At 46.0% G+C, this 71,752-nt stretch overlaps 2 protein-coding genes across 2 annotated transcripts; both read right to left on the bottom strand.

The window, feature by feature from the left end:
- Positions 1 to 42,553: 42,553 nt before the first annotated feature.
- KIFBP (kinesin family binding protein) lies at positions 42,554 to 71,542 on the bottom strand (the record flags this gene model as incomplete). Its single annotated transcript, XM_080694485.1, has 7 exons — positions 42,554 to 43,429; positions 51,081 to 51,196; positions 54,685 to 54,769; positions 59,125 to 59,308; positions 60,285 to 60,364; positions 63,759 to 63,857; positions 71,123 to 71,542. The coding sequence occupies 7 exons, from the start codon at positions 71,540 to 71,542 to the stop codon at positions 42,554 to 42,556; spliced, it is 1,860 nt and encodes a 619-aa protein (XP_080550611.1).
- On the bottom strand, positions 64,941 to 65,216 carry SELENOK (selenoprotein K; the record flags this gene model as incomplete). Its single annotated transcript, XM_080695276.1, has 1 exon — positions 64,941 to 65,216. One exon carries the CDS (start codon positions 65,214 to 65,216, stop codon positions 64,941 to 64,943), a length of 276 nt encoding a protein of 91 aa, XP_080551402.1.
- Positions 71,543 to 71,752: the final 210 nt, after the last annotated feature.

Genomic DNA, 71,752 nt, shown 5'->3' with positions numbered 1-71,752 from the left:
GGGCCTCACTAAGTAACTGAGAGTAACTGAGGCTGGCCACAAACCTGTGATCCTCCAGTCTCAGCCTCCCAAGTACTGAGATTACAAGCCTGCACCTCCATGTCTGGCTCTCAAACGAGCATTCTGCGCTTTGCTCTCCTGCACCACCCAAGCCAGGAGGCCTCAACATAAAGAAAAAGTCCATACCTGGCGCAGAAACCATCGAGGGTGACTGCTGCCTCCTGGAAATCCAGTGGCCAAAGGGTCATTCCTTCTCCCAGCAGGTCACTAAGCGTCTAGGAGTGGATTATGGGTGGTGCAGCTCAAAAGGAATCAGGCCCTCCCTCTTACAGGTGAGGATACTGAGACCCAGAAAATGGAGCGACTGGCTGCAGGTGTTAGAAGGAAAGAGCACGAGGGCTTGAACCCAGCCCCTTCCACCTGAGAGCCACGAGGCTCAGATCTGGCTTCCAGACTCCAGGTCTGGTGCTCTTTTATTTTTCTCTTTGTTCCCCCAAGACACCCGCGCATGTGTGTGTATGTGCTCATGCACATGTGCATGTAATACTGGGGGTTGAATCCAGGAGCATTCGACCTCTGATCTACACCCCCAGGCCTGTTTTGTTTCTTATTTGAAATAGGGTTGCTGAGGGCCTAAGTTGCTGCAGCTGGCCACGAACCCGTGATTCTCCTGTGTCAGCCTCCCAAATATTAGGATTACAGTCGTGCACCACCACGCCTGGCTTCTGGCGCTCTTTTGTGACACAGCCACTGTTGGATCATGCGGGAAGGTCTCAGAGCACTGTTGAAAGTTAAAACCAAGGTTTCCTCAGAATAGGGGAGGTGAGCCGGGCGTGGTGGCGCACGCTTGTAATCCCCGCACTTGGGAGGCAGAGATAGGAGGATCGCGCAGGTTCGAAGCCAGCCACGCTGGCTTTAAGAGACCCTGTTTCCAAATAAAAATATAAAATAGGTCTGGGAGTGTAGCCCTAAGGTAGAAGGGCTTCCAGGAACCCCAATGCCACCCCCCCCAAAAAAAAATAGGGGAGGTGATGGGAAGGAGCAGCCCCAGCACAGAGCTAACGTACACCCAAGTGAGACCTCCAGTCTGCAGCCTCCAGCTCTCAGCCCACCCAGCCCTAGCTCCAACTCCCCTTTCTCAATTCATTTCTCAGATCCTGTATCTGGGCCAAAGCAACTGAGGTTTAAAAAAAAAAAAAAAAAGCACCAGTATCACCAAAATAAATAAATAAATAAATAAATAAAATAAATAAATAAATAAAATGCAAAAACCGGCTTGGTGGTACTAGGGGTGGAACCCAGAGGCTTCCTACCTCCGGGGCTACACTCCTAGACCTATTTTATATTTTATTTGGAAACAGGGTCTCACTAAGTTGCTGAGAGCCTCACTAAGTAGCTGAAGCTGGCTTTGAACCTGTGCAATCCTCCTGTCTCAGCCTCCCAAACTCTGGGATTACAAGCATGTTCCACCAAGCCCGGCGTTGTTGTTGTTCTTGTATTATTATTATTATTATTATTATTATTATTATTATTAAAGTAAGTGATCTTATCAGGTCCTAAACCAAACCACATCTTCCCCGGGAGGATCACTAGGTCATGACCAGAAAATTCAAACTTCTAGCCACTTACCTCTCCCTGGAACCTGTGCCTGTCCCTTCTGGGCTGAGCTGAGCTGTGCCTCTGGCTTGCTGGAGGGCCCGCTGGTCCAGAGAAAGAGTCCTGGTTGCTCCACACCGGTGGAAGTCAGACAAGGAATGCTTAAGAAAAGCTTAAGAGTCTTTTACATACAATAGGTCTGGCTTCAGGTCAGCTGACTGTGTGGTCAACAGAGGGGCTCAGGATTGCTTCGAGAGGTCCACCCAACCCAGGAGGCACAGGCTGAGAGATGATCCTGGCAGAGCGGGGTGGTCAGGCAACAGGTCCAACACCCCCAGTCACTGATGCGCCAGGCTTATAATGTGTTTGTGACTTGGCACAAAGAGCGCAGGCCGGGCTGGGCACTTGCCTGGCATGCGCAGAGCCCTGGATTCTGTCCGCAGTATTGTCATGGGAAAAGAGAGGATTCTCAGAAGGGTCCTAAGAGTTCCCAGTGGAAAAAGGGGGAATCAACTCAGGACCAGTGGGGCCCTTGGCTTACGTGACCGAAAGGAATTTAAGCGTGCACCAGTCAGAGGCATCCACAAAGGTTTGCTTAGGAAAGCATGGGGTACACATTCAAGGAAGAATGCAGGCCACCTCAAGAGCAAGAGAGGTCCCCTGGGGGTCTCAGCTCCTAAGGGAAGCTTGGTGAGGGGTGGGTATGGGAAGGTGTGTGAGGATGACAGCCCTCAGGTGGTCACAAGATGGTTTAGGGGGGTCTGGTGTTCCCAGATCCTTGACAAGGTCTCCATTGTCTGATCAATAGATAGGCTGGAAAGTCCCCTAGGGACAGGGTCAAGATATCCTATCTCTCTTCACTGGGGTGATTAATTAACAATGCACAGTAACTATCACAGGTGAAGAGATTTGGGGTTAACTTTAAGATTTATAAAGTTGAGCTGGTGGCGCACACTTGTAATCCCAATACTTAGAGTCTGAGACAAGAGGATCGCACATTCACATCCAGCCTCAGCTACTTAATGAGGCCCTCCACAACTTAGTGAGACCCTGTTTCAAAAATAAAGAATAAAATAGGGCTGGGAATGTAACTCGGAGATAGAATGTCCCTGGGTTCCATCCCCAGTACCACGAAAGGAAGAAAGGAAGGAAGGAAGGAAAGGAGGGAGGAAGGGAGGAAGGAAAGGAGGGCTGGGTGTAGTGGCACACACTTGTAATCCCAGCACCTGGGAGGCTGAGACAGGAGGATTGGGAGTTCGTGGCCAGCCTCAGCTATTTAGTGAGCCCTCCGCAATTTAGTGAGACTGTTTCAAAATAAGAATTGAAAAAAAAATAGAGGTGCTGGTATAGCTCAGGAGTAAAATGCCACTGGCTTCAATCATCAGTACTGCAATAAATAAATAATAATGAATATGACAGGCGTGGTGGCGCACGCTTGTAATCCCCGCGCTCGGGAGGCAGAGACAGGAGGATCGCGCAGGTTTGAAGCCAGTCGCATGCGCTGGCTTAGGAGACCCTGTTTCCAAATAAATAAAAATATTTATAGATTTGTAGGCAGGTGTAGTGGACCATGCTTGTAATCCCAGTACTTGGGAGACTGAGAAGGGAGAATTTCAGGTTCATGGTCAGCCTCACCAACTTAGTGAGGCCCTGTTTCAAAATTTAAATAAAAAGAGAGTTCTGGTGGTATAGCTCAAAGGTAGAATGGCCGTTGGGGTTCAATCTCCATTACCAAAAAATTAAAAAATTAAAAAATTTTACAGATTTCCCAGGAAATTGGGAGCTGTAACAGGCCTGGGTAGAGACTGGCTTAAGGAATAACAGGCTCAGAAAGTATATAAAACTTATGAATTCAATTTTTATTTTCTTCCTCTACCATTTATTTATTTATTTATTTATTTATTTACTTTGGTACTGGGATTGAACCCAGGGGCACTCCAAGCTATACACCTGGCCCTTTTTATTTATTAATTTTTTTTTTTTTTGCGGTACTAGGAATGGAACCCCAGGAATAGAACCTCCAAGCTATACCTCCCAAGCCTGATTTTTTTTTTTTTAAAAATAGGGTCTCACTGAGTTGCAAAGGACAGCACTAAGTAGCTAAGGCTGTCCTCAAACCATGGTCTCTTGTCTCAGCCTCCCTAATGATGGGATTACAAGCGTGCGTAACCATTGCCCACATTATTATTATTTTTTTAAACCGGATCTGTCTATGTTGCTAAGAGTTTCACTAAGTTGCTGAGGCTAGCCATGAACCTGGACTCTTCTGTCTCAGCTTCCCAAATACTGGAATTATAGGCATATGCCTCCACACCTGGCTCCAGCCCCTTTTATTTTCTTTTGAGACAGAGTCTTCCTAAGTTACCCAAGTGGCCCCAAATTTGTGATCCTTCTACCTCAGCAGTGCCTAAGATCACAGGTCAGGCCTGTGCCGTGGTGCCCAGCCAATAGACAGGTTGCTTGTGTGTGTGGTATGGGGGCACAGGAACATTCTACCTCCAAGCTACACTCTCAGCCCTGTCTTTTTTTTTTTTTTTTTTTTTTTTTTTTTTTTGGTGGTACTGGAGATGGAACCCTTCTCTGGGCTACACTCCCAGACCTATTTTATATTTTTATTTGGAAACAGGGTCTCTTAAGCCAGCGAGGCTGGCTTTGAACCTGCGCTATCCTCCTGTCTCCACCTCCCAAGCACGGAGATTACAAGTGTGTGCCACCATGCCAGCTTTATTCTTTTTTTTTTTTTTTTTTTTTTGGGTCTGGGGGTAGAACCCAGGGGCATTCGACCACCGAGCTACACCTCCTGCCCTATTTTTTTTTCTTTATTTTGAAACCGGGTCTCACTGAGTTGCAGAGGGGCCTCACTAAGTAGCTGAGGCTGTCCGCGAACCGCGATCCTCCGGTCTCAGCCTCCCAAATGCTGGGATTACAAGCGTGTGCCACCACGCCGGCTTTATTCTTTATTTTGAAACAGGGTCCCACTAAGTTGCTGAAAGCCTCACTAAGGTAGCTGAGGCCGCCTGGGAACCTTTGTTCCACCTGTCTCAGCCTCCCAAGTACTGAGATCACAAGCGTGCACCACCATGCCGGGCTCAATAGATGGGATTTGAGCGTCGGCTATGATCCTGGCACTGCTTGGAGCTGGGAGAAGAATAGCAACGTGACACCCAAACAGCTGAATCATAATTTCCTCAAAGGAATCCATGTTCCTTCAAAGTGTTCTTAATCCCCAGAAATAATTTCCCCAACGCCACCTTCAAGCATTGATGAGGGGCCGGGGTGCAGCTCAGTGGTCGAGCGCGTGCTCATGTTCACAAGGCCCTTAGCTGGATCCCAAGCACTAGGGGGAAAAAATAAACATATTGATCGACTCTCTTCTCAAAACACTGTAATCACAAAATTGTTCATGTAACGTTGGGGGTTTTAATGAACCTCTGGAATTAGACTTCCCAGTCTGATGACTTCTACTTGAAATCTACATTCTTACCCTCGTGTAGGCCTCAGTTTCCCTACCAGTATCATGAACCCTCGACTTACTGCAACATAAGCCCTCTAACCCCAATTTGGCCAGAATGTCCCTGAAGCCCTCTCGAATCTCAGAGATCATGACACTAGAATTACCTGTCTCCCAGTTTTCAGACACCATGTAAGGAAAAAAGTTCTACAGAAGAAAGAAAGCACACTTGTGGGTGTAGAAGGACTTGATGGATCCAGGCAAGCACAGAGCCTTGTCCTTGGGAGAGATAAAGATTGCTTGTCCCGGCCCCAGATACTGTGATCTCCCCCTAGGACAGAGCTGGTCTCGATAAGGCCCTGTGGAAGGCAGAGGCTGTGGTGATACCCAGAAGCCACCCCTTTAATCAGACGAATTCCCAAGGGATGAAGTCATAGCCGTCCTCATCCAATCAGCAAACAGCGATTGAGGCCAACTGTGGGGATGCCGACGTGACCCCAGCACTACTGTGGAAAACAGCAAGATCACCTTGGGTAGTCACAAATTAACCTCAAACTTAGTATACCATCTTTACTTCCGGTATTTTTTTTTTGTTTGCTTGTTTTTTGTTTTGTTATTGTTGTTGATGTTGTTTCGCAGTACTAGGGATTGAACCCAGCAGTGCTCTATGACCGAGCTATATCCCCGGCCCTTTTTAAAATTTTTCTTTTCTTATTTTCTTTTATTTATTTTTGTGGTCCTGGAGATTGAACCCAGAGGCATTCTACCTCTGAGCTACAACCCCAGCTCTATTTTATTTATTTTGAAACTAGCTCTTGCTCAGTAGTGGAGGGCCTTACCAAACTGCTGAGGCTGCCCGTGAACCTGTGATCCTTCCACCAAGGACTGGGATTACAAGCATGTGCCACCACGTCTGGCTCTGTTTTATAATTCTGAAGCAAGATCTCACTAAGTTGACCAGGCTGGACTTTAACTTACAATACTCCTGCCTCATCCTCCCAAGTAGCTGGAATTACAGGTGTGTACCACCATACCAGATTGATTGATTTTACTGGGGATTGAACCCAGGAGCATTCTACCTCTGGGATACAGCCACAGCTATGTATGTATGTATGTATGTATGTATGTATGTATGTATGTATTTTGTGGTGCTGGGGATCGAACCCAGTGTCATTCTATCTCTGAGCTATACCCCCAGCCCGATTTTTTATTCTTTATTTGGAAACAGTTGTGGAGGGCCTCACTAAGTAGCTGAGGCTGGCTGTGAACCCAGATCCTCCTGTCTCAGTCTCCCAAGTACTGGGATTGCAAGCATGAGCCACCATGCCTGGCTCCTATTTTATTTTTTGATGTTGAAACAGGGTCTCACTAAGTTGTAGAAGGCCTCATTTTAAGTTGCTGATGCTGTCCTCAAGCCTATGATCCTCCTGTATCAGCCTTCCAAGTACCGGGATTACAGGCATGTGCCACCACTCCTGGCTTGCTTATCATTTATTTATTTATTTATTTATTTATTTATTTATTTATGTTTGCAGTTGTGGGACTCAAACCAAGGACCTCGAGTATACTAGATAAGCATTCTACTACTGAAGTACAAGCCAATCATCTAAGTGGTTTTAGTATATTTATAACCATCCTCACTAATTCCAGAACAGTTTCATCACTTCAGAAAGAAATCCTGTAACCCTCAGCAGTCACGCCCCAGCCCCTCCCGTCCAGTCCTATGAACCACTAATCTATGTTCTGCTTCTATAGACTTGTCTGTTCTGAAATTTTCATAAAATGGAATCTGTGCTACGCGTCTCTTTACTTAGCATCATGTACTTGAGGTTCCTCCGTGCTGTGGCACCAGCGCTTGGTTCCTTTTTATGGACAAGTATTCCATTGTATGGACAGACCACATTTTGTTTATCCAGTCATCTGTCGAGGGATATTTGAGTTGTTCCCACTTTTTAGCTATTCTGGAAAATGCTGCAATGAACGTTCTTACACAAGTTTTTGTGTAGACATAAACTGTGTTTTCGGTTCTATTGCGTATATACCCAGGAGTGGAATTGCTGGGTCATTTTGGTCATTTAACTTTTTGAGGAACTAATACACTACTTTTTTTTTTTTTTTTTTTGAGATTGAACCCAGGACATTCTACCTCTGAGATACACCCCAGCTCTATTTTCTATTCTTTATTTTGAAACAGGGTCTCAAACTGAGGCCGGCCTTGAACCTGCAATCTTCCTGTCTCGGCCTCCCAAGTACTGGGATTATAAACGTGCACCACATGCTGGGCTCTGCTAGACTCTTTTCCAAAGTTTCACCTCGGTTATCCTTCTCTTTCTGCTGATGGGGAAAGTGGCAGGGGTGGGAAAAGGAGGAAAGGAGTGAGGCGATTCGCTCAGACTCCTTGGCTATTGAGTGCCCACCCGGAGCTCGGTGGTTGCTCAGGACAAGGAATCTTCTGCTTCCCTCCAAGTATTTCATCCATTCTGCAAAGCTGTTGAATACTTTGTGAGTCACTAGTCCAGGTGCTGAAATTACCTGTGAGAGCGAGACAGCCATAGCCCCTGCCTCTTGGTGACATAGTTCACAGGGTACCCAAGGGGTAGGTGTTACCTAGTCCTGTCCTTCATCATACAGATTAAGAACCTGAGCTTGGAGCCAGCCTGTCCAGTTTCAAACCCCTACTTCCTACTTCCTATCTGGAGGAACCAGGCTATCTCCCTAACCTCCCTGTGTCTCTGTTTCTCCTATGAAAAATGGACTGAGTAATAAATAGTTCTTACTTTGAGAATAATAGGGTGAATTCAAGGCATCAAGCTCTAGAAAGCACTTAAAACCCGCCACTAGTAAGCCTTAAATAAACTCTAGCTGTTAAGGTTGCTATTGTCCCAGGGTGAGTAGACGGGTTCCTGAAACCATCTGAGCCCCTTCGAGTAATCTACGAAATGCGGGTGGGAGCAGTGAGCTGCGGAAGGCCTTGGGCTTGGTGGGCAGCGCTGCCCAGAGCCGAGGCCCTCCTGGACGGCAGGCCCCGCAGGGGCGGCGAAGTCCAGGAAGTACACGAGGTCAAAGGGAACCGCTCGGGAGCCGCCCTCTGATCACGGTCGTGTACATGGGGTTGAACACAATGGAATTGCCGTTTGGGTGTTTTTCTTCTCCCAGCCCAATGGATGCTCCTCTTGCTATTTTTACTAGATGGGAACAGGAACAGAAAGTATTCATGTAACGGCGTCCAGTGAAGTAATAAGAATGCTTAAGGGCTGAGATTGTGTAATTCCCAGGCTGAATGCTGCGTCGTCAGCCCACACCTCCAAGAAAGATTCTGTGTTCTAAGCTGCCCCCTGTTCCGAAGAAATTTCTGTTCTGAAGAAAATTTCCTAGACTGGCTTTAAAGCAATATTTGGGATCGATAGACAGATGATATAAAAACATTCCTGGCGTTCCCTGCAAGGGTGACCTCACATCAGCAGGGCCTGTCCTATGTCTAACCATCACAAGTACGCAAGGAATAATACCATGTTTGCTTGAGGATAGCCAGGGGCCTTCTACCTCTGAGCTCCCCACACCCTCAACCCATTTTCATTTTTGAAACAGAGTCTCCTTAAATTGCTAAAAGTCTCACTAAATTGCTGAGGCTGGCCTCAAACCTGTGATCGTCCTGTCTCAGGCTCCCCAGTACTGGGGTTACAGGTGTGTACGCCACCACACCCTGCAACATATTTGCTGTTAAAGATGCCTTTTGTTCAAGTGAATTTTATTAAGGATGAATTACCTGTTTGTATTACAAGGAGGTTGCTGTGATGAGCAAGAATCTAAATATTATTCTTATTATTTGGTGGTGGTTCTGGGGATTGAACCCGGGGGCAGTCTACCACTGAGCTACACCCCGAGCCCTTTTTATTTTGAAATAGGGCCTCATTAAGTTACTAAGAACTAACCTCAAAATTGCAATCCTTCTGTCTCAGCCGCTCAAATACTGGGATTACAAGTGTATGCCATGGGACTCGACTCTAAAAATTAAATTAATTAAAAATATTTTTTACAAAAGAAAAGGTTTTCACCAAAAGTAATCTAAAATAAAATGCATATATAGTTGGGCATGGTGGCACATGCCTGTAATCTCAGAAATTTAGGCAGACTGTTTCAAACCAAAAAAATAAAAAAGGTTGAGGGTAGCCAGGCATGGTGGAGCATACTTGTAATCTTAGTACTTGGGAGGCCGAGACAGAAGGATTACGGTTCGCGGCCAGCCTCAGCTACTTAGCGAGGCCCTCCACAATTTAGTGAGACCCTGTTTCCAAATAAAGAATATAAAATAGGATTAGGGGTATAGCTCAAAGGTAGAATTCCCTTGGGTTCCATTCCTAATACCACAAAAAAAGAGGGTTGAAGGTATAGCTCAGGGGTAGAATGTCTCTGCGTTTAATTCCCAATACTAAAATTTAAAAAAAAATTTAAAAAACATGAAAATACCCCACCAAAAACCTTATATGTGTGTATATATGTTTTGTGTGTGTGTGTGTGTGTGTGTGTGTGTGTGTGTGTGTGTGTGTTTGGTGGTACTGGGGTTCCTGGAAGCCCTTCTACCTCCGGGCTACACTCCCAGACCTATTTTTACATTTTTATTTGGAAACAGGGTCTCCTAAGCCAGCGCGCTGCTGGCTTCGAACCTGCGCGATCCTCCTGTCTCTGCCTCCCAAGCGCGGGGATTACAAGCGTGCGCCACCACACCTGGCTTATATGTTATTTTTTAAAGTGGCTTTCAAATTTTTTTTTTTTTCTGCAGCAATTTCAAGTGGCTGAGCAATTTGAAGTGACTGTCCCTGAACTTCCTGGGGTATTAAAAAGCAGCACCCGCTTTATCTGTGGTTTGTATTTAAGAGGCAGTATTAAACCAGGAGACTTTTGTGCACAAGGAGTCCCAAATATGCGTCTAAGATGGGTGTGGTGACAGATGCCTGTAATCCCAGGACTTGGGAGGCTGAGACAGGAGGATCCTAGGTTGGAGACCAGCCTCAGCGATTTAGCAAGACCCTCCGCAACCTAGGGAGACTCTGTTTCAAAGCAAAACACACAAAAATGTTATTTGTACAGACTGAGAGCAAACGGCTGGCGCGGCGGAGCGGAGGCTGACCTTCGCTTGGGAGATTCCTCAGAGCGGTGGAGAATGAATTGTGCGAACTAGATCAAGGGCTGTGGGGAAGAGGCTCCTAATGATTCATGAAAACTTAAGGAAACACACTCTTCATTAATCAGACTGTATTTTTCCCCAAATTGGCAAAATTTGACCAGGAAACGAAAAATTGAAGACAGAAACAAGGAGCCGGCTTCCCCTTGGTGATGGCTGACACTGGGGAAGGAGAGGAAAAGGCTAGAAGGAGGACAGAAAACAGAAGAGGAATGAACGGCCCGCTTTGAACTGATCTTCAACAAACCCAGGAGGCCCCAGAGAAGGAAGCCGGGACAGACCCGCCCAGGCCACGCTCCCCGCGCCCCGCCCCGCCCAGGCCAGGCACCCCGGCTTTGCCCCGACGTTAAGGACAATTTTTCTGATCAGTTAGGAAAGGATAATAGCATATGTGAAATGGGCTTGGACGCAGAAAACCCTGGGTCTCTGAGCGTACTTCCTCCTGGAAGGCCCAGCGCGGCCCCTGCAGCCTGAATCGACGGAGCCCTCTGGGGACTCCACAGGGATTCAGCCAAGTGGAAGCATTTCCCCCACTTTCTCTCTTGTTTGTAGTTGGGGGATTGTAACCCATCCTCCTTTTTTTTTTTTTTTTCCTCAGAACAAGGATTTGAACTCAGGGTCATCCTATCCCCGAGCTACACCCCCAGGCCTTTTTATTTTGAAACAAGCTCAGGAAGTTGCTGAGGGTCTTAGTAAACTGCTGAGGCTGGCCTTAAACCTGCAATCCTCCTATTTCAGTCTCTCAAGTACTGGGATTACAGGTGTATGTCATCATATGCAGCTCCTCCACTTTTTTCTAGGCGGTTTCTTTTATTGTCAGCAGCCTCTCCACTAAAGCTGAGAGGAGTCCTGGAAAAGGGTTCTGTCCTGGGCTGCTCGGCTCAGGACCAAAGACACCCCCTCCAAGCATCCTGGTGCCAGTGGGCACTCTTTCAGATTTCATCGAAGGTGGGCACTCTGAGGTCCGTGTGGTTTGGTTATTGTTAAAACCCCAAACCTCTCTCTGCTTGAGGAAGGCATCATAGACAGAAGAAACCTGAAGACTCTCACTTCCCCAGGAAGGTGGGAGTGGAGGGGCAGAAGTTAGATGTGACACTGGAATCAAGACATCAGAGGGGGCTGGGCGGGGTGGCACACGCCTGTAATCCCGGTACTTGGGAGGCTGAGACAGGAGGATCACAGGTTCGAGGCTAGCCTCAGCAACCTAGTGAGACCCTCAGCAACTTAGCAAGACCGTTTTAAAATAAAATATAAAAAGGGCTGGGGGTATGGCTCAGAAGTAAAACATATTTTATAAGTATGGCTCAGAAGTAAAACATTCCTGGGTTCAATCCCTGGTACCAAATAAGTGGATAAATAAAAATTAACAAAAGAAGTTGGGGGTGGCTGGGATGTGGCTCAGTGGCAGAGCATGGGCATGGCATGGGTGAGGCCCTGGCTTCCATTCCCAGCCCTGAAAAATAAAAAAGCCAGGGGAAGGTGAGAGCGGAGGGCCCAAGGCCTCACTGCCTTTTGTCCCCGTGGGGTCCTGGGTTTATTCCCACCCATTAGTTCCCCAGCGTGTTGTGGACCCAGAAGTGGAAGTGTGCGCTGTCCTCTGCCCCATCCCACTCCCCTTCTCGGAGGGAGACTGTAAAGGAGGGGGAGCCACAGATGAGCCGCCGGGTCCTGGGGCCCAGGCTCTGCCGCCGGCCAGGCCATCGGTGCTCACGGTGATCACGGGGCCTCGTCCCACCTCCTGCTCTGCTCCTTCCTCCTCCATGCGTGGGCTTCCCCTTGGAGGAGAAACCTACGCAGGTGCAGCAGCTCTGGGCAGTATTTGAGCCCCGTGTGAGCATTCTCCCAGGAGAAGGGCCTATGGCAATCATCAAAGGCTAAAAGAGTTCCCCAACCCCAAGAAGAAAAAAAAAGAAAGAAAGAAAAGAGGTCACGTCTGAGGGCCTTGTCCTCTGGCCCTGGGCAGCACAGCAGCCACAGCCCACGTCTATCATGGACGCAGCCGTATGGAAGCCCGGGGACCTCCCATTTGAAGGCGACACATCTACTCAGGCACCAGGACTCCCGCAGCCCACAGCCGCGACTGTTCTTTTTGTTTTGGTTGCTGGGCTGAGAAAGCAAGTTCCCCCAGGGTGGCACTGCCATCTCCCCTCAGCTGGTCACTGCGAGCACACAACAGTGTGGCCATCCATGGGCGTGATGGGCGTGGTGCACAGGCCCAATGGACACCTGGTGAGCTGGGCCGCTGCGGCTCCAGCCTTTCCTTTAGGTGAAACCAGCCTCCTGACTAAGAGAAAAGTTCAGGGTGTTTTTGTTTTCTTGGTGATCCTGGGGATTGAATGTAGGGGTGTTCTACCCCTGAGCTACACCCCAGCCCTATTTTATTTTTCTATTTCTAAACAGGTTCTCACTAAGTTGCTGAGGCTGCCCTGGGACGCGCACTCCTTCTATCTCGGCCTCCCAAGTGCTGGAATTGCTGGTGTTTGCCACCCAGGCTTAGGCTTTTTATAGAAACTCAGGGACCCCAGAGTGCCCATCCTTGTTGAAATGTGAAAGTGGGCAGGAGGTGTTTGCAACGGGCTGCCTGGAGGTAGTGTCTTCTCAGCGCGAGCCGGGCAGCGCGGGGCGGCTGGGCCCAGCTTTCCCCGGCTCTGTGCTCTGTTCCCATTAAGGCGCCGGCATGGGGAACTAACCCCTCTGTTTCTGATTCGCGCCTCACACCTGCACGGGCCCCAGCTGCCAGCCCAGCCAGGCTCCAGCTTCCACTCTCGATTCTTCGCCCCTCCCCTAGCACCCTGAGGCGAGGCTGTGTCTGGGTCAGGTTGGGAGCCCCTGTGCCCCCCTTGTCCCACAGGCCAAGCGTCTGCCAGGTGAAGAAGGGCTCTGCGCAGCACCAGCCGGGACCCGCGGGATTTCCGTGCCTTCTTACGACCCATACACGAGGAATCGGGAGAAGGCAGAATGGTGAAGGGCAGCGAGGGCTGCGGGCGCCTGCGCCCAGCTGAGGCTCAGAGACAACCCAGGTCAGGCTTGCCGTCTCTCCTGACTGTTTGGGTGGCCTACCAGGGTCAGCCTGACAGAGGGGAAAGCCCGCAGCTGGGCCTCGTCCAGGGCTGCTGCAGCGGGCCAAAGGCCAAGGCGCACTTCCTCCAAGAATTGAGGAGAGCAGTGGGCAGGCGCCTGCTCCAGGGGAGGTCCAGCAGCCTTCACTCCGTGGATTGCCCTTCACCTGCAGGCCACATAGAGCAAGGGAGGGAACTGCTCTTCCTCCTGCACCCCACAGGAGCCCCCTTTGAAGATCCCTTATCTTCTGGAGACCTTTGCTTGGACCAGGGGTCTAGGAAGTGAAACCGATGAGTCAGAGTCTTGAAACCAGCCACCCCCACCCAAGCAGGGCTGGAGACTGGATGCCTAGCCCCCAGCCCAGGCCTTCCCGCCACTTTTGTCAGAGGCAGGCCACACCATCTGACCCTTCCCGTGTTCCTTGAACTCACCAGGCACATTCCTGCCCCTGGGGCTTTGCACCTGCCTGGCCTCTTCCCTGCACCTCTACCCTTGGACAGCTGCCATTCCCCATCACTACACCCAGGTCTAGCCTCAAGTGTCTCCTCAGGTTGGTCTTTCCTACCCCTCCTGTCCTATCAAAAAAAGCTCACCAAGCCGGGCGTGGTGGCGCACGCTTGTAATCCCCGTGCTTGGGAGGCAGAGACAGGAGGATCGCACTGGTTCGGAGCCAGCCTTGCTGGCTTAAGAGACCCTGTTTCCAAATTAAAATATAAAATAGGTCTGGGAGTGTAGCCCGGAGGTAGAAGGGCTACCAGGAACCCCAGTACCACCAAAAAAAAAAAAAAAAAAAAAAAAAAGCTCACCAGTTCCACCACCCTGCACCCTGCGTCCCCATACTCTGCTTCCTGCAACCCAATATCGGGTTAGATATCACTTAGAGACATATGACCACCTCCGCTCACCACCACGGGGACCCCCTAGGGCAACGACTGCACCATGCCGGGTCACGGTGTCCAGGAGTCTAGACTCGCGCTTGGCACACGCTCAACACTGTTCTTCCCCTTCTTCGGGTTAGAAGATGCTGAGGAAAGTACCCAAGCACTCACCAGATTCTTGGAATCTCTCACAAAAATACTCATTCATTTTCTGGGTTGTACAGTCTCTGGCAAGTTTATGTCCGGTGGCATCCCAGGATGTTAATTTAATTTGGAAAATTTTTCTTTTTCCCCAATGTAAGCAAGTTGAAATGAAGCAATACTGAACTCGAATCAGCCCCAGCCCAATGCACAGCGTGTGTTAGCAGAGGGAGATCTGGACACCGAGGGAAGAGGTCCTGATCAGAGGGAGGAAGCCACCTGACTGCGGAGACAGCGCCTGGCCGAGGTGTCTGCAAGGGAAGGCTCAGGGCGCCTGGCCAGGAGGAGGGAAAGAGGAAAGCTTCAGAGCTTTCGGGGGGGGGGGGGGGGGAGCCCCGCCCTGCTGAAACAGACTTCAGACTCCCGGCCTCCAGAACAGTGGGAGAATAAATTTCAGTGAGTGCAAGCCATCCAGTTTGTGGGGCTTTGTTTATGCAGCCTTAGGAAATTAATACACCCACGTTGCCTGGAACTCTAGTCTCAGAGGTGGCCCGAGATGGGTGGCTCCATTTGCGACCCGTGGCCCTCAAGGGACTTCCCATCTCTGTAGGAAAGCATGATTTACAGCTGGTCCTTGCAAAGACTTCCCTGCCTATTCTTGTAACTACAGTTTCCAAAAAGAGGAAGCCATGGGCTTGCAGTGGAGCGTAGGCAATGACCAGTGACTGGGAGGGAAGAGCACCTGCTGGGGTGTCGTCACAGAGCAGCACTGTCCAGTCCATACACAGTGACAGCCGCAGACAGCATTTCTAATGTTCTAGGCACATTTGTAAAAAGAAATCTAGGTGCAGTGGCACACGCTTGTAATCTCAGAGTTGGGGAGGCTGAGCAGAAGGATCGCAGGCTACAGGTCAGCCTCAGCAACTTAGGGAAGCCTTCAGAAATTTAGCAAGACCCTGCTTAAAAATAAAACAAGAGCCACCACGCCCAATGTTCCCTTTTTATTTTCTTATATTTAATTAATTAATTAATTTGGTACTGGGATTAAACCCAGATATGTTCTACCTCTGAGCTAGACTACCAGCCCTATTTTTTTTTTATTATATTGAAACAGGGTCTGAGTAAGTTATTGAGGGTCTCACTAAGTTGCCAAGGCTGGCCTCAAACCTGTGATCCTCCTGTCTCAGCTTCCTGACTACTAGGATTACAAGCATGTCCTACCATGTCTTTTTTTTTTTGGGGGGGGGGATACTGGGGATGGCACCCAGGGGCATTCTATCTGTTAGCTATACCCCCAGCCCTATTTTTTATTCTTTATTTTGAAACAGGGTCTCACTGAGTTGCAAAGAACCTCACTAAGTAGCTGAGGCTGGCCACAAACCGCGATCCCCCTGTCTCAGCCTCCCAAATGCTGGGATTACAAGCATGTGCCACCAAGCCCTGTTTATTTTTTATCTTGAAACAGTATCTCGCTCGTTGTCTAAATTGCTGAGGCTAGTCTGGAACCTGTGATCCTCCCATCTCAGCCTCCAAGTCCTGGGATTATAGGCCTGTGCCACCACACCCCCTTCCTCCTATCCTTAAAGTCCCACTTCCTCTCTGAACTTTCCATGCTTCTCCAGCTCCCTGAGTTTGCAGACTTTCTCCTCCAAGTTGCCAAAGCCTGGATTACCTGTACCTTGTCCTTGGCCCTCCATTACTGGAAGCTGGAGGCTGGGTTTCCAGGGAGGGCCTGGTGTAGGGACCTTGCGCCCCCCCCCCAAAAAAAAAAGCTTACTAAAGCTTTACTGATTGCTGGGCTGAATAAGATGCGTCAAAAAGCAGAAGTGGCCGGGCGTGGTGGTGCACGCTTGTCATCCCAGCATTTGGGAGGCTGAGACAGGAGGACCATGGTTCTCGGCCAACCTCAGCTACTTAGGCCCTTTGCAACTCAGTGAGGCCCTGTTTCAAAATAAAGAATAAAAAATAGGGCTGGGGGTGTGTCGCGCGCAGTGACGACTCTTACACGATCTTCCTCAAGCAGTTTTATTACCCCAGGTTCTTGTACAGTTACCATTCCTCTTTAATGCTCTCTCAACGCCCTCTCAGGTAAAAACAACATCAGTCTTCTATCCTCTCCCTCATCACTCCACCAACCCTCCTTCTGGCACTCTACGTCTCTGCTGCAGCACACACCGGTCACAATGGTGGCTTTGTGAACATGTCCGTCCCAGCTCGGAGCCCGGAGCAGTCCGCCAAGGAACTGCTCTTCCTGTCCACCAACCCTCTTAGCTCCTTCTCCTCCTTTTCCTTAGCTCTCGCCCGCCAGGGCATGCGCGCTTTTTAACCTTCTCCTGGGCGGGCAGGTGGTAGCACGAGGCGTTGCGTCGCTAATTATCCGTAAGGCGCCTGATAGGGCTCACTGCGCAGGCTCAGGGCACCGCCAGCCTCGTGAGCCTCGTGACTTGGCTGCAAGCCCAGGCGCCATCTTGAGTCCATGCTGGCAACAAGCCTGGGTGCCACCTCGGTCCTGCCGAGTGGTCCCCAACATATCTCCCTTTTTGTTTTATTAAAATAAGGCTCGGGATCGTGCCTGTCTTAGGTTGCCGACCCTCAAGGACCATTCTTACCCGTCATTGGGAGAACAATAGCATGATTGTTTCCCTGTCTTAGGTTGAAAGGTCCCGGGGACGATCTTACCCGTCACTGACTACCGATCCAGCATACTGAGCCATACATGGGGAGATAAGCCAGCTTCTAGGGCTGCCAGAGCTTGCACCAATATGCGCTGTTGTTGCAGTGCGCGTTGTCGAGTTCGCCTGATATATCCAACCATGAAACATCATGCTACCACCAGCAAGAATGCCCAGAACGCCATGCCACCCCAGTCTTTTAAAAAACCCAATGTTCCGTGTATTAAGTCCATTCATTGTTGCACTGCGGCGACTTCCACGCGGGTAGAATTAATTGCAGCGATGGATGCTCATAGCTCAATCATGGTGTGTTCAAATTCACGGCTCCAAGTTCCTAGAAGCGTCTTGCTTAATTGACGAAACAAATTGCCTGCATAGGAGAAATTCTGATACTGCACATACGTTATACATATAGTCCAGATAATTGAGCTTGCTGAGCCATGCCAGCAGCCACATGTGAGGATAGAGCATTCATAGTGGCTGCAATAACTGCCACGGCCACAGAGGCCACAATTACAGCAATAAGAGCAGAAATTCCAAAGTCTCCAAGGATGCATAGAAGCATAGCAGAAAGTCAGAAAACAGGTATCAATAAAACAACCTAAACTATCATTAACCAAGGTAAAGGAAGAGGGAAAGTAGAAATAATTCCCCAAAGATCTTAAAGAAAACAACTCATCTCTACGGTACCGAGCAGCAGTTTACAACTCTTACGTTAGGAACTAATCTTCTGACCTATCCTTTACACATTAGGCGCCTTTTCCAACTAACCTCAGGTGTCTTCCATCTATGGTGGCGGATTAGGAGAGGGAGTCGAATCAGGACCAGCCCGATTCTCTAACTTGCTTACACTAAAAAATATCCTCCTTAATGGAGCCCCCTTTGATCGGGGAAAATACAGCGCTGTCCCTCGCTTTTCCGCGAGCCTCGCTTATCCGCGAGCCTTATTTACTAAATATCCTCCTTAATGGAGCCCCCTTTGATCGGGGAAAATATCCTCCTTAATGGAGCCCCCTTTGATCGGGGAAATAACTTGCTTACACTAAAAAATATCCTCCTTAATGGAGCCCCCTTTGATCGGGGAAAATACAGCGCTGTCCCTCGCTTTTCCGCGAGCCTCGCTTATCCGCGAGCCTTATTTACTCCTATCTTGTCGAATCAGGACCAGCCCGATTCTCTAACCTACCTACACTAAAAAATATCCTCCTTAATGGAGCCCCCTTTGATCGGGGAAAATACAGCGCTGTCCCTCGCTTTTCCGCGAGCCTCGCTTATCCGCGAGCCTTATTTAAAAAATATCCTCCTTAATGGAGCCCCCTTTGATTGGGGAAAATACAGCGCTGTCCCTCGCTTTTCCGCGAGCCTCGCTTATCCGCGAGCCTTATTTAAAAAATATCCTCCTTAATGGAGCCCCCTTTGATCGGGGAAAATACAGCGCTGTCCCTCGCTTTTCCGCGAGCCTCGCTTATCCGCGAGCCTTATTTAAAAAATATCCTCCTTAATGGAGCCCCCTTTGATCGGGGAAAATACAGCGCTGTCCCTCGCTTTTCCGCGAGCCTCGCTTATCCGCGAGCCTTATTTACTAAATATCCTCCTTAATGGAGCCCCCTTTGATCGGGGAAAATAACCCTCCGTAAACGGAGCCTCCTCCTCCCTTTTCGGAGTCAAGGAGTACTTACCAGCCAGCTGCCCTGGACTGCCGAGGTTCTGATCAAAGCGAAGTTTCCCCGTACGGGCCACCATTTGTCGCGCGCAGTGACGACTCTTACACGATCTTCCTCAAGCAGTTTTATTACCCCAGGTTCTTGTACAGTTACCATTCCTCTTTAATGCTCTCTCAACGCCCTCTCAGGTAAAAACAACATCAGTCTTCTATCCTCTCCCTCATCACTCCACCAACCCTCCTTCTGGCACTCTACGTCTCTGCTGCAGCACACACCGGTCACAATGGTGGCTTTGTGAACATGTCCGTCCCAGCTCGGAGCCCGGAGCAGTCCGCCAAGGAACTGCTCTTCCTGTCCACCAACCCTCTTAGCTCCTTCTCCTCCTTTTCCTTAGCTCTCGCCCGCCAGGGCATGCGCGCTTTTTAACCTTCTCCTGGGCGGGCAGGTGGTAGCACGAGGCGTTGCGTCGCTAATTATCCGTAAGGCGCCTGATAGGGCTCACTGCGCAGGCTCAGGGCACCGCCAGCCTCGTGAGCCTCGTGACTTGGCTGCAAGCCCAGGCGCCATCTTGAGTCCATGCTGGCAACAAGCCTGGGTGCCACCTCGGTCCTGCCGAGTGGTCCCCAACATATCTCCCTTTTTGTTTTATTAAAATAAGGCTCGGGATCGTGCCTGTCTTAGGTTGCCGACCCTCAAGGACCATTCTTACCCGTCATTGGGAGAACAATAGCATGATTGTTTCCCTGTCTTAGGTTGAAAGGTCCCGGGGACGATCTTACCCGTCACTGACTACCGATCCAGCATACTGAGCCATACATGGGGAGATAAGCCAGCTTCTAGGGCTGCCAGAGCTTGCACCAATATGCGCTGTTGTTGCAGTGCGCGTTGTCGAGTTCGCCTGATATATCCAACCATGAAACATCATGCTACCACCAGCAAGAATGCCCAGAACGCCATGCCACCCCAGTCTTTTAAAAAACCCAATGTTCCGTGTATTAAGTCCATTCATTGTTGCACTGCGGCGACTTCCACGCGGGTAGAATTAATTGCAGCGATGGATGCTCATAGCTCAATCATGGTGTGTTCAAATTCACGGCTCCAAGTTCCTAGAAGCGTCTTGCTTAATTGACGAAACAAATTGCCTGCATAGGAGAAATTCTGATACTGCACATACGTTATACATATAGTCCAGATAATTGAGCTTGCTGAGCCATGCCAGCAGCCACATGTGAGGATAGAGCATTCATAGTGGCTGCAATAACTGCCACGGCCACAGAGGCCACAATTACAGCAATAAGAGCAGAAATTCCAAAGTCTCCAAGGATGCATAGAAGCATAGCAGAAAGTCAGAAAACAGGTATCAATAAAACAACCTAAACTATCATTAACCAAGGTAAAGGAAGAGGGAAAGTAGAAATAATTCCCCAAAGATCTTAAAGAAAACAACTCATCTCTACGGTACCGAGCAGCAGTTTACAACTCTTACGTTAGGAACTAATCTTCTGACCTATCCTTTACACATTAGGCGCCTTTTCCAACTAACCTCAGGTGTCTTCCATCTATGGTGGCGGATTAGGAGAGGGAGTCGAATCAGGACCAGCCCGATTCTCTAACTTGCTTACACTAAAAAATATCCTCCTTAATGGAGCCCCCTTTGATCGGGGAAAATACAGCGCTGTCCCTCGCTTTTCCGCGAGCCTCGCTTATCCGCGAGCCTTATTTACTAAATATCCTCCTTAATGGAGCCCCCTTTGATCGGGGAAAATATCCTCCTTAATGGAGCCCCCTTTGATCGGGGAAATAACTTGCTTACACTAAAAAATATCCTCCTTAATGGAGCCCCCTTTGATCGGGGAAAATACAGCGCTGTCCCTCGCTTTTCCGCGAGCCTCGCTTATCCGCGAGCCTTATTTACTCCTATCTTGTCGAATCAGGACCAGCCCGATTCTCTAACCTACCTACACTAAAAAATATCCTCCTTAATGGAGCCCCCTTTGATCGGGGAAAATACAGCGCTGTCCCTCGCTTTTCCGCGAGCCTCGCTTATCCGCGAGCCTTATTTAAAAAATATCCTCCTTAATGGAGCCCCCTTTGATTGGGGAAAATACAGCGCTGTCCCTCGCTTTTCCGCGAGCCTCGCTTATCCGCGAGCCTTATTTAAAAAATATCCTCCTTAATGGAGCCCCCTTTGATCGGGGAAAATACAGCGCTGTCCCTCGCTTTTCCGCGAGCCTCGCTTATCCGCGAGCCTTATTTAAAAAATATCCTCCTTAATGGAGCCCCCTTTGATCGGGGAAAATACAGCGCTGTCCCTCGCTTTTCCGCGAGCCTCGCTTATCCGCGAGCCTTATTTACTAAATATCCTCCTTAATGGAGCCCCCTTTGATCGGGGAAAATAACCCTCCGTAAACGGAGCCTCCTCCTCCCTTTTCGGAGTCAAGGAGTACTTACCAGCCAGCTGCCCTGGACTGCCGAGGTTCTGATCAAAGCGAAGTTTCCCCGTACGGGCCACCATTTGTCGCGCGCAGTGACGACTCTTACACGATCTTCCTCAAGCAGTTTTATTACCCCAGGTTCTTGTACAGTTACCATTCCTCTTTAATGCTCTCTCAACGCCCTCTCAGGTAAAAACAACATCAGTCTTCTATCCTCTCCCTCATCACTCCACCAACCCTCCTTCTGGCACTCTACGTCTCTGCTGCAGCACACACCGGTCACAATGGTGGCTTTGTGAACATGTCCGTCCCAGCTCGGAGCCCGGAGCAGTCCGCCAAGGAACTGCTCTTCCTGTCCACCAACCCTCTTAGCTCCTTCTCCTCCTTTTCCTTAGCTCTCGCCCGCCAGGGCATGCGCGCTTTTTAACCTTCTCCTGGGCGGGCAGGTGGTAGCACGAGGCGTTGCGTCGCTAATTATCCGTAAGGCGCCTGATAGGGCTCACTGCGCAGGCTCAGGGCACCGCCAGCCTCGTGAGCCTCGTGACTTGGCTGCAAGCCCAGGCGCCATCTTGAGTCCATGCTGGCAACAAGCCTGGGTGCCACCTCGGTCCTGCCGAGTGGTCCCCAACAGGGGTGTAGCTCAGAGGCAGAATACCCCTGGGTTCCATCCCCAGTACTAAAAAAAAAAAAAAAAAAAAAAAAGAGAAGAAAAAAAAAAGAGTAGAAGTAGAAATTCACACCCGCTGAGGGCGAGCGGTATTGACCTGCCTGAGCACCGCTGCTCAGCTCATGTTGAGGCCACCGCCCATGAAGGGTGGAATTGCAAAAGAGAGGAAACAAGTGTTGCTACAGTGTTGCTACAAAACGGTAACCACAGCTGCACGTCTTGTTTGTTATCTGTGTGTGACGCTTTCTGGTTTCAGAAACACAGCCCTATTGCAAGGTTAGTTCTGTGGGACAAGAACTAGGTCTTCTCTGGATCAGCTGGGGAGAGGAAGGGTTGGTCCGGCCCAGGGTCAGGCTCTCCGTCACATTCAGAAACACGTAACCAGGAAAATTCTTCCTTCAACAAGGTGGATCACAAGGTCAAGAAGGAAACAGAGAAGAAAGTCCTGTCCAAAAGTGTTTCTTCTGAGTTATTAGCTGGTTTTATTTCATGGACAATAGTGCTGAGTTGTGTAACTGGCTCGTTTCCCTTCCCTTTTTCTCATTGGGTACAAGAAACTCAGAGCCAATCGTGTGACTCACCAAAGTGAACCCATTTTTTCTTTCTTTCATTCATCCATTCATTCTTTCTCTTTCTTCTTTCTTTCTTTCTTTCTTCCTTCCTTTCTTTCTTTCTCTCACACTAATATTTCATTTTACCAAAGTCTTCTATCAGAACATGAAGGTAGAGATAAGTGTAGAGAATAAGATACTTATATAATTTAAAAATAAATTGAGCCAAGCGTGGTGATGCACGCTTGTAATCCCAGCATTTGGGAGGCTAAGACAGGCGGATTGTGGTTTGAGGACAGCCTCAGCTACTTAGTGAGGCCCTTTGTAACTCAGTGAGAACTTGTTTCAAAAAAAAAAAAAAAAAAGAACACCAATAAAAATTTATTTAAAAAAAAGAATAAAACATAGGGCTGGGGGTAGAGCTTGGAGGTAGAATGCTCCTGGGTTCCACACCCCGTACCACACACAAAAAAATTAGTAATAAAAAAATTAGACACGCCGCAATCTTCCACTTGCCACAAAAGAAAATTGGCAATGAAGATTATTTAAAAGAAATGCTCATTCTAGCTGAGCGTGGTGGTGCACGCTTGTAATCTCAGTACTTGGGAGGCTGAGACAGAAGGATCATGGTTCGTGGTCAGCCTCAGCTACTTAGTGAGGCCCTCCGCAACTTGGTAGGACCCTGTTTTAAAATAAAGAATAAAGCCGGGCGTGGTGGTGCACACTTGTAATCCCCGCGCTTGGGAGGCGGAGACAGGAGGATCGTGCAGGTTCAAAGCCAGCAGCACTGGCTTAAGAGACCCTGTTTCTAAATAAAAAATAAATAAAAATAGATCTGGGAGTTTAGCCCAGAGGTAGAAGGGTTTCCAGGAACCCCAGTACCACCAATAAATAAATAAATAAATAAATAAATAAATAAATAAATAAATAAATAAGAAATCGGACTGGGGGTATAGCTCGGAGGTAGAATGCCCCTGAGTTCCATCCCCAGTGCCTCACACAGAAATATGCTCATTCCAAGGAGTAGCAGTGGTGACACTTTCTACCATACAATTACCTCCTGCTTCCCAGACAATTAACGCTGCTCTTCTTCCATGATACAAATTCATGTGGAAAAATTTATTGAGTTTTACCAGGGCCAGGAGATGAAAAATAGAGTGTGTCCTAATTAGCTAAGTGTAAGCTCAGGAACCTTTTGGGGATGGACCCATAAAATCTAGCCATTGTTTTGATAAGCATAGCAAACTGCAAAATTCCTCAGCTGTTAGCCACAGTTTCTGCTCAATATCTTTTTTTTTTTTTTTTTTTTTTTTTTGTACTGGGGATTGAGCCTGAGGGCATTCTACTTCCAAGGCACATCCCCGGCCCTATTTGTTTTATTTTTTACTTTGAAACAGGGTCTCACTAAGATGCGGAGGGCCTCACTAAGGGGCTGAGGCTGTCTGAGAACCTGCAATCCTCCGGTCTCTGCCTCCCAAGTATGGGATTACAGACCTGCCCCACCACACCTGGTCTGCTCAATATCTTAAAGCTAGGTGCAGTCCCACTGTGATTCTCCTCTCTAGGGCCGGGGTACGTGCTAGTTATCCAAGTCTGGAAGGTCCCCAGGCATGGTGATGGTGGTGCACGCTTGTAATCCCAGGACTTGGGAGGCTGAGACGGAAGGAGTGCAGGTTCAAGGACAGCCTCAGCAAGTAGTGAGACTCTCATCAACCTAGCAAGACCCTGCTTCCATATATGTATATATATATGGCTGGGAGTGTAGATGGAGGTAGAACGCCCCTGGATTTAATTCCCATCACACACAAAAAGCGATGTTCAGGAATACCAGAATGTCAATGATTAGGACAGGATCAGCCGGTCTGGTCTGCACTCTCTTTGCCAGTGTAGCTGGACAGCAGGAGGGACCTAGGATGAGAAGGGCACTGATTAAAAACAGCACAGCCGGGCGTGGTGGCGCACGCTTGTCATCCCAGCATTCGAGAGGCTGAGACCAGAGGATCACAGTTCGTGGCCAGCCTCAGCTGCTTAGCGAGGCCCTGTTTCAAAATAAAGAATAAAAAGTAGGGCAGGGGGTGTAGCTCAGGGGTAGAATGCCCCTGGGTTCCATCCCCAGGACCTCATAGAAAGAAAAAAAAAGACAAAAATAGCACAGTGGCAACCGCAAGGCCGTATACGGGGTCTTGGGGGGCTTTTCTTCAACTGGAGGCCAGCGCAGCCCGCGTTTGTAATGCAGCGCCTGGAGCACTTTACCTTCCTCCTGGGGATCCCCATAGCCAGGTTAGAATGAGACAGCATCCTAACACGCTGCCGCTGCCGCAGATCCGAGGTGCATTTAGACAAAAAGCAGAGAATGCTGGTGTTTGAAAAGAGGCCCAGGGTGCAGGGCCCCCATCTGCCTACGGCCCGCTGCGCAGGCTGGCCAGCGCCACAGGGGACCCGTTTCTCCATCAGTCCCTCGGTTGACTTCCCTTGATGTTCATATCTTCATTTTTACTCCGCTTTTCATAGCAGCTGGCTGGAATTTGCCTGAAGTTCTATTTAGAAGGAGAAGGGAAAAGCGTTCCTTGCCATGAGTTATAATAAGACCTACGTGAGGAGGAAACAATACTGCAGGTGCGACTGTGGGGGGAACATCTCCTCGGCACCTAGGCCAGGGTGCGTGGCGCGTCCTCTCTCTAAAACCCTCACGGCCCCACCGTTGAACGCCCGGGACTATTATTTTCCCCAGATTGGCATTACTCTGAGGGAAGGAGAGCTGAGCGAGGTTAGCCACGTGGCCAGGTCACAGCTGGGACCCAGACCCAGTCTAGATGATGGGGAAACTCGAGCCTGTGGGCACTGCATCAGCCAAAACACACGCCAGGGGCAGAGAGGGAACGAAGGCGCCAGAGAGGGACTCGCCGAGGATCTGTGCAGTGCAGGCTGGGGGCACACGTCCTAAAAAGGTGCCAACTTTTTTTGTTGTTGTTTTTGTACTAGGGATTGAAACCAGGGGCATTCTACCTCTGAGCTTAACACCCACCTTTATTTATTTATTTTTATTTATTTATTTATTTTTATTTTTTGGTGGTACTGGGGTTCCTGGAAGCCCTTCTACCTCCGGGCTACACTCCCAGACCTATTTTTACATTTTTATTTGGAAACAGGGTCTCCTAAGCCAGCACCCGCGGCTGGCTTCGATCCTGCGCGATCCTCCTGTCTCTGCCTCCCAAGCATGTGCCACCATGCCCGGCCAACACCCACCTTTAATTTAATTTAATTTAATTTAATGGTACTTGGGATGGAACCCAGGGGGCATTCTACCTCCGAGCTACACCCTCAGCCCTATTTTTTATTCTTTATTTTGAAACAGGGTCTCACTAAGTTGCGGAGAGCTTCACTATAATTAGTTGAGGCTGTCCGCGAACTGAGATCCTCCTAATGCTGGGATTACAAGTATGTGCCACCATGCCTGGCTATTTTATTTTGAAACAGGGCCTCTCAAAGTTGCTGAGACTGGCCTTGAACCTGCAATCCTCCTGTCTCGGCCTCCCAAGTACTAGGATTACAGGTGTCGTGTCGGCTACCATGCCTAGCTGCAAATGTTTTGTTTTGTTTTACTCAAACAGGGTATTACTAGGTTCTCATCTGGGGGAGGAGGGACTGCATCCTCCCTAGAGACAACAGCTGTGTCTTGTTCCCTTTGGGTCCCCAAGACCCAGCACAGGGCCTGGCACAAAGAGGCACTGCTTAAAGGAACGAATAGATTCACCAAGCCTCCAATCATTTTTTTGTTAGTTTGTTTGTCTTTTGGTGCTGGCGATGGAACCCCCAGGTGTTCTTCTAGAGGATATACCTCTAGCCGTATTTTATTTTTTATTTTGAAATAGGGTCTCACTAGCTGGGCGTGGTGGCGCACGCTTGTAATCCCTGCACTTGGGAGGCTGAGACAGGAGGATCGCACGGGTTCAAAGCCAGCCTCAGCTACTTAGTGAGGCTCTCAGCAACTTAGTGAGAACCTGTTTCCAAATTAAAAAAAAAAAAAAAAAAAAAAAGAAAAAAAAGAAAAGAAATAGGGTCTCACTTAAGTTGCTGAAGCTGTCCTTGAACCTGCAATCCTTCTATATCAGCCTCCCAAGTACTGAAATTACAAGCCTGCAGCACTCACAACTATCTTTGACTCTGTGCAGGGGAAGAGAACAAGGTGGAAAACCACGCAAGTGTCCAGACCACATACCTACGGCGGCTGCAGACCGGCGGACCGCGGGTTCCCGGGCACTGGCTTTCCTGTTGTAACTTTGCTCACATAGGCGGTATTGAGTTGCTCAAATGTCAATGAAAAGGAAAGTAAAAGGAGCCTGGCCACTTTAGAGAGAGAGAGAGAGGGAAGAAAAAAAACAGGTCAGTGTCAGGGTAAGGCGGAGGAGTCAAAGGGCTTGGGTAACTAGCTTCCACTCAGCTGAAAGTCATTTCTGCCAGAGGGAAACCGGAGCTGACAGGGAGCCTGCGAGGCTCAGAGCAGCCCAGAGCGCCCAGCTCTGGGCCCGAACACCCAGGGCCCTAGACCATATGTCTGTTATCCCAGTACTTGAGTGGCTGAGACAGGAGGATCACAGTTTTGATGCCAGCCTCAGCAACTCTTGGTAATTTAGTGAGACCTTGTTTTAAAACAAAAAATAGCCAGGTGTGGTGTTGCATACTTGTAATCCCAGTACTTGGGAGGCTGAGAAAGGATTGCAGGTTGTAAGCCAGCCTCAGCAATTTAGTGAGGCTCTCAGCAACTTAGCCAGACCCTGTTTCCAAATAAAAAAGAAAATAGGGCTGAGGATGTAGCTCAGAGGTAAAACGTCCCTGGGTTCAAACCCCAGTACTAAAAATAAATAAATATATAAATACATAAACCCATAAAAACAAAATATAAAAATAAAAAAGCGCTGGGGGTCTAGCTCATAAATAGAATGCTCCTGGGTTCAATCCCCAGTGCCCAAATTAATTAATAGTAATAATAAAAGAACTGGGCATAATAGTGCATTCCTGTAATCCCAGTACTTGGGAGGCTGAGACGGGAGAAGTACAGATTTCAGATAAGCTCAGGAATTTAGCAAGACCCTGTTTCAAAGTAAAAATAATAAATAAAAAGGGCAGGGATGGTGCAGCTCAGAGGCAGGATGCCCCTGGATTCACTCCGTAGTACCAAACATTAAAATAAAAGATTTCAAAGGGCTGAGGATGTAGCTTAGTTGTAGAGCATCCCTGGGTTCAGTCCTCCTTACCAATTAAAAAAAGTGTTAACACATAAAATTAGGTACAATAAGTAATGCTTGATAAACATAATAAACAACTGTGTTGCTGATTTCTGAGTTTCTTATACTATACTTCTTCTTGTTAATTTGGAGTATACTACTTCATTTTTTTCCTGGAGTATCAAGTGGACACTCGGAGGTCTGTGTAGCGCACTGTACAGTGCTGGCATGATGGCAAGGTCCCCTAACATTCTCAGAATGTATCTCCATCTGCAATGGATGGCTTAATTTTTTTCTTTTCTTTCTTTCTCTCTCTCTCTCTCTCTCTCTCTCTCTCTCTCTCTCTCTCTGTGTGTGTGTGTGTGTGTGTGTGTGTGTGTGTGTGTGTGTTTTGCTGGGATTTGAACCCAGGGGTATTCCACCTCCAAATCCTACTTTTCTCTCTTTTGTGTTTATGTGTGTGCCACTGGAAATTGAACCCAGGGGCATTTTACCTCTGAGCTATATGCCCAGCTCTGTTTTATTTTTATTTTGAAACAGGGTCTCTCTGGGTTGATGAAAGTCTATTTGCTGAGACTGTCCTTGAACTTGTCCTTGAATCATCCTATCTTAGCCTCCCAAGTACTGAGATTACAAGTGTATGTCACTACACCCGGCTTCTTATTTGCTTATTTAGGAAAAGGTCTCAGCCGGGCGTGGTGGCGCACGCTTGTAATCCCCACGCTTGGGAGGCTGAGACAGGAGGATCACACAGGTTTGAAGCCAGCCTCAGCTATTTAGTGAGGCTCTCAGCTACTTAGTGAGACCCTGTTTCCAAATAAAATATAAAAGAGATCTGAGAGTATAGCCCAGAGATAGAAAGCCCCTGGGTTCCACCCCCAGTACTGCAAAAAGAAAGACAGAAAAACAGAAAAAAAAGAAAAGAAAGAAAGAAAGAAGAAAGAAAAAGGGTCTCACTGTGTTGCTGTGAGGCTGGCTTTGAACCTGTGATCCTCCTGCCTCAGCCTCCCAAGTTCTGGGATTACAGGCCTTCGCTGCCACACCTGGCTATGGCTTAAAAATGTTAAGAAAATGGCTGGTTGCTGGGCGTGGTGGCACACACTTGTAATCCCCACACTTGGGAGGCTGAGACAGGAGGATCCCGCAGGTTGGAAGCCATTCTCAGCTACTTAGTGAGGCTCTCAGCAACAAATAAGTATAAAATAGGTCTGGTAGTATAGTAGGTAGAAAAGCCCTTGGGTTCCATCTCTAGTACCATAAAAAAAATAATAATAACGAACTGGAGGAGGACTGCTCAGCACTTTATGGTAGGTAATCTGCTTTATTCAAAGTCTACTGATTTGTGTGTGTGTGTGTGTGGTACTGGGGGTGGAACCCAGAGGCTTTCTGCCTCCGGGCTATACTCCCAGACCTATTTTATACTTTATTTGGAAACAGGGTCTCACTAAGTTGCTGAGAGCCTCACTCAATAGCTGAGGCTGGCTTCAAACCTGTGCAATCCTCCTGTCTCAGCCCCCCAAGTGCAGGGACTACAAGCGTGTGCTACCACGCTCGGCTAAAAAGTCTACTGATTTAAAAGTTAATCTCTTCCTCCAAATCTCTTCTTCACAGCAACAATGTTTAACCAAAAAACTGGTACGATGGCCCAGCCAAGCTGACACATGAAATTAAACCTTCACAGTGGACAGGCCTCATGAAGATGCTTCATCATAAGGGTGCTGGGGTCAGGCACAGAACCTGAGGTGTGGGGAGGTCAGGCTCTACGCGCCACTCCGGCGGCAGAGCCGGAGGGATCCAGACCTCTGGAGCCCCAGTGTGTGTCCATGGCAGCGGAGCTGCGTTGCACCTGGCTCAGAAAGTGGCCTGGAAACAGGTGCAGCCTCGTGCCCCCGCCTTCCAGTGTTCACAGCCGCTTTCCGTTAGTCCTGATGACGGGGATGGAGCTGCTCTTGAGCGCCACCCCGAGGGCAGTGATGCTAATGCACTCCCCGGAGGGAGCCTGGGTTGTTCAGAGGGTTGGTTCTGGGGACCTGTGTCCTCTGACAACTTAAAGGATCAGGGGTCATACGGGTGAGAAACGCTACGTATGTAAGCAGTGTGGGAAAGGCTTTAGATCTTGCCGTCACCTTCAGAATCATGAGCGAGTTCATAAGGGTGAGAAACCCTATGTATGTAAGCAATGTGGGAAAACCTTTAGATATTGCAGTAACCTTCAGAAACATAAGCGAATTCATACGGGTGAGAAACCAGATGTATGTAAGCAATGTGGGAAAGGCTTTAGATCTTCAGGTAACCTTCAGGAACATGAGCGAATTCACACTGGGGAGAAACCCTATGCATGTAAGCAATGTGGGAAAGCCTTTAGATCTTCCAGTCAACTTCAGGCACATGAGCGAATTCATACGGGTGAGAAACCCTATGTATGTAAGCAATGCTGGGAAGCGTTTAAATTTTCCAAAAGTATTAAGAGACACGAAAGGACTCACAGTGGAGAGAAACCTTATGTGTGTAATCTATGTGGGAAAGCTTACGGGGATCTTCGTTCTCTCAGAAACCATGAAAGGAGTCACATGGGAGAGAAACTGAGCACGCAGTGTGGGACAGCCCTTAGTTCTTCCAGTCATGCTCCAGTGCAGGAGCCTTACATACGTAAGCCATGTGGAGTGCCTTCGGGATATCTAGTTCCTTGTACAGACATGAAGGAACTCACACAGGAGAGTGATTCCCAGTAGACACTCTAGCCAGGCTTCCCTGTCGTGGAGGAATGCGTGGTTGAGAGTGCTCCTGTCAGTGTGAAGCTTGGGGGATGCCCTTAGCGATCTGTACCAATTCACAGATAGGAAAGAGCACGGTGTGGGGAGAAACCTTGATTAAAGGAGATGTGCAGAGTCTTTCGTTCAGTGCTTGTAACTTGTTTGGAATACTCCAGAAGACACAAGGGGAAGGAAATGGTCTAGAACTTAGGAATATATTGTTATCACTTTCTCTCAAAGTAAATCTCAGGACTATGCATTGTCTGTTTTTACAGTTAACTGACAAAGGACCTAATTTTTTTTTTTTCAGGTCTGGGGGTGGAACCCAGGGGCATTCGACCTCCGAGCTACACCCCCAACCCTATTTTTATTCTTTATTTTGAAACCGAGTCTCACTGAGTTGCAGAGGGCCTCACTAAGTAGCTGAGGCTGTCTGCGAACTGCGATCTTCCGGTCTCAGCCTCCCGAATGCTGGGATTACAAGCGTGCGCCACCATGCCTGGCTTAAAGGACCTAATTTTTAATTTTTCTTTAATAAATAGTGTGTGAGTTTAAAAAAAAAAAAAGGATCGGGGTGCAGCCATCCAAGAAAGCCTGGTCAAGAGGCCCAGAACAGAGAGCTCGTGTTGCATGACAAGGCTCAATTCAAAAAGCACAGCTTAAGCCGGGCATGGTGGCGCATGCTTGTAATCCCAGTACTTGGGAGGTTGAGAAAGGAGGATCACAGGTTTGAGGTCGGCCTTGTAACAATTTTGTGAGGGCCTCAGCAATTCAGTGAGACCGTTTCAAAATAAAAAGGGCTGAGTGTGTAACTCAGAGATAGAATGCTCCTGGGTTCAATCCGCAAGAAAAATAAGACGACAGAGAAGCCAGGAATGACCAGGTTGACACATTTCCCTGGCCCTCTAGTCCATGGCCAAGTCTACCACGTGCTGTCTGCACACGCGGGTGTCCTGGCCTGTCTGCGCTTCGTGTATTGGCACAGCGGACCGCTAGCTGCAGAGCCGTGGGAAGGACCGCACTGTCCTCAGTCTCAGAGGAAGTTCTCACCCTCTCCAAAAGAGGTTAGCTCTAAAGGCGGTTCACTCTGCCATCCTCCACTGTGCCGATTTCCCCAGGGAAGAGATGCTCTGTCTGTCTGCTACTGGAGAAAGGACTGCTTCCCCAGAAGCAGGCACTCCATGTTCTCTTCAACCAGAACGTAGCCCTTCTTGAGGTGTGAACGCTGGGAGATCCCAAAGTATTTGCTCTACTCAAAACTTGTCATGTTCCTGAGAGATGGTTCTGTGTCCTGCAGAAGTAATTGGTATCATACCACTGGGACAACCATTTGAACATTTCCATTCAAGTCCCCCAAGAATTGCTGCTTGCCTGCGCTGTCCTTAGCCAAATGACTTCTTTCCTTGCCCTGCCTCCTTTGAGGCATCTAGAGTATCCCTGGGGAGTCAGTAGAGTGCGCGCTGCTCAGGTAGGAGACCTCCCCTTGCTGCAGAGGCCCAGGTCCCCAGCCCCGAATGTCCTCCCAGCACAGGGAGCGCCGGGGAGGAGAGAGCTGCAGCTCCTGCGCCACCTAAAGCTGGGGCCATGTGCATTCTGTCCCTGTCCCCGGGCTGGGGTTCCCTTGGGAACCAAAGGCACAGAATATCTTCCTGGTTCAGGACACTTGTTTTTGTTTTTTCGTTTTTTCGGTACTGGGGATGAAACCCAGTTGCATTTTACCTCCAAGCAACACCCCCAGCCCTAATTTTCTTTTATTTTGAAACAGGGTCTCACTGAGTTGCGGAGGGCCTCACTAAGTAGCTGAGGCTGTCAGTGAACCACGATCCTCCTGTCTCAGCCTCCCGAATGCTGGGATTACAAACGTGCACCATCATGCCTGGCAGGACAACTGTTTTTATAATAAAGTTGCTACAATATACTCTAGCTTTCTTTAACTCCAAGAGTTCTAGCACTGAACTGTACATAGGAATCACACAGGGCTCTACTGAAAGGTAGATTCTAGGACTTCTCCTCTCCAGAGGCTGAGGCAGGAGGATTTTTTTTTTTTTTTTTTTTTTGTACTGGGGATGGAACCCAGGGGCTTTCTCCTTCCAGGCTACATCCACAGTCCTATTGTTTATATTTTATTTGAAAACAGGGTCTCATTAAATTGCTGATAGCCTCATTAACTGGCAGAGGCTGGCTTCAGACTTAGGTGATCTTCCCGTCTCAGCCTCCTAAGTACTGAGATTACAAGCATGCACCACCATGCCCAGCTTAGGAGGATCAATTTTTGAAGACAGGCTCAGTGACTTAGTAAGGCTCTCAACAACTTAGTGAAACCCTATTTCAAAAACTAAATAAAAATAGCCGGGCGTGGTGGCACATGCTTGTAATCCCCGCACTTGGAAGGTGGAGCTGGGAGGATTGCGCAGGTTCAAAGCTGGCCAGCCGTGCTGGTTTAAGAGACCCTGTTTCCAAATTAAAATATAAAAAATAGGTCTGGGAGTATAACACGGAGGCAGAAGGGTTTCCAGGAACCCCAGTACCACACACACACACACACACACACACACACACACACAAAACTAAATAAAAATAAAAGAAACCGCGATCCTCCTGTCTCAGCCTTCCAAATGCTAGGATATAACATCAGTTCTTGGGAGGCTGAGACAGAAGAATCACAGGTTCGCAGCCAGCCTTAGCTACTTAGTGAGGTGCTCCACAACTTAGGAGACCCTGTTTCAAAATAAGGAATAATAGTGCTGGAGGTGTAGCTTGGAGGTAGAATGCCCCTAGATTCAACCACCAGTATCAGAAAAATAAATATATTAAAAATTTTAATTTAATTTAAAAATAGGGCTAAAGGTATATCTCAGAGGTAGAACATCCCTGGATTTCATCCTTAGTGCCAAATTTTTTAAAGTAATTATATAAAAAATAAATCCCTGCTACTGAACCTCAAACACAGCTGTCCAAGAGCAGCTTCATTAGCAATCACTACTTGAATTTAAGGCATATATGTGTGTGTGTGTATAATTCTTACTGGAGGTTGAACCAAATGGCATTCTACCTCCAAACTACACCCTCTAGCCCAATTTTATTTTATTATTTTTTAAAATTTTTTTATTGGTGCATTATATTCATACATCATATTGGGGTAAAAGACTTGTGTGAACATACATGTACACATCACTGATTTAACCCCTACTCAGTTCCTACCCCATTCCCTCCCCATTATTTTTTGTTTTAATACAGAGTCTTCTAGAGTTGCTAAGGCTAGCCTTGAACCTGCAATCCTCCTGTCTCAGCCTCTCATCTATTGGGATTATAGGCATGCAACACCATACCTGGCTGCAATTATGTATGTATGTATGTATGTATGTATGTATGTATGTATGTATGTATTGCCGTACTGGGGATGGAACTCAGGGGTATTCTGCCTCCAAGCTACACCCCCAGATCTATTATTTTATTCTTTTTTTTTTTTGTGTGTGTGTGTGTGGGTCTGGGGATGGAACCCAGAGGCATTTGACCTCTGAGCTACACCCCCTGCCCAATTTTTTATTCTTTATTTTGAAACAGGGTCTCACTGAGTTGCAATGGGGCTCACTAAGTAGCTGAGGCTGTCTGTGAACCGCAATCCTCCTGTCTCAGCCTCCCAAATGCTGGGATTACAAGTGTGTGCCACCACGCCCAACTTTTTTATTCTTTATTTTGAACAGGTCTCACTGAGTTGCAATGGGGCTCACTATGTAGCTGAGGCTGTCTGTGAACGACGATCCTCCTGTCTCAGCCTCCCGAATGCTGGGATTACAAGCGTGCGCCACCACGCCTGGCTTGCAATAAATTTTTAATATAAATCCACCTTACTGTTTCGTACAATCGACAGAGCAGAGTGGAGATCATTTAGTTTTATTACTGAAATTTCTCACGTGACTGTACCATTTTCTTAGTATCCAAGCAATAGCTTTAGGCAAATATTAAATATATTAAACTTGAGCCAGGCGTAGTGGAACATGCTTGTAATCGCAGTACTTGGGAGGCTGTGACAGGAGGATCTCAGGTTTTGGGCCAGCCTCAGCTACTTAGTAGACCCTGTTTCAAAATAAAGAATACAAAAAAAAAAAAAGGGCCGGGAGTGTAGGTCAGAGGTAGAATGCCCCTGGGTTCCATCCCCAGTACCTCACATGCACACAAAGGATGTAAAACTCACCCATACAAGATTACAGATGACTGTGGAGGGCGATGAGTATCCGATAACAAGACCTGACTTGTAACAGGAAAGCGAAGCGACTGAGATAAGCAGTGGAGAAAAGTGAGTGAGATGTTCAGAAAGAAGTGGGGAGAACCTGTGTGAGCGCCAGGGGCGAGCGGCGGCTGCGGGCCACGGCACATCCAGCACATCCTCAGGTTCGGAACAGGTATAAGCCCTTGTCATTTCCTGTAGAAAAAAGTTAATACTGGCTCATGACCTTCCTGAGAAAGAGGTTACTGGCTTAGCTGGGTGGATTATATGGGCTGCAGGGGTGACATTGTACAAGAGCTGTAATCTCTCTGGGATTTTCTCCTTGGCACATGGTTCCCGTTGCTTTCTTGAATTTGTTTCCCTCCATCCTAGGTCCCCCCACCCCGAAAAAAGCTAATAACAGCTGGGCGTGGTGGTGCATTGAGAGGTTGAGACAGAATCGCAGGTTTGAGGCCTACGAGTTAGTGAGACCCTCCAAAATTTAGCGAGACCCTGTTTCAAAATAAAAAATAAAATAGGGATGGGAGTGTTGCTCAGAGGTAGAATGTTCTTGGGTTTAGTCCCCAGGATGTATGTATGTATGTGTAATATGTTTACATCACACACATCCAATAATAGTAGCTAAAAGCCAGGCGTGGTGGCGCACACTTGTAATCCCAGCATTTAGGAGGCTGAGACAGAAGGATTGCGGTTCATGGACAGCCTCAGCTACTTAGTGGAGTGAAACCCTGTTCCAAAATTTAAAAAATAATAAATAAAAAAATCAGGCTGGGGTTATAGCTCGGAGGTAGAATGCCCCTAGGTTTCATCCCCAGTACCTAAAAAAAAAATAAATAAATAAAAATAAAAATAAATAAAAAATAAAGAGGGCTGGAAGAAGCCACGTGTAGTGGCACATACTTGTAATTCTAGTACTTGGAAGGCTGAGACAGGAAGATCATAGATTCGAGGCCAGTCTTAGATACTTAGTGAGGCCCTCCACAACTTAGTGAGACCCTGTTTCAAAATAAAAGATAAAGAGCCAGGTGTGGTGGTGCACGCTTGTAATCCCAGTACTTGGGAGGCTGAGACAGCAGGATCGCACAGGTTCGAAGCCAGCTTCAGATACTTAGTGAGGCTCTCAGCAACTTAGTGAGACTCTGTTTCCAAACAAAACATAAAATAGGTCTGGAAGTAGAGCCCAGAGGTAGAAAAGCCCCTGGGGTTCCACCCCCAGTACCACACACACACAAAAAAAAAACCAATCAAAATAAAAGATAAATTATAGGGATGGGGGTGTAGTTCTGAGGTAGAATGACCCTGGATTCAATCCCCAGTAAAATACACACACACACACACACACACACACACACACACACACACACTTAGTCTTTTGAAAACCTATATATCTATAATCATGGTTTAGACAATATGTGGTGTTTTGGTTAATCTTCCCTTATTTTTGCTTTATTGCTTCTGCTTAGATTAATAGCTTTACAGCAGTTTTACCTGAAGTGTATAGCTCTCCCTCCCTCCCTTCCTTATCCTTCCTCCCTCTTTCTCTCCCTCCCTCCTTTCTTTCTTTTTTTGGTACTAGGTGTCAAACCCAGGACCTTGTCATGCTAGGCAAATGTGTTTTTTCTTTTAAACCAAATTAGATTAATAAAATGAGCAGCTTAACTTCGTAAAAGATACTCTTACTGACTCTGGTTCAAATAGCTCTGCCATCATTCGCTGTATCAACTTGGGCAAATCAGAAAACCTTCTCTAAACCTCAGGGTCACGTTCTATAAGAACACAGAATGCATGCATACGATTCTTGAGGCACTTATATGTGGTGATGCAGATAAAGTGCTTAGCAGGACGTCTGGAATAGACTGGAAAGTGCTCAAGAATAATGTTAGCATGAATAAAGAAATTCTAACAGGAAATCAGTAAAAGCAAAAATTGGAAACTAGGGTCCAGAGGCAAAATCCAGCCTGCCATGTTTTTGTGAGTAAAGTTTTATTAAAACACAGCCATAGCCGGGCGTGGAGGCGCACGCTTGTAATCCCCATGCTTGGGAGGCAGAGACAGGAGGATCGCGCAGGTTCGAAGCCAGCCGCGCACGCTGGCTTAGGAGACCCTGTTTCCAAAACAAAAATGTAAAAAATAGGTCTGGGAGTGTAGCCCGGTAGAAGGTAGAAGGGCTTTCAGGAACCCCAGTACCACCAAAAAAAACCCAAAAAAACAAAAAAAAACACAGCCATATTAATTACTTTACATATTGTCTATAGCTGCTGTGGACAGCGGTTTTGAGCAGTTAACAGAGAAAGTAAACCTTGCAAAGTCTAAAATACTTACCTTTTGCCCCTTTACAGAAAAATGTTTCCAACTCCTTAGTATAAGGAGAAATTTGGTTGACTCGAATGAATAACACTTGAAATATGAGCATGCCCATTTTCTAGTCAAAAATAAAAATAAAGCCAGGCGTGGTGACACAGGCTTGTAATCCCAGCATTTGGGAGGCTGAAACCGGAGGATTGTGGTTCGTGGAACATCCTCAGCTACTTAGGCCCTCTGCAACTTAGTGAGACCCTGTTTCAAAATAAAGAATAAAAAATAGGGCAGGGGGTGTAGCTCAGAGGTAAAATACCTCTGGGTTCCATCCCCAGACCCTCAAAAAAAATTAAATTAATAAAATAAACACATACCTGTAATCGCAGTACTTAAGAGGCTGAGAAGGGAGGATTGTAGTTTCAAGGACCACTTCATCAATTTATTGAGCCTCTCAGCAACCTCGTGAGACCCTATTTCTGTTTTCTTTTTTTCCTTTTTTTTTTTTTGTGATACTGGGGGTAGAACACAGGGGCTTTTCTACCTCTGGGCTATACTTCCAGATCTATTTTATATTTTATTTGGAAACAGGGTCTCACTAAATTGCTGAGAGCCTCACTAAGTAGCAGAGGCTGGCTTCGAACCTGTGGGATCCTGTCTCCCAAGCGTGGGGATTACAATCGTGAGCCACCACGCCTGGCTTATTTTTTTGAGACAAGAGGATCACACAGATTCGAAGCCAGCCTCAGCTACTTAGTGAGGCTCTAAGCAATTTAGTGAGACCCTGTTTCCAAATAAAGTATAAAAAATAGGTCTGTGAGTATAGTCCAGAGGTAGAAAAGCCCCTGGGTTCCACCCCCAGTACAACTAAAATAAAATAAATAAAAAGGGCTGGGGTGCAACTTGGAGGTAGAATGGCCCTGGGTTCAGTCTCCAGCATCACATACAGAAGAAAGGGAGGAAATAGAAAGAAAGAAAGAAAGAAAGCAAGCAAGCAAGCCTATCTTGATTAACCTCCCACAGCCCACAATTTCACATAAAAACTGGTAGCCTGTGCTCAGACTGTGATTTGGTAAAGGTGAACAAGATAGAGATAATGCAGGAAACCCCATAAGATTTAGGCAACTGCAAGAACTTCCTCTAAGGAATTATAAAGAAAAATTCTCTCTTCCACACAATGTGCTCACTCCCAAATAACAGCAAAGGAGTAAGAATGGATTTTTTTATTTTCCTCTCAGTGCTGAGCTTGCACCCAGGGCCTCACTCATGCTAAGCTCTACCACTGAGCTATCAGTTTCAGTGATTTCTAATACCCCTGACCATGAATCTGTTCAATCTGTATAACTAGAGATTGAACCGAACCCATAGGCATTCTACCTCCAGGTTACACCCCCAGCCCCTTATGTCTGTTTTAAAATAACATCTCACTAGGTTGCTGATACTCTTACTAAATTGCTGTGGCTGGCCTTGAACCTGTGATCCTCTTGTCTCAGACTAACTACTGGGATTATATGTGTGTGCCACCACACTTAGCATGAATCTTTTTTTTTTTTTATGGCACTAGGAATTCAACCCAGGGGTGTTCTACCTCCGAATTATGCCCAGGCCTCTATTTTATTTTTTATTTCAAAAGAGGATCTCAGCCAGGCGTGGTGGCGCACGCTTGTAATCCGTGCGCTTGGGAGGTGGAGACAGGAGGATCGCGCAGGTTTGAAGCCAGCCGCGCTGGCTTACGAGATCCTGTTTCCAAATAAAAAAGTATAAAAAATAGGTCTGGGAGTGTAACCCGGGGCAGAAGGGTTTCCAGGAACCCCAGCACCACAAAAAAAAAAAAAAAAAAAAAAGAGGATCTCACTAAATTGTTGAGGCTCTCACTAAATGGCTAAGGCTAGCTTTGAACCTGTAATCCTCCTTTCTCAGTCTCCTAAGTACTGGGATTACAGTGTGAGCCACCACTCCAGGCTTAGTGTAGCAGTTCTCCAAGTGTGTTCCCAGGAACTTTGGGACAGTGTTGGGAAGGAAGACATGTCATAAAACTTTTCATAATAATAAGACATTTCCTTTTCATTCTCATTCTTTTACAAACGTATGCTGGAGCATTCCAATAGCTGTGTGACATCACAATAGCTATGAGAACCAAGATGCTGGCACCTACTGAAGCAGCTGTTAAAGATATTTGTGGCTGGGCATGGTGGCACATGCTTGTAGTCCCAGCATTTGGGAGGCTGAGAAAGGATTGCAGTTCAAGACCAGCCTCAGCTACTTAGTGAGGCCTTTCGCAACTCTGTGAGACCCTGTTTCAAAATAAAGAATAAAAAAAAATATAGGGCTGGGGGTATAGTTCAGAAGTAGAATGCCCCTGGTACTGAAAAAAAAAAAAGATATTTACGAAAATACATCTGCTACTCATTACTTTTTTTAAGGTACTGGGGATGGAACCCACGGGCATTCTACCTTTGAGCTACACCCCCAGACTTATTTTTTATTCTTTATTTGGAAAGAGGGTCTCACTGAGTTGCAAAGGGCCTAAGTAGCTGAGGCTGTCTTCGAACCTGGGTGATTCTCCTGTCTCAGCTTCCCAAATGCTGGGATTACAAACATGTGGCACCACACCCAGCTACCAGCCCTATTTTTTTATTGTTTATTTTGAAACAGTGTCACTAAGCTGAAGCCGACTTCACTGTTCTCCTCTCTCAGCCTCCTGAGTATTTCACACTCAGCTGAATTTTATCTTTTGAAATCAAGTTGATTAACACAGGTGGAAAGGAAAAAAGCTAAACTTAAAAATGTCTCAGACACCGGGCGTGGTGGTGCACACTTGTAATCCCAGCATTTGGGAGTCTGAGACAGGAGGATCATGGTTCGCTGACAGCCTCAGCTATTTAGTGAGGCCCTTTGCAACTCAGTGAGACCCTGTTTCAAAAAAAAGAATAAAATGGGCACGGTGGCACACGCTTGTAATCCCAGCATTCTGGAGGCTGAGACAGGAAGGATCGCAGTTCGTAGACAGCCTCAGCTACTTAGTGAGGCCCTTTGCAACTCAGTGAGACCCTGTTTCAAAATAAAGAATAAAAAATAGGGCTGGGGGTGTAGCTATAAGGTAGAATGCCCCTGGGTTCCATCCCCAGTACTGCAGAAAATGAAATAAAATAAAATAAAAAGGGCAGAGGATGTAGCTCAGAGATAGAATGTCTGAGTTCAATCCCCACTAACACACACACACACACACACACACACACACACACACACACACACACACCAATCAGACCATGCTGCTCCTCTTGTTAAAATTCGCTTCACCTAAAATAAAATTCAAACTTTTGAAGCTGGGTGTGGTGGTGCACGCTTGTGATTCCAGTGCTTGGGAGGCTGAGACAGGAGGATCTCCTAGGTTCAAAGCCAGCCTCAAGCTACTTAGTGAGGTACTCAGCAACTTAGTGAGACCCTGTTTCCAAATAAAATATAAAATAGGTCTGACAGTATAGCCCAGAGGTAGAAGGACCCTGGGTTCCACCCTTAGTACCACACACACACAAAAAAAAAACTTTTGCTGGGTGTGACGGTACATGCTTGTAATTTCAGTACTTGGAAGGCTGAGGAGGATCACAGGTTCAAAGAAGCCTTTGCAATAGAGAGGTTCTCATCAACTTAGTAAGACCATTTTCAAATAAATAAAATCAGACTAATGGTACAGTTTGGAGGTAGAATGCCCCTGGGTTCAATCTCTAGTACCTTTTTGTTTTTGGTACTGGAGATTGAACCCAAGGGCATTCTATCTCTGAGCTCCATCCCTATCCCTTCTTTATTTTTACTTAGAAACAGGGTCTTTCGCCGGGCATGGTGGCGCACGCTTGTAATCCCCGCGCTTGGGAGGCAGAGACAGGAGGATCGCGCAGGTTCAAAGCTAGCCGCGCGCTGGCTTAGGAGACCCTGTTTCCAAATAAAAATGTAAAAATAGGTCTGGGAGTGTAGCCCGGAGATAGAAGGGCTTCCAGGAACCCCAGTACCACCAAAAAAAAAAAAAAAAAAAAAAAGAAACAGGGTCTTGCAAAACTGCTGAGGCTGTACTTGAACCTGTGATTCTCCTGTCTCAGCCTCCCAAGTACAGGGATTACAGGCATGTGTCTCCATTCCCAGTTCAAACTTTTCTCTCTCTCTCTCTCTCTTTTTAGTACTAGCTATTGAAGCCAGGTGAATTCCACCTCTGAGCTACACCCCCTGCCCTATTTTATTTTGAAACAGGGTCTCACTAAGTAGGTGAGGCTGGCTGTGAACCTCCTGTCTCAGCCTCCCAAGTACTGGGATTATAAGCTTGCACCACCACGCCTGGCTCAAACTCTTTTTTGAAGCAGGGTCTCATTAAGTTGCTAAGGCTGTATTAGAGGTGCACACCACCATACCTGAGTCTATCTTGACCTATAGATCTCATTCTCAACTCCCTAAACCTGCCTCACCCATCCTGCCCCCAGACCCCATCTGATCCAGCCCTACTTGCCTTTCCTCTCTTCTAAAATGCCAAATTTCGAACTGGGCATGGCAGCACTTGCTTGTAATCCCGGTACTTGGGAGACTGAGACTGGAGGATCACAGGTTCAAAGCCAGCCTCAGCTAGTTAGTGAGGCCCTCCACAAGTGAGACTTTGTTTCAAAATGAAGAATAAAAGCTGGGTGTGGGTGGTGCACGCTTGTAATCCCCGTGCTTGGGAGGCAGAGACCGGAGGATCGCGCAGGCTTAAAAGACCCTGCTTCCAAATAAAAATGTAAAAATAGGTCTGAGAGTGTAGCCCAGAGGTAGAAGGGCTTCCAGGAACCCCAGTACCACCAAAACAACAACAACAACAACAACAAAATAAAGAATAAAAAATAGGGCTGGGGTACAGCTTGGAGGTAGAATGCCCCTGGGTTAAATCCCCAGTACCACAAAAGAAAAAAAAATTAAAATAAATAAATGCCACACTCTTTCCAAAGCTTGTTCTAGCCTAGCAGCTCTGGAGGGGGCTGTGAAAGATTACACGGCTGCTTCCCCGCTTAGTGCTTAGTTCAAGGTCACCTTCTACCTTCTCAAAAGCCTTTCCAGATCACCACAGCTAAGGAGCACCCTTTCCCATAAATGTGGGCTCAATTCCCAGTACCACAAAGAAATAAAAATAAAGCCGATTTTTACAATACAATAAAAAAAGAAATGAACATTTTTATTAGTTGAAACAAGTCAATTTATTATATTCCAAGGCCTTTCCCCCTGTTATTGAGACAAACCATTTTATAACACTTTACAATATAACTTAGTTTTTAGTATTTTCAGAGGGAACTATTTATTTTGGAATTTAGGAAGGTAAACATTTTAGAAAGAATAACTACAGGTAGTTACTTTTTCAAACTTAGTATGGTAACAGACTTGTCTATCAGGTACATTTATTACTCAGTATTTTCCTTTGTAAGGAATCTATCAAGTAATAGCCAAAAAAGAATCTACATTTAGAAACTGAGGCAGGAAGTGTTTGTACTTAAATAGGAAATAAGTAATCTAGAGTGCAAATTACTTGTCACTTTAACAAGCCACTTGCATAATCAGGCGTCAATTACTCATTAGCTTTTGTTGCTTAAGTTCCTACAAAGACTCAGCTGGTGTGACTGTATCTCACGCTCACAGTGCACTCACCTGGCTCTGGAGGTGAGCGGCACAGTGGAACTGGGCCTGTCGGACTATGGGAAAAATTGCTTCAATATTGCACATTTCCTTTCTTTAAAAACAAAGTCTAAGTCAGGGCCATCTTGGTTCTGAATCGCTCCATTTTTGTCGGAAGAAGACTCACCATCTCTTTACTAAGCTCGAGCTCAACTTCTATTTCCTGCGCAGCCTCAGGGTGCTTTTCACAGTAATCAACAATAAACCTGTAATGTTCCAATGATGTTGCTAAGTTTTCTAACTCTTTCTTGGGGTCTGCAGTAATGATTTTGCCATAGAGACGAGCAACTCGAAACTTAGCTAACATGGCAGGGCGAAGCACATCTTCCCCTATGTGCTCAGGAAATACTTTATTTGGGTCTCGCAGGGAGTCTAAGAAGAGCTGGTAGTACTTCAGGGCTGACTTATTGAGGTTATTAATTTTTTTGACAATGTGTGAATCGGGATCCCTCAGCTTATCAGCAATGGCAACCTTCAAATCCATCATATCATAGTAAGCATGTGCAATTTCAAACTGAATCTGCCTGTTGACCAGCAGATAATACTGCGGATTCAGGTCTACAATCAGGGGCTCTAGCATGGCTATCCTGCGCTTGTGCATCTTGCACCGTCTCTCCATGTCAGTTTCAAAGAACGCAAGCACCTTGAACAGAGAGCTGTGGTCCTGGACAACTTCAATATGGTCAGTGACATACCCATCAATCTGGAAGAACTCTTTTGCCTCAAGGACATAGTGCTGACCCAGTAGGAAAAGTTCCCTGGCTTCTTCAAAATCTAAAGGTCTCAAGTATCTCACTTTCTCTTCAACGGCGGAGATGGCATCGCACAGTTCACCGGTTCCAAACTGCACGGCTTTTTTCCTAATGCTTTCTTCTTCATCCAGTTCCTTTTTCCTCAAAGCTCTAAGTTCAGACTGCTTGTCCAGATCAAGCTCTCCTATGTTATCCTGAAAGAAAAAGATACTTATGGTTAAGCAGGAGACTTGTCAAATAAAATTTAAAGAGTAAACCGAAGCCAGGTGTTGTGGTGCACGCTTGGGAGGCTGAGACAGGAGGATTGCACAGGTTTGAAGCCAGCCTCAGCTACTTAGTGAGGCTCTCAGCAACTGAGAGCCCATTTCCAAATAAAGTAAAAAAAAAAAAGGTCTGGGAATATAGCCCAGAGGTAGAAAAGCCCCTGGGTTCCACCCACAGTACTACACACACACAAAAAGAGTAAACCTAAGCCCAGAATGGTGGTGCATGCCTGCAATCCCAGCACTTGGGAGACTGAGACAGGAGAATCTCAGATTTGAGGTCAGCTTCAGTAACCTTGCAAGGCTCCCAACAACTTAGCTAGACCCTGTTTCAAAATAAAAACTAAAAAGGTTTATCAGAGGTAGAATGGCCTGGGTTCAATCCTAGTGCCACACAAACAGAGAAAACCTAAGAGTAAAGCTGGGTGTGGTGGGGCACGCTTGTAATCCCAGCATTTGGGAGGCTGAGACAGGAGGATCACAGTTTGCAGACAGCCCCAGCTACTTAGTGAGGCCTTTTGCAACTCAGTGAGACCTTGTTTCAAAATAAATTTAAAAATAGGGCTGGGGGTGGAGCTCAAAGGTAGAATGCCCCTGGGTTCCATCCCTGGTACAGCAAAACAAAAAACAAAACAAAACAAAAATCTAAGAGTTAAAAAAAAAAAAAGAAAGAAAGAAAGAAAACTCTCTTACTTTCCCAGCTTGGCTGAGGGAAGTATTATAATCTTTTTGGCGGTGGTAGGGTGTTGGGGATGGAACCCAGGGACTTGAGCATGCTAGACAAGTGCTCTACTACTGAATTATATCCATATCACAGCCTCCTTCTCTCCCTCCCTCCATCCTTCCTTGTACTGGGAATAGAACCCAGGAGCACTCTACCTCTGACATACAACCCCAGCCCTAATTCATTTTTTGTTTTTGGTCCTGGGAATTGAACCTAGAGGCTTTCTACCTCCAGGCTATACACCAATCCAACTTTTTATTTCTTATTTGGGAACAGGGTTTGACTAGGTTTCTGAGAGCCTTGCTACATTCCCGAAGCTGGCTTTGAACCTGCGATCCTGTCTCAGCCTCCCAAGAACTGGGATTACAAGTGTACACTACCATGCCAGCTTCCTTCATTTTTTGTTTTGAAACAGGGTCTTGATAGGTTGTGGAGAGCCTCACTACATTGCTGAGGCTGTGCGTAAACCTGTGATTCTCCTATCTCAGCCTCCCAAGTACTGGAATTATAGGCATGGGCCACAATACCTGGCTTTAGCTCACTTCTCTTAAAATTTCTTTATCTTTTCTAATTATATTAAAAACTCATGAAATGTAGAGAAAGGTGTATTGTTTGTTCTTTGTCTTGTTTTTCTTTTCTTTTCTTTCTTTTGGTGGTTCTGGGGATTGAACCCAGAAGTATCCTAGCAATGAACTAAGCCCCAGCCCATCAATTAATTAATTTATTAATTTATTTATTTATTGTGGAACTGGGGACTGAACCCAGGGGCATTCTACCTCTGAGCTATACCCTCAGGCTTTTTTTTTTTTTTTTTTTGGTGGTACTGGGGTTCCTGGAAGCCCTTCTACCTCTGGGCTACACTCCCAGACCTATTTTACATTTTATTTGGAAACAGGGCCTTTTAAGCCAGAGAGGCTGGCTTCAAACCTGCGCGATCCTCCTGTCTCCGCCTCCTAAGCACGGGGATTACAAGCATGCGTCACCACGCCCGGCTCAAGCCTATTTTTTATTATTTTGAAAAAGAGTGTCTCTAGGTTGTGGAGGCCTCATTACGTAGCTGAGGCTGACCTCAAGCCTGAGATCCTTCTATCTCAGCCTTCTAAGTACTAGAACCTTTTTTATTTTAAAATGGGACCTTGTGCCAGGTGTGTGGCCCACACTTGTAATATCAGTATTTGAGAGGCTGAGATAGGGGGACCACAGATTCAAGGCAGCAACTTAGAGACCCTGTTTCCAACAAAAAATAAAACAGGGCTGGTGTGTAGCTCAGAGGTAGACTATCCCTAGGTTTCACCCCCAGTACCACCACCAAAAAAAGGGGGGGGGGGTCCTCGCCAAGTTGCCAAGTCTGGCCTCAAACCTGTGATCCTCCTGTCCCAGGTTCCAAAGCACTGGGATTACAGGCATGTGCCACCAAGGCCCGCCCAGTGGCGTGCTTTCATTAGCTCATTCTTCTGCTCCAGCAGCCCCTGCAATCCTCCTTTTCTACTGTATTTCTCATCTGACAGCTCGTCTTGGCTCCAGCTTCTTGAGATGCAAAAGCCCATAGTCTTCTCCTGATTTCTTCTCTCTCCTTGATACACCTTTTTACCTTCTTCCTCTGAAAGAATCTCACTTTTTCAACACTATGTTTCTGGGGTATTGAGGTTTGCTTAGTAGTTTCACAGGGCTCTGCATTATTTACTATTAAAAATTATATTGTCAAGCCAGGCATGGTGCTGCATGCTTCTATTCCCAGTACCTGGGAGGCTGAGACAGGAGGATCAAAGGTTTGTGGCCAGCCTCAGCTACTTAGTGAGGACCTCTGCAATTTTGTGAGATCTTGTTTCAAAATAAAGACTTAAAAAAATAGGTTTGGGGATATAGCTCAGAGGTAGAATGTCCATGGGTTCACTGCAATTAAAAAAAAAATATATATATATAGCTGGGTACACTCCTGTAATCTCAGTACATGGGAGGCTGAGAAAGAAGGAATGCATATATATATTTTGGTACTTTACCTCCACCTCCAGCCCTATATTTTATTCTTTTTTTTTTTTTTTTTTTTAGTGGTACTAGAGGTGGAATCCAGGGGCTTTTCTACATTTGGGCTATACTTCCAGACCTATTATACTTTTTTGGAAACGGGGTCTCACTAAGTTGCTGAGAGCCTCACTAAGGAGCTGAGGCTGGCTTTGAACCCATGTGATCCTCCTGTCTCAGCCTCCCAAGCACTGGGATTACAAACATGTGCCACCATGCCCAGCTTATATTTTATTCTTTATTTTGAAACAGGGTCTTGCTAAGTTTCAAAGGGCCTCACTAAAGTAGCTGAGGCTGGTTGTGAACTACCATCCTCCTGTCTAAGCCTTCCAAGTACTGGGATTACAAACATGTACTACCACAACCCAGCTCAAATAATTTATTTTCCTCCTTAATGGTTGGAAACTTGGAGTCAGTATAGATTAGTAATAATAATAATAATAATAATAATAATAATAATAATAATAGTATTTAAGCCTGGTGTGGTGGCACACGCTTGTATTCCCTGTGCTTGGGAGGCAGAAACAGGAAGATCGTGCAGGTTCGAAGCCAGTCGCGCTGGCTTAAGAGATCCTGTTTCAAAAAAAAAAAAAAAAAAAAAAGGTCTGGGAGTATAGCCCGGAGATAGAAGGGTTCCATCCCCAGTACCACCAAATAAATAAATAAATAAATAAATAAATAAATAAATAAATAAATAATAGTTAAAAGTTACTGAGAGCTAGGTGTGGTGGCGCACGCTTGTAATCCCCACGTTTGGGAGGCGGAGACAGGATGGCGCAGGTTCGAAGTCAGCCGCGCTGGCTTAAGAGACCCTGTTTCCAAATAAAAAGTATAAAATAGGTCTGGGAGTGTAGCCCGGAGGTAGAAGGGCTACCAGGAACCCCAGTACCACCACACACACAAAAAAGAAAAGTTACTGAGAATTTTGTGTCTCAGATACTTTCCTTGAGCACTTATATAAATATCTACATACATATAATAATAATTATAGTGACGAAACTGAAGCACAGAATTGCCCCTCCTCACACAGTGAGTCTCCAGAGTCAGTGCTCTTCACTGCAATCTGTGGCTTCCATACTTGATCTATTATACCTGCTATTTCTTTTCTTCTTGTTGGTGCACTGTGATCATAGATCGTTATGGAGTTCAGAGTGACAGAGACGCACATGCGCACAGCACTTGGTGAGCTCCCGGCAGCCTGTTCCCTACCCGTGCACAATACTGAAATTGGCACTGATGATTTTTTTTTTTTTTTTTTTTGGTGGTACTGGGGTTCCTGGAAGCCCTTCTACTTCTGGGATACACTCCCACGGGCTACACTCCCAGACCTATTTTATATTTTTCATTTGGAAACAGGGTCTCCTAAGCCAGCGCGGCTGGCTCCGAACCAGCGCGATCCTCCTGTCTCCGCCTCCCAAGTGCGTGCGCCACCACGCCCGGCGTACTGATGATTTTTTGTACACATATCAGGTCCATGGAAGTGTTTCCTTCATCAAATCCCCCTCTCCCCACTTGCCTCCTTCCCTTAGGCCCTCCAGCACTCCATTAGAGTTGTTTTGTTTGTTTGTTTTTTTTTTTTTTTTTTGGTGGTACTGGGGATGGAACCCAGGGGCCTTTTACCTCTGGGATACACTCCCACACCTATTTTATATTTATTTGGAAACAGGGTCTCTTAAACCAGCTAAAGCTGGCTTCGAACCTGCGTGATCCTCCTGTTTCAGCCTCCCAAGCGCGGGGATTACAAGCGTGCACCACCACTCCCGGCTTCCACTAGGGTTTTTTTTTTTTTTTTGGTGGTTCTGGGGTTCCTGGAAGCCCTTCTACCTCCGGGCTACACTCCCAGACCTATTTTTACATTTTTATTTGGAAACAGGGTCTCCTAAGCCAGCGTGCGCGGCTGGCTTCGAACCTGTGCTATCCTCCTGTCTCTGCCTCCCAAGCGCGGGGATTACAAGCGCGCGCCACCACGCCCAGCTATACTAGCTATTTCTTAAAAGTCAATCCTTTTAGGTTTTATCACTGTGTGAGATAAAACTGTAAGTATATAAAGACTAGTAAGAATTATTTCATGCTCTTAAATTACTTAGTTTGTTTGTTTGTTTGTTTATTTATTTATTTATTTAGTGGTACTGGGGGTGGAACCCAGGGGCTTTTCTACTTCTGGGCTATACTCCCAGCCCTATTTTATATTTTATTTGGGTCTCACTAAGTTGCTGAGAGCCTCACTAAGTAGCTGAGGCTGGCTTCGAACCTGTGCGATCCTCCTGTCTCAGCCTCCCAAGTTCTGGGATTACAAGCATGTGCCACCACTCCCGGCTTACTTACAATTTAAAGAGACAAAAGAGTAAGAATACGAATAAGGAGAATACAAAACAGAATTTGAATGACTTAGGGAGGGGCAAGAAAAGTTCTATGGAGTTTAATGGAAGGAGATGTTATCCATAAGAGATAAAAACTACTCAACCATTGTTTTCTGAGACCATCATGCCTGGAGACAATAATATAGGAATATGATGGAGATTCCACCTCTCAAGAAGCTTATACTCTAGCCAAAGGAAAGTCTGCAAGGCAGAAGCAGTAATTAAGACAGGCCTTGAATGATGAGTAAGATTTTTTAAAATTTATTTTTATTGGTGCATTGTAATCATACATCACATTGGAATACAAGACTTGAGAGGATATACAAGCACACATCATCCAATTAGCCCTCATCCAGTCTCCATCCCATTCCCTCCCCCTCCCTCGATCCCATGCTTGTTTGGTGATTAACTTTGATACATTTGTTTATGTACCTCCTGCTTTTTAAAGGGGCTCCATCCTCCCCTATTCCATACCCTCTGATTGGTCACCTTAATTGATTCACTATAGGGCTCTTTCTATAGCTTGACCACTTCCTGTTGCCCCTTTCCTCCTAAGTTATTGCTGACTAGGGGAAGCATCTGGTTGTAATTTTCTGCGATATTTCTCTGTGCATGCTGCGTTGAAAATACCGATCCCACTCTTGACGGCCCCAGTAGTGGCCTGGCTACCTGGTGGACTGATCCAGAACTTGCTGGCTCAAGCAGCGGCCTTGCCTCATGGGAGGCCCCAATTCTGGTCTCGCTGGCCCCGACACTAGCCTAACCCCTCAGCTGGCTCCGATCCCGGCCTCAGAGGCCCCAGCACCAGCCTTCCTCATGGCAGGCTCCGATGCTAGCCTATGGCCCCGGCATCGGCCTAACCCCTCGGCAGACTCCATTCCAGGACTCAGAGGCCTCAGTAGTGGCTTTGCTTCACGGAAGGCTCCGATGCCGGCCGCTGGCCCCGGCACTAGCCTAACCCCTCGGCAGGCTTCGATCCTGGCCTCTGAGACCCCAGCACCGGCTTAACCCCTCCGCAGGCTCTGATCCCGGCCTCGCTGGCCCCAGCACCAGCCTAACCCCTCGGCAGGCTCTGATCCCGGCCTCAGCGGTCTCAATAGTGTGGCCTTGCCTCACGGAAGGCTCTGATGCCGGCCACTGGTCCTGGCATAGGACTAACCCCTTGGCAGTCTCCATTCCCGGCCTTGGAGGCCCCAGCACCAGCCTTGTCTCACGGCAGGCTCCGATGCCGGCCTTGCTAGCTCCAACACCGGCCTAACCCCTTGGCAGGCTCCGATCCTGGCCTCGGAGGCCTCAATAGCAGCCTTGCCTCACAGAAAGCTCCGATGCTGGCCGCTGGCCCCAGCACCAGCCTAACTCCTCAGCAGGCTCTGATCCTGGCCTTGGAGGCCCCAGCACCAGTCTTGCCTCACAGCAGGCTCCGATCCTGGCCACGCTGGCCCTGGTACTGGCCTGACACCTTGGCAGGCTCCGATCCCGGCTGCTGGCCCCAGCACTGGCCTAACCCCCCAGCAGGCTCTGATCCTGGCCTTGGAGGCCCCAGCACCAGCCTGACCCCTCGGCAGACTCTGATCCTGGCCTCAGAGGCCTCAATAGTGGCCTTGCCTCATGGCAAGTTCCAATCCCGGCCTCACTGGCCCCAACACCGGCCTAACCCCTCGGCAGGCTCTGATCCTAGCCTCGGAGGCCTCAATAGCGGCCTTGCTTCACGGAAGGCTCCAATTCTGGCCGCTGGCCCTGGCACCGGCCTAACCCCTCAGCAGGCTCTGATCCCGGCCTCGGAGTCCCCAGCACCAGCCTGACCCTTCGGCGGGCTCCGATCCCGGTCTCGGAGGCCCCAGCACCGGCCTTGCCTCACGGCAGGCTCCGATCTCGGCCTCGCTGGCCCCAGCACCAGCCTAACCCTTGGCAGGCTCCGATCCCGGCCTCGGAGGCCTCAATAGCGGCCTTGCCTCAGGGAAGGCTCCGATGCTGGCCGCTGGCCCCGGCACTGGCCTAAACCCTCAGCAGGCTCTGATCCCGGCCTCGGAGGCCCCAGCACCAGTCTTGCCTCACGGCAGGCTCCGATCCCGGCCATGCTGGCCCTGGCACCGACCTGACCCCTCGGCAGGCTCCGATTCCGGCCTTGGAGGCCTCAATAGCGGCCTTGCCTCACGGAAGGCTCCGATGCCAGCTGCTGGCCCCGGCACCAGCCTAACCCCTCAGCAGGCTCCAATCCCGGCCTCAGAGGCCTCAATAGTGGCCTTGCCTCACGGAAGGCTCCGATGCCGGTTGTTGGCCCCAGCACCGGCCTAACCCCTCGGTAGGATGAGTAAGATTTTAATAGGTAAAGGTGAAAGACAAAATTAAATCTTGATAAGAGTATTTTCATGCTGCCCATAACTTACAGTAAGTCCACAAAGCATTATCCTTACTGCAAGATTTTACTTACATCCTGCTCACTTAAGAAAGAAAAAGGCAACTTTGCCTACGTTACCTGCATAGAAAGCTGTGCATTCTGCATGAGCATCAAACAGTACTTGATCCAGCATCGTGCTATTTCCCCTTTTCTCTGATGGTAAAGCTCTGGCACATCTCCTTCAGCTTCAGGAGCTAAAATCATACACATGATTCTTTAAGTTAAGGCTCAGGACTGTAATTCCACTGTACACTCTGTATTCTTTATTATATCACTGTTTCCTGATTATAAAAGAAACAAGTCAGGCGCAGGGTGTACATCCATAATTTCAGCTACAAGGCAAAAGTTCAAGGCCAGTCTGGGCAACTTAGACTGTCTGAAAATAAAAAGGTCTGGGGATGTAGCTGAGTGGTAGAATGCCATTGGATCCAATTCCTAATACTGCAAAATAAATAAATAAAATTCAAAAATAAAAGTAACAAATCTTACACTAAAGCAGGGTGGAGGAGGGGCAGGGGAATCCCAACCCATTTCCTACTACCTGGACACTGTGATACTATTTTTGCTTCTTTCTTTCTTTCTCCTCCCCCTCCTCCTCCTCTTCGTGTGTGCGTGTGCGTGTGCGTGTGTGTGTGTTTGTGTTTGGGAACTGAACCCAGGGGTAGTCTACCTCTGAGTTACACCCCCCAACCCTAGCTTCTTTTTTGTGTGGTGCTGGGGATGGAACCCAGAGGCATTCTACCTCCAAGCTACACTCCCAGCCATTTTTTATTCTTTATTTTGAAACAGGGTCTCACTAAGTTGCGGAGAGCCTCACTAAGTAGCTGAAGCTGGCTGCGAACCCTGATCTTCCTGTCTCAGCCTCCACAGTACTGGGATTACAAGCGTGCACCATCAAGCCTGGCTCCTATTTTCTATTTTATTTTTATTTGCTAAGTTGTTCAGGCTGGCCATAAACCTGCAATTTTCCTGTCTCAGTCTCCCAAGAACTAGAATTACAGGCATGCACCACCAAGCCTGGCTCTGCATATATGTTCTACCTATCAGTGAAAAGTAAGGTCACAATGTATATTCAATTTTGAACTACACTTTTACTTTTATTATTTTTTTTATTTTTTTGGTAGTACTAGAGGCTGAACCCAGGGGCATTCTACCTCTGGACTACACCCTCAGCCCTATTTTATTTTTTATTTAGTAAAAAAGTCTCACTAAGTTGATGAGAGCCTCTCTCAGTTGCTGAGTCTGTCCTGTCTTAGCCTCCTGAGTACTGGGATTACAAGCATGTGCCACCACACCTGGCTTTTCTTCATATATTATACCCATCATTTTGTCTTTATCATTAAACTCTTTAGCTGCTTGTGTGTGTGTGTGTGTGTGTGTGTGTGTGTGTGTGTGTGTGTGTGGTTTTGGTGATTGAATCCTGAGGCATTCTACCTCCAAGCTAGAACTCCAGTCCTATTTCTTTTTCTTTATTTTGAAATAGGGTCTTACTAAATTGCAGAGGGGCTCACTAAGTAACTGAGGCTAACTGCGAACCTGCCATCCTCCTGTCTCAGCCTCCTCCTAAGTACTGGGATTACAGGCATGCGCCACCACACCCGGCTATACAAACTATTCTTTTTTTTTTTTTTTTGCGGGTCTGGGGATGGAACCCAGGGGAATCGGACCTCCGTGCTACAGCCCCTGCCCCATTTTTTTATTCTTTATTTTGAAACAGGGTCTTACTGAATTGCAGAGGGCCTCACTAAGTAGCTGAGGCTGTCCGCAAACCGCGATCCTCCAGTCCAGCCTCCCAAATGCTGGGATTACAAGCGTGCGCCACCACGCCTGGCCTATATAAACTATTATTTATGGCCATTTAGTGATATGTACCAAACCCTTAAAAAATAGATATAATGCTGAGCATGGTGATGCATGATTATAATCCCAGTACTTGGGAGGCTGAGACAGGAGGATCACAGGTTCGCAGCCAGCCTTAGCAATTTTGTGAGGCTCTTCTTAACTTCAGTGGGACTCTGTTTCAAAATAAAGAATAAATTAGGGTTGGGGGTGTAGTCCAGAGAGAGAATGCCCCTGGGTTCAATCTCTAACACACAAAAGGTATTTCATACTTTAATCAGTGTGTGTGTGTGTGTGTGTGTGTGTGTGTGTGTGTGTGTGTGTGTTACTGGGGATTGAACCCAGGGGCATTCTACCTCTGAGCTACACCCTCAACTCTATTTTATTTTTTGTTTTGAAACAGCACCCTGCTAAATTGTTGAGGCTGTCCTCAAACTTGTGATCCTCCTGTCTCAGCCTCCCAAGTAGTGGGATTACAGGTATGAGCTACCATGCCTGGCTTCATTCTTCTAATACAAGGAATTCACTGTTCTAGTTTGAGTTCAAACAAATCTAAACATGACATCTCTGTATATAAATATGTCTGGATTTTGGATTACTTCTTTAGGACAGTGTCCTAGAAATAGAATTACTAAATAGGGCATGGTGGCGCATGCCTGTATTCCAGTACTTGGGAGGCTGACATAGGAGGATCATAGGTTTGAGGACAACCTCAGCAAGTAGTGAGATTCTCAGCAACCTAGCAAAATGCTGTTTCAAAATAAAAATAAAATGGGGCTGGGGATACCTTGGAGGTATACACCCCCGGGTTCAATCACTAGTACCACACACACTAAAATGAAAGGAAATTTACTCCACTTTTTTTTTTTTTTTTGCAATATTGGGGACTGAACCCAGGGGACATACTGCCTCTGAGTTACAATATATTCCAGCCCTATTTTATTAATTAATTATTATTATTAGTAGTAGTAGTAGTAGTATGGTACTGGGGATGGGACCCAGGGGCATTCTACCTTCGAGCTACAACCCCAGCCCTATTTTTTATTCTTTATTTTGAAACAGGGTCTCACTGAGTTGCAGAGGGCCTCACTAAGTAGCTGAGGTTGGCCTTGAACCACGATCCTCCTGTCTCAGCCTTCCACTTTCTGAATTTACTTACTTACTTTCTTACTTATTTATGCATTTTTCTTGTACTAGGGATTGAACCCAGGGGCATTCTACCTCTGAGTCACAACCCCAGCTGTATTTTATTTTTATTTTGAAAGAAGATCTCACTAGATTGATGAGTGCTTCACTACTTGCTGAGGCTATCCTCAAACTTGTGATCCTCTTGCCTGAGCCTCCCAAGTACTAGGATTAGGCAAGAGTTATTATGCCCAGCTGTGATTTTTAAAGGCTAAATAAATCACTGTAACTAAACATATATATTTTTAATTAAATATAATTGTTAGTATATATTTCACTAAACATATATACATATATATGTACACACACACATATATGAACACATTGCTTTTGTATGTATTCCAATACAAAATGGATAATCTCAATTTGGCATAAGGAAACATCAGAAAAACCCTAACTGATGAAAATTCTATGAAACTGGCCTAGCCAGATGTGGTTGTCCATGTTTATAATCCCTGTACTTGAGACTGAGACAGGATTCCAAGTTTGCAGCCAGAGTCAACTTAGTCAGGTCCTCCACAACTTAGTGAGACCCTGTTTCAAAATAAAAAATAGGGCTGGAGGTGTAGCTCAGAGGTAGAATGCCCCTGGGTTTAGCCCCCAGTACAGCCAAAAAAAAGTAATTTAAAAATATTACTGTAAAATTACAAATACTTACTGTCTTCTGTAGATGGGATCTTTCCAATTTGACCAAAAATGACATTAGCAGCTGATAAACAGTGCCTGGCCTCCATAAAACATAGCTGTTGGGGAAATGAACTAGAGTGAGCGTGCTTATCATGTAGCCATAATTTGCAACTAATACTTGCATGAAGTTTATATTTGCAAAAAGCTTATTAATATGGGAATAGACTAGTAGGCGAAATCTACTACTATGGACGCTCTATATAGTTGCTGAATGTTAAGATATGAAAGACGTATTACAGTATTATCTGGAAGAAAGCTAGCTCAGAGATTAAAATAGCAGCGCCCTCAAACTCTGCATCATCATCACCATCTAAACTGAAGGCTGAAAGCTAGCTCTCAGCAAGCCCTTAGGGTTCAGCTTAAATGACCAAAGTTCCATGCACCATAAATTTTAGACCATTTACCATTCTGTCAGAGGACTGAAGACTTAGTGTGTGTGTGTGTGTGTGTGTGTGTGTGTGTGTGTGTGTGTGTGTATTTATTTTGTACATGAGATGGGGATTGAACCCAGGAGCATTCTGCCTTTGAGATAGACACCAGCCCTATTTTATTTTTATTTTGAAACAAGGTCTTTCTAAGTAACTGAGGGTTCTGTTAAATAGCTGAGGCTGGCTTCTAACTTGTGATCTTCATGTCTCGACCTCCTAAATACTGGGATTATAGGTGTGTGCCACCATGCCAAGATAAAGATTTAATTTTTATTAGGCTTAGAGATTCCTTTTATAACCCACTATTCAAAGGCAAAAAGGAGAGATTCTAGCTGGGTGTGGTGGCACACACTTGTAATCCCAGCATTTGGAAGGCTGAGATAGAGGACCGTGGTTCGCAGCCAGCCTCAGCTACTTAGTGAGGCCATTTGCAACTCATTTGAAAACCATTTGAAAACCTGTTTCAAAATAAAGAATTAAAAAAAAAAATAGGGTTATGGGTGCAGCTTTTTTTTTTTTTCATAGTGCTGGGGATGGAATCCAGGGACTTTCTACCTCCGAGCTACACTTCCAGACCTATTTCATTTGGAAGCAGGGTCTTACTACATTGGTGAGAGCCTCACCAAGTAGCTGAAGCTGGCTTCGAACATGCCCGATCCTCCTACCTCAGCCTCCCAAGTACTAGGATTACAAGCGTGCACCACCACGCCCAGTTAAATCGTTGGATTTATAATGAGACTTCCCACCACGTTATTAAAGTCAGTATATTTCTACAGATGAATGTTATGAATTTGTTTTATTAACACACTTGGAGACTTCCTAATTCAAATCTGTGCATAGAAAAAAAAAAACAAAACTTCTCGAACTCTTAGCCAGCTGTGGTAGCACACGCTTGTAATCCCAGCATTCGGGAGGCTGAGACAGGAGGATCGCGGTTCACGGCCAGCCTCAGCTCCTTAGTGAGGCCTTCTGCAACTCAGTGAGACCCTGCCTCAAAATAAAGAATAAAAAATAGGGCTGGGGGTGTATCTTGGAGGTAGAATGCCCCTGGGTTCCATCTCCAATACCTTAAAAAAAAAAAAAAAAAAAGGAGAAAACTCCTGGATATCTTAAAGAATATCTTCTTGTTAACATCAACACTTTGCATTTGTCATAAGTCACAGTAAGTACAGAAATGCAAAGTTAAAGTCTAACTTTTAATTGGAAGCCACTATCATTACATAGAATGCCTGCTCCATATTAGTGACTATGAAAAGCTTTTAGTGGTTGGCTGTGACTTTATAGCCTCACCATTAAATCTATTTCTCTATTACGTGAGAACAGCTGGGTACCATGTGTAGTATTTTCTTCCACTTTTGGTACTAGGGATTGGACCCTGGGGCATTCTACCTCTAATCTACACCTCCAGCCTCATTCATTCATTCATTCATTCATTCATTTACTCATTTATATTCGGAAACAGGGTCCTTCTAAATGGCTGAGGCGGGCCTTGAACCTGTGATCCTCCTGTCTCAGCCTCCCAAGTGCTGGGATTATAAGCATGTGCTACCATGCCCGGCCCATGTGTATTATTAGCCCAGTAACATCTACATATCAAAATGTTGATGTTAAATTTCTAAAGCCAAAAGGAAGCTACAATTCACATAAAGACATCTAACTTGTCCTTCCCAGACCCCTTAGCCACCATCATCACTTCAGCTCTGTCTAGCTTGGCTCTCTGGAAGCCACCACTGCTAGGATCAGCGAGTGCCTTGTGCCCTCTCAGTGGCTGGTAAATGTGGGGCTTTAGCACCTACCAAATAGGAGACCCACCAAATAGCAAAACCTCATCACTGGAACTGGATGAAGATGACAATAATACAAATGACAATCGCATTTTCAAGCATGGTTCGAACACCTCTTTTTGCAACAGAACTAAGCTAGCTAAACACAAACTTTAAAAACATTTTGGTTAAAAAAAAAAAAAAGTGGGGCGAAGAAGGTACTCATGAAAATTACTGCATGCTCCACATAAGTAATGCTTAACAACTTCAAATTCTTAATCACATTTTAAGTTAGTATCTAGATATCTTAGAACGATCAATACCCATGGAGTCTTAGTGTTAATTAAAATCACAGTGAATATATAATTTTAAAGTTGCTAAACAAAACAAACAAGGAGCCTCCAACATCTATAAAAAAGGAGCCACAAGCAGAGGCACTTGTCGATGATGGTCACAATGAGATGGAGTCATGAGAATTAGGGTTAGCCAAATGCTCCGCTATATGCAGAAGCGTTGCTTACACGCATGGTCTTAGACCAAAGTCCTAGAAGCGATGCTGCAGTCACCACAGCCCTCTCTCCTGCTAATAGTTTTTCTGAATGAATTTCTGTGAGACAATACTTTAAACATAGGGCGCATTTACAGAACCAACACTAACGAAAAGCTCAGAAAGGATAAAGGTCCAAGGCTGAGCAGGCAACCAGAGGTGAATGAAGAACTCTTAGAATCAGAGAATTGTCAAATTTCAGAGAGCCCCATAGGGCATTTTATTTTCATAAAATGCAAATAAAAATAAAAGTAATTTCTAATGCTAAGATATCTTATGAAGGATTAATATAAAATCTGGTTGGGAAAAGTGGTTTAAAAGTATTCAACATTAGGGTGACTTCTTTTCAAGTCACTCCCCTATACTACCTCTGGTATAGGGCTTTAATCTGTCCCTTCTTTCAACATTTGTAATAGCACCATAACAGTTTTGGCACCAACGTGGGGCCACGTCACAGTTTTTGGCGCCCACGCGGGGCTCTCTATCTAAGAAGCCAAAGGTAGTTCCAGCATATTTTCTTTTTCTACCTCCAGGCTATACTCCCAGACATATTTTCTATTTTATTTGGAAACAGGGTCTCACTAAGTTGCCGAGAGCCTCATTTAGTAGCTGAGGCTGGCTTTGAACCTATGCGATCCTCCTGTCTCAGCCTCCCAAGCGCTGGGATTACAAGTGTGCGTCACCACACCCGGTGCAGATTTTCTTTTTTTCCTGTTTTTTTGGTTTGTTTTTAGATAAAAGTTTTAAGGAAAAAAAAAGAAAAGAAAAATTCTAATAAAAGAAAAAAAATGAAAACAAAAAGTATTTAACATTAGAAACTTAAGGATTCAAAAAGAAATGGCTCTATTAAAAGTACAAAAACATGATTGTGAACAATTCTAAAAAACAACTGGAAAGTCCAAATTTGCCCCTGTGTAACAGTCCAGAAGAAGTACGTCTTAAAAATCTAGAACTTTGGAACTTAGTAGACATATTTCTAACATATGAAAAATTGATAAGAGAAGTTCATTCTGAAAAATAACTGAAATGCATCACATGCTTTTATCAAAGGCCACATTTAACAGTCAACTTCCTGAGACAAATTGTCATAGTTATAAGATTACCATTACATAAAGATAAAGTTATATCTACAACAAGATAAAATCTACAATTTAAGGTAACACGTCACTGAAGTGAGTTGAAATAGCTGCCTTCAGCCGGGCGTGGTGGCGCACGCTTGTAATCCCCTCGCTTGGGAGGCAGAGACAGGAGGATCGTGCAGGTTTGAAGCCAGCCGCGGGCGCTGGCTTAGGAGACCCTGTTTCCAAATAAAAATGTAAAAATAGGTCTGGGAGTGTAGCCCGGAGGTAGAAGGGCTTCCAGGAACCCCAGTACCACCAAAAAAAAAAAAAAAAAGAAATAGCTGCCTTCATCAAAAAGAACTGGTCTTAGGTAACTCATCATTTTAGGGGCCAGCAACTAAGATAATGGTACAACTGAGAATTTAAGACTCAAAAGGATTCACATAACAAAAAGCAATAAAATTTTAGCACACTAGCCAATGGGGCTGCATTTTTCTGCCCAGTTGTACATCATAGTATGTGAGCTACCTGTCTTTAAAAGAATTTTCAAGGTATAATTCGTTCTATCTTTATACTACTAGTACTTTTAGATGACTAATTTAAAAAGCTTACCTTATTGATGTAAAATTGGGACAAAGTAGCAGCATTAATAGCCCACTCCATAGGTTGGTAGGCATTGTGCTCAAGCTGGCGTTTCAGTGTACTGTGGCAATAATGAGCAGCCTTCTCAAACATCTCCATATGCTGGTAGACTTGAGCCAGGTAATACAGGTTATGAGTATAAACCTTCTCAAATCTGTCAAGAGAAAATAAAAACCAAGCCGGGCGTGGTGGTGCACGCCTGTAATCTCAGCATTCAGGAGGCTGAGACCGAAGATCACGGTTCATGGACAGCCTCAGTTACTGAGGCCCTCTGCAACTTAGTGAGACCCTGTTTCAAAAATAAATAATAATAATTTTAAAAAAAAGGGCTGGGGGTGCAGCTCGGAGGTAGAATGCCCCTGGGTTCTATCCCCAGGACTGAAAAAAATAATAATAAATAAAAATCAGTATTTGCAGCCAGGCATGGTGGCGCATGCTTGTAATCCCCACGCTTGGGAGGCTGAGACAGGAGGATCGTGCAGGTTCGAAGCCAGCCTTCACTGGCTTTAAGAGACTCTGTTTCCAAATAAAAAATATAACATGGGTCTGGGAGTGTAGCCCAGAGATAGAAGGCCCCTGGGTTCCATCCCAGTACCACCCAAAAAGAAAAAAAAAAAATCAGTATTTGCATAGTGGTATAAAATTTACAAGTATTTCATGTATTTATTTATTTATGTATTTATTTATTTTGTGGTACTGGGGATGGAACCCAGGGGCCTTCTACCTCTAGTCTATACTCCCAGACCTATTTTATACTTTATTTGGAAACAGGGTCTCACTAAATTGCTGAAAGCCTTGCTAAGTACCTGAGGCTGGATTCAAACCTGCGCGATCCTCCTGTCTCAGCCTCCCAAGTACTGGGATTACAAGTGCGTGCCATCACACCCGGCTCTATTTCGTGTATTTTAATCTTCGTCCTCCTACCAGCTCTTCAAGTTATGTTTGGTTCTTAGAGCTCTTTGACAGATAAAGAAACTGAACAAGATGACATAACTCATAAGTGGTGAATGGAGGTTTTACCCAATTTCTGTAATTTAATAAGTGCCTCAAAGCAGCAAATCGCCTGCTTTTCTGATCAATTACCTTGGCCACACTATATGGAACTATCTGTGATTTCTGTATCTACTAACCTTTTTGATCTCTCTTGTTCAGTAAGTTTCTCTTCTTCAGGAAGAAAATGCTCAGTAGGATCAAGAGGAGGACTCCCAATCTATGAACAAAATTAAAGAACAAAATTGCTTTAAGATTTTAAAGAGTAAGCCAGGCATGGTGGTGCACGCTTGTAATCCCAGTACTTAGCTGAAACAGGAGGATTGCAGGTTCACGGACAGCCTCAGCTACTTAGTGATGGCCTCTGCAACTTTGTGAGGTCCTGTTTCAAAATAAAGAATTTTAAAAAGGGGGCTGGGAATGCAGCTTAGAGGTAGAATCCGAATGGGTTCAATCCCCAGTACTGCCAAAAAAAAAAAAAAAAAAAAAAAAAAAAATTAAAGTAAATACTTGGCGCCCTCTTCTGGAAGAACTGGAGAAATCAACTTTTAAAATCTCAAGGCAGCATGTGCATGTCCCTAACCCCAGTTACTGGGGTTGCTGAAGTAGGAGAACTGCAAATTGGAGGCCAGCCAAGGCAATTCAGTGGAAGGGTCTTTTTTTTGGGGGAGGGGGGTGCTGGGGCTAAACCCAGGGGCATTCTACCTCTATGTACATCAGAGCCTGGTTTTACGTCTTATTTGGAAACAGTGTCTCACTAGGTTGCTAAGAGCCTCTAAAAGCTGCCAAGGCTGGCTTTGAACCTGCAATCTTCTTGTCTCAGCTTTTCAAGTACTGGGATTACAAATGTGCACCACCATGCTCAGCTTCTTTCTTTCTTTCCTTCATTTTATTTATTTATTTATTTATTTATTTATTTATTTATTTATTTATTTATTTTGCAGTATTGAGGGTAGAACCCAGGGGCATTCTACCTCCAAGTGACAACCCCCAGCCTTTTTTTAATTCTTTGTTTTGAAACAGGGTCTCACTGAGTTGTGAAGGGCCTCCTCACTAAGTAGCTAAGGCTTGCTGTGAACCTATCATCCTTCTGCCTCAGCCTCTCAAGTACTGAGATTATAAATATGTGCCACCACACCTGGCTAGTAGGCAGTCTCTCCTTAAAAGGGGGCTGGTGTGGTGGGGCATGGTGGCGCACACTTGTAATCGCAGCGTTTGGGAGGCAGAGACCGGAGGATCGTGGTTCATGAACAGCCTCAGCTACTTAGCAAGGCCCTTTGCAACTCAGTGAGACCCTGTTTCAAAAATAAAAAAGACTAGCCGGGCGTGGTGGTGCTTGCTTGTAATCCCTGCGCTTGGGAGGCTGAGACAGAAGAATTGTGCATGTTGGAAGCCAGCCTCAGCTACTTAGTGTACTTAGTGAAATCAGCTACTTAGTGAACTTACTTAGCAACTTAGTGAGACCTTGTTTCCAAATAAAATAGAAAAATAGGTCTGGGAGTATGGCTTGGAGGTAGAAAGCCCCTGGGTTCCACCTCCAGTACCTACCCCCCACACACACAAAATTTAAAAAAATTAAAAAGACTAAAGAAGCCAGGTGTGGTGGCGCACACTTATAATCCCCGCACTTGGAGACGGAGATAGGAGGACCACGCAGGCTTTAAGCCAGGCACGCTGGCTTAAGAGACCCTGTTTCCAAATAAAAAAGTATAAAATAGGTCCGGGAGTGTAACCCAGAGGTAGAAGGGTTTCCAGGAACCCCAGTACCACCAAAAGGGCTGGGGTGCCAAGCATGGTAGTGCATGCTTGTAATCCAGTACTTGGGAGGATAAGACAGGAGAAATGCAGGTTCATGGCCAGCTTCTGCAACTTATTGAGACCCTGTTTCAAAATAAAGAATAAAAAACAGGGCTAGGAGTGTAGCTCAGACATAGAATGCCCCTGGGTTCAATCCCCAGTACTGCATTAAAAAAAAGGGGTGGGGGAGGACTGGGGTGCAGCTTAGTGGTATAATAGCATGCATCAGGTCCTGGGTTTAATCCTCAAAGGAAAAAAAAGTCACATATCTCATTTTTCCCTACTTTCATCTTAGTCACAAAATCTAAAATAGTCAAACAAATACAGGAGACTGCCTAAAAGTTCAACTGCTAGCCTGGTGTAGCAAAGCATGCTTGTAATTCTAGTACTTGGAAGGTTTAGACAGGAGGATTGAAGGTTTGAGGACAACCTCAGCAACATAGTGAGACTCTCATTAACCTAGTAAGACCCTGTTTAAAAATAAAAATAAAACAGGGTTCCGGGTGAGTCTCAAAAGGAAGACTGCCCTTGGGTTTAATCTCCTGTCTGTCTGACACACACAATGTTCAACTGCTGTTACAGTTGAACTAAAAAAAGAGAGAGAGAGAGAGAGAGAGAGAGAGAGAGAGAGTGTGTGTGTGTGTGTGTGTGTGTGTGTAACTAGTGATTGAACCCAGAGACATTCTACCTTTAAACTACATCCCCAGGGGCATTCTACCTAGGAGCTATACCCCCAGCCCTATTTTTTATTCTTTATTTTGAAACAAGGTCTCACTAAGTTGTGGAGGGCCTCATTTAAGTAGCTGAGGCTGGCCACAACCTGTGATCCTCCTGTCTCAGCCTCCCAAGTACTGTGATTATAGGTGTGCACCACCATACCTGGATCAAAACACATATTCTAAACAAACATTCTAAAATTCCTTGCGGGTATAATTAACATGCTGACTGCTCCAACCTTTATACTCAAGAGGAATGCACTTGTTATGGATTATATTCATAACTGATTCCTTGGTGCTTACACAGTGCCTGGTACAAAAAAACCCCAAACATCTAGTGAATTAAAATTCACGCCGGGCGTGGTGGCGCACGCTTGTAATCCCCGCGCTTGGGAGGCAGAGACAGGAGGATCGCGCAGGTTCGAAGCCAGCCGCGCGCGCTGGTTTAGGAGACCCTGTTTCCAAAATGAAAATGTAAAAATAGGTCTGGGAGTGTAGCCCGGAGGTAGAAGGGCTTCCAGGAACCCCAGTACCACCAAAAAAAATAAAATAAAATAAAAAATAAAAAAATAAAATTCACTCTGCTTAACAGCTCAGTTCTTTTATATGCCATCATTTTTTTGTATAGCTATGAGAGTCCTCTTAGAGGAATACCTCGCTCTTGGTTTTTTGTTTGGTTTTGTTAGCACTGGGGATGAGCCTGGGGCATTCTACCTCTGAGCTACACCTTCAGCCCTATTTTATTTTTATTTGGCCAAATACCATGCCCAACTCCTTCCTGGATTTTTTTTTTTTTTTTTTTTTCGGTACTGGGGATGGAAGCCAGGGGCATTCTACCTTCGAGCTACACCCCTACCCTATTTTTTATTCTTTATATTAAAACAGGATCTCACTGAGTTGCAGAGGGCCTCACTAAATAGCCGAGGCTGTCCACGAACCACAATCCTCCAGTCTCAGCCTCCCAAATGCTGGGATTACAAGCGTGCGCCACCATGCCCGGTTGATTTTATTTATTTTGAAACAAGTTTTGTCTAGGTTGATGAGAGCCTCACTACTTGCTGAGGCTGTCCTCAAACCTTCTATCCCTGACATGTAACCTACCTCTTTCATATACTGATTATACAGTGCTTCTGACGATTCTAGGTAAGCCTGGGCAGTTTCAATTTCTTCTCTTTCAGACCACAAGATACCCAGGTTATTCTGGAAAATAAAGAGAAACAAACAATGATAAGACTTTCAATTAAAGTAACTTTCATAGTTTCAAAGTCAACATTTACCAATCAAATACTACTGATTAAAAATGAAGCCGGGCGTGGTGGCGCATGCTTGTAATCCCCGCGCTTGGGAGGCAGAGACAGGAGGATCGCGTAGGTTCGAAGCCAGCCGCGCGCGCTGGCTTTGGAGACCCTGTTTCCAAATAAAAATGTAAAAATAGGTCTGGGAGTGTAGCCCGGAGGTAGAAGGGCTTCCAGGAACCCCAGTACCACCAAAAAAATAAATAAATAAAAATGAATTAATTGCTGAAAGTGGTGGTGCATGTCTGTGATACTAGTACTTAGGAAGCTGAGATAGAAGGATCCCAGGTTCAAGGCCAACCTCAGCAATTTAGTGAGGCCTTAAAAAATTTGCAAGACTCCATTTGAAAATAAGGATGAAAGGGGCTTGTGTGTGTGTGTGTGTGGAGGGGGTAGAATATCCTTGGGTTTAATCCCTCCCGGTTTTAACAAAACTAATTACTCATAATAATATTGACCAAAACAATGCAGGAGGGGACACCTCCCCTCCTGCAATGATTCAGGCCCTTATGTAATCTCTTCCTCTTGAATATGGACGGGATTCATAAATTTGCTTCTAATGAACAGAATACGGCAGAAATGGTAGCAGTCACTTCTTTTTTTTTTTTTGGTACTGAATGCAACCTTTATTTATTTTTTCCAGGACTGAACTGTTTTGTGATTTATACAAAGATGAGAAATCAGCTTGCAACCTAAAAATATTTACTTATTAAAACTATATTAATACTTTAATAAATAAACTTATACAAAAAAGATAATGAGACAAAACATGTACATTTATGGAAGTGCTTATCAGTCAGGCCAGATCCCTGCAGAGGGAATTCCCAGCATGGCGTCATTCATCTGTGAGGACACAGAGCAACCCTTGTTGGACACACACATTCATCTACTCGTCCAGCATGGTCAGCTCTCCACTTCTTGATGGTTTCCATCTGCTATGAATGTGTATGTCTAGTTGTCTGCTTCTTAGAGCAGACATTTACCTTCCTCATCCGCCAGCCATGGGGGGAGGACTGGGGCCCTGGAGATGATTGATTCGACCCATCCTTCGAGGAGGATTTCCTGGTGGCCCTCTTCCATCATCAAATCTAGAGTCAGATGTGCTTCCATAGCCTCTTCTTTTTTTCACATCTTGCTGAAGCAGAGTTTTGAAAAACAAAACCACAAACTCGGCTATTCCCCAGAAGAAATCTGTTATGAAAGATAGTCTCCATGGAGACTGACTTCGGCTGTCCAACACTTGTCCATTCGAGATGTAAACCATCTTGCCTCCCCTTCCCCGCTTCCCAGCCTAGAAGTCACTTCTAAGACTAGGTTATAAAATATGGTGGCATCCACCTTGTGCTCCTTCGTGCTTGCTCTCTCAGAAGGAAGCCGACTGCCATGTTGTGAGCCACACCATGGACAAGCTCTGAGGGAGGTCAAGGGTCTGAGACCCTTGCCCAAAATGCCTAGCAAAATTAAAACCTGACAACAAACACATAAGTGAGTTGGCCATGGATCCTCCTCTAGTTGAGCCTCAAGTGAAACTGGCAGGTCACCAACGTGATGAGGGGCCTTGAGCTGAGACAATTAGCTAAGCTAGGCCAAGAGCCACAAAATAACAGACACAGACAAACCAGGAACATGCAATACTTTCAAAAATACTACAACCTCCTCCAGACAGCACTTAAAAAAAAAAAATAAGCCATGTGTGGTGGCACACACTTGTAATCCCAATACTGGGAGGCTGAGACAGGAAGATCACAGGTTTGAGGCCAGCCTCAGCAACTAGTGAGACTCTCATCAACCTAGCAAGACCATATATATATATTTTTTGGTGGTACTGGGGTTCCTGGAAGCCCTTCTACCTCCGGGCTACACTCCCAGACCTATTTTATATATATATTTTTTATTTGGAAACAGGGTCTCTTAAGTCAGCGCGATCCTCCTGTCTCCGCCTCCCAAGCGCGGGGATTACAAGTGTGCGCCACCACCCCCGGCTTGAGAGACCATATTTAAAAGTAAAAATAAAATAGGGCTGGGGGTGTAGCTTGCAGACAGAATACCTCTGGGCTCAATCTCCAGTACCACACATACAAAATAAGAGAAAGAATAAGAGAAAGAAAGAAGAGAGAGAGAGAGAGAGAGAGAGAGAGAGAGAGAGAGAGAGAGAGAGAAAAGAAATGCCAGAAGTGGTGGCATACACCTGTAATTCCAGAACTTGTGGGGCTGAGACAGGAGGATTGGAGGTTTGAGACCAGCCTCAACAATTTAGTGACACTCTCAGCAATCCAATGAGACAACTAGTTTCAAAACAAAAAATAAAAAGGGCTAAGAGTATAATTTAGAGGTAGAATGCCCATGGGTTTAATCCCCAGTACTACAAAAGAAAAAAAAAAAGATACATACTCAATAGGTCAATAATTCAAATTATATGGTATTAAAATCCTGAAGATACCAGGTATTATGACACAAATCCATAATCCAGCTATTTGGGAGGCTAAGACAGGAGGATTGCAAGTTCAAGGACAGACTGGGCAATTTAGCAAGACTGAAAATAAAAAAGGGCTGGGAATATAGCTAAGTGGTATAGCACCTCTGGGTTTAATTCCCAGTATAGCAAAAAAAAAAAAACCCAAAAACCCACACTCAGAAAACTGAAGATGCAGCCGGGCATGGTGGTGCACACTTGTAATCCCAGCATTTGGGAGGATCGCGGTTCGCAGACAGCCTCAGCTACTTAGTGAGGCCCTCTGCGACTCAGTGAAACCCCGTTTCAAAAATACAGAATAAAAAATAGGGCAGGGGGCGTAGCTCGGAGGTCAAATGCCTCTGGGTTCATCCCCAGACCCGCAAAAAAAAAAAAAAAAAAAAAAAAAAAGAAAACTGAAGATGCTAGTCAGATTCCTAATGTTTAACATTTCAAACAATAAAACATGTTTATGTTTCTGGGAATTCTTAAAATTATAGTTATATAATTATATTCTATTGCTGGGCATGGTGGTATATGCTTGTAATTCTACTATTTGGAGGCTGAGACAGGAGGATTGCAGGATCATAGCCAGTCTCAGCAACTTGTGAGGCCTTCCACAACTTAGTGAGACCCCGTTTTAAAATAAAGAATAAAACAGGGCTTGGGGGTGTAGCTCAGAAGTGGAATGCTACATCCCTAAATTCAATCGCTAGTACTGCAAAAAAAGAAAGTATATTCTACCAATCAAAATGGCTTTTCATTCTTTTCTTTGTGTCTTTTCTTGTATTGATCTTTATTTCTATTGCACCAACTTCCTTCTGCTACCATGAAGGCTAATTTAGGCTTCCATCCTAAATCACATTATAAAGCCATGTCAGAGCCAGGAGTGGCATGGTGGTGCATGCTTATAATTCTAGTTCTAGTACTTGGGAGGCTGAGACAGAGGATTGCAAGTTCACAGCCAGCCTCAGCTACTTAGTAAAGCCTTCCATAAGTTAGTGAGACTCTGTTTCAAAACAATGCATAAAAAATAGGGCTGGGGGTGGAGCTAAGAGATAGAATGCCCCTGGGTTCAATACCCAGTTCCAAAAAGAAAAAAAAAGAAAAACCATGTCAGCGTGTCTCTTGCAACATGACTCCCTTATCAGTCTCTAAAGCAAACCAAGCTTGTTTAGATGTCAGACCTCAGCACTGAAGCCTTTAGATAATGGAGATGCTCTGCCTCCATCCCCTGGGATGGTCCTTCAGGGTCAAGGATGGGAGAAGGTTGTACTTCTCTCATCCTTCCTCACTTCCCTAGGGAAAAAAGCAGGATACAGAAAGTGCTTTTAATGCAGGTTCCTAACCTTGAACCTCCCAGAAATCCATAAAGAGAGTTCAGAGTATATGAAATTGGATAGAGAAAAAAACTAAGTTTATTTCCACTAATCTACTACAATTCAGCATTTTCTTTCTATTTTTTTTTTTAATCTTCTTGCTGTCCTGGAGATGAAATCCAGGGCTTTGTATATGCTAGGCAAGTAGGCAAAGTGCTCTACCAGTGAGGTACATCCTCAGCCTCTTAATTTTTAACTTACACACACACACACACACACACACTTTTTTGTGTGTGTGGTACTAGGAATGGAACCCAGAGGGATTCTACTTCTGAGCAACACCCCCAGACCTATTTTTTTTTTTTTTTACTTTATTTTGAAACAAGTTCTCACTGAAGTTGCAAAGAGCCTCAGTAAGTAGCTGAGGCTATACACGAACTGTGATCCTCCCGTCTCAGCCTCTCAAATGCTGGGATTACCAAGTATGCACCACCACTCCCAGCTAATTTTTTTATTTTGAGACAGAATCTACTTAAATTGCCCAGGCGGAGCCGGGCGTAGTGGCGCACACTTGTAATCCCAGCATTCGGGAGGATCGCAGTTCGCAGATAGCCTCAGCTACTTAGTGAGGCCCTCTGCAACTCAGTGAGACCCTGTTTCAAAATAAAGAATAAAAAATAGGGCTGGAGTGTAGCTCAGAGGTCAAATGCCTCTGGGTTCCATCCCCAGACCTGCAAATAAATAAATAAATAAATAAATAAAATAAATTGCCCAGGAGGGCCTAAAACCTGTGTCCTTCAATCTCAGCCTCCCAATTAGCTGGTATAGGCATAGGATTACAGGCATGCACCATAATAAATCAGAATTTATTTTTATTTTTTATTTTTGGTACTAAGGATGAAACCCAGGGGCATTCTAACTCCCAGCTACACCCCCAGCCCTATTTTTTAAAATTCTTTATTTTTTTGTTTGTTTTATTTTTTCAGGTATGGAGATGAAACCCAGGGGCATTCAACCTCCAAGCTACACTCCCTGCCCTGTTTTTTATTCTTTATTTTGAAGGGTCTCACTAAGTTGCGGAGGGCCTCACCAAGTAGCTGAGGCTGTCCATGAACCCCAATCCTAAATCTCAGCCTCCCGAATGCTGGGATTACAAACCTGCGCTACCATGCCCGGCTTTAATTCTTTATTTTGAAACAGGGTCTCACTGAGTTGCAAAGAACCTCACTAAGTAGCTGAGGCTGGCTGCTAATCTCAATCCTCTTGTCTCAGCCTCCTGAATGCTGGGATTAGAATGCTGGGATTACAAGCATGGGCCACCATTTCTTTTTTTTTTTTTTTTCCTTTGTGATGCTGGGGATTGAACCCAGGGGCATTCTACCTCTGAGCTACACCCACAGCCTGATTTCTTACCCTTTATTTATTTTATTTTTTTGGGGGGTGGTACTGGGGATGGAACCCAGGGGCCTTCTACCTCCGGGCTACACTCCCAGACCTATTTTATATTTTTTATTTGGAAACAGAGTCTCTTAAGTCATCTGAGGCTGGTTTTGAACCTGAGCAATCCTCCTGTCTCAGCCTCCAAGCGCGGGTGTGTGCCACCACTCCAGGCTTATCCTTTATTTTGAAACAGGGTCTCACTAAGTTAAGAAGGGCCTCAATAAGTAGCTGAGGCTGGCCTTGAACTCATGATGCTCCTGTCTCAGCCTCCCGAGTACTGGGATTACAAGCCTGCGCCATCACACCCACCACTTCTTTTCTCTTTTCTCTCTCTCTCTCTCTCTCTCTCTCTCTCTCTCTCTCTCTCTCTCTCTTTGGTTCTGGAGGTTGAACCCAGAGGAATTCTACCTCTAAGCTACACCCCCAATCCTTTTTATTTTGAAACAGGGTCTAACTAAATTGTTTCAGCTGGGCTTAAACCTGAGCTCCTCCTATCTCAGCCTCCCAAGTATTCGGATTATAAGTGTGCACCATAGTTCTTCTTTTTTTTTTTTGGTGGTACTGGGGTTCCTGGAAGCCCTTCTACCTCCGGGCTACACTCCCAGACCTATTTTATATTTTTGAAACAGGGTCTCTTACGCCAGCGCGGCTGGCTTCGAACCTGCGCGATCCTCCTGTCTCCGCCTCCCAAGCGCGGGGATTACAAGCGTGCGCCACCACGCCCGGCGCTTCCATAGTTCTTAATGTAAAACTGAGGCAGGAGAATTGCAAGCAATTTAGTGAGACCTATCTCAAAATAAATAATAAAAGGGACTGAGAATGTAGCTTAGTGTTAAAGCTTTCCATGGGTTCAATCCCCACTACCAAAGACACACACACACACACATACACACACACAAAGACAAAAAATTATTTTATATATCAATGAGAAAACAATATCAAGTGATTAAACATAACTGATCAGCCATGAAATGCATTCCAATTTCAGATATCAAAATATGCAAGCATGAGCATCTTAAAATCAGTAAAATACAGTAAATACTGATGATACTATATAACATTAAGGGTCCTAACTCTATATATAAAATATTGAATTTTTAAAATGTTTATTAAGGTTTTAGGTTTTATGGTCAGAGAAAAATTCAAATAACTGAGTTTTTGCATTCAATATCTTATGAATTTCATTCCACTCCACAAATACTTAGAATACGCCTGTCATGTACCGTGTACTGAGGCCATCTATAAGTGAGCAAAAAAAAAAAAAAACATACTCCTTGTTATTATATGGCTTTTAATTTTTTTGGACCATGATAAAATATAACCTATATAATTTGCTAAGTTTCAATATTTTCTTTAAGTTCAAATAAATGTACTAAAACGGAGATTCTTGAGTTGCATTTTTCAAATGCAAACAAGAGCAAACAAAACAATGTGGCAAAAATGGAAACTGAAAATTTTAGACTTTTTAATTAAGAGGGTTTTCTGGCCGGGCGTGCTGGAACATGCCTGTAATCCCAGTGCTAGGGAGGCTAAAACCGGAAGATTGCAAATTGGAGGCCAGCCTCAGCAACCTATCGAGGGCCTCTGCAACTTGGTGAGATTCGTTTCAAAATGGAACATAAAAAAGGGCTGGAAGTGTAGTTCAGAGGCTGGTAGAAGGACCCCGGCACCACAAAAAAAAAAAAAAAAAAAAAAAAAAGAGGAGGAGAAGATGATGATTCTGGTCATCCTGTCCCATTTGAGAACTTAAGATTTAAATTATTTTTGCTTTTTTTTCCTACTAAAACGAACAGGATGTGGGCTGGCGGAGACGAGCTGGAAAGTGCGTGGAAAGTGCTGGGATCCGGGAAACCACCGCTCGGCTCGCGAGTGCGGAGGCCGCGCGCGGGCCGGGGCGGGTCCACGCCCGGCTCGGCTGCGGGCGCTGCTCGGGGCTCCGCGGGGCCGGCGCGCTCTCACCTGCGCCTGGATGTACAGCGAGACGCAGCCGCGCGAGAGGCGGCGGGCGCGCAGCAGCCGCAGGCACTTGGCCAGGTGCTCCTCCCCCGCCGACAGCTCCTCGGTGTCGATGTGGTTGAGCCCGAGCTGGAACTCGACGACCGCCAGCCTCAGCGCCTGCCGCGCGCCGGGCCCCTCGGCCTCCGCCGCGTCCCCGGGCGGCCCCAGGGCGGCGGCCCCCGCGCCGTCGTCCGCCGGCGGCCGCTCCTCCTCGTCCTCGGGCGCGGGGCCCAGCAGCGCCTTGACCTCTTCCAGCAGCGCGCGGGCGCCGTATTTCGACTTGTACGGCTCCTTCTCCGGGTTTTTCTGCAGTTCCACCCGCGACAGGGCCAGCGCCGCTTGGAATTTCTCGCGGATCTCGGCCCACGGAGCGTTCGCCATAGCGGCCTCCTCTGCCCAGACTCCCGCCTGCCTTCTGCTTTGCGACACTTCACTTACGGCCCGCGGCTGGTCCTGAGGAGCGGCAGCCAATTAAGTCCGTCGAGAGAACCGCAGTATGCCCCAGTGGCCAATGGGGCGGCGTGGCGTCACCATAGCAACCATCCTCAGGAAACTAGAGTTGTCAATGAGTCCTCCCGCCTCCGGCTCCGC

This window comes from Muscardinus avellanarius, assembly GCF_963383645.1.
Source record: "Muscardinus avellanarius genome assembly, chromosome: 4".
In the NCBI taxonomy this organism is placed as follows: domain Eukaryota; kingdom Metazoa; phylum Chordata; class Mammalia; order Rodentia; family Gliridae; genus Muscardinus; species Muscardinus avellanarius.
This window is presented reverse-complemented; position numbering and strand designations above follow the sequence as displayed.